At 43.2% G+C, this 72,089-nt stretch overlaps 1 pseudogene across 1 annotated transcript; it reads left to right on the top strand.

The window, feature by feature from the left end:
- Nucleotides 1-39,314: 39,314 nt before the first annotated feature.
- LOC308419143 (small ribosomal subunit protein uS17-like) lies at nt 39,315-39,785 on the top strand (annotated as a pseudogene). The gene has a single exon. The product of its transcript is annotated as a small ribosomal subunit protein uS17-like (transcript).
- The last annotated feature ends 32,304 nt before the right edge of the window (nt 39,786-72,089 follow it).

Below are 72,089 nucleotides of genomic sequence, written 5' to 3' on the forward strand. Positions count from 1 at the left end.
TAAGGCAGACCGTGAATGACAGCCCGTGGTGAACACAGAGCCCAGAAGACTTTCCCTGCACCAAGCTTCTCAGCAATAGTCCAGCACACTGGACATGGATAGAGTCCACTCTGGGATCTTTCCATCAGTGACCTATAGGGCCATCCTGTATGGTCTAGATGATCTGCGACAGCCATACTTTGGGTTCTGCATGAGTGATGTTTCTTACTTTTTTTTTTTTTTTTTTTTTAGCTAGCCACAGTAAAAGGATAAATAACAGGTAGATAGCTAGCCAAACACCCTCAAATCAGGTACTTAAAACATCCACCAGCAACTGACTGGGGAAATCGAGGCAGTAACTTGAGGAGCTTTCTCTTCACGGCCAATCTTCCCACAGCTGAACTTTCTACATCTTCTCCCTACCGCAGGCAGCTTCATACCATGGGACCCATGATGGCAACATCTGCTTGAGATGGTTCACTGTCTACCTGTCCTCATCCTCAAGGAGACGCTTCTACTCACTGGCTGGTTTTTGTTTTTTTTTTTTTTTTTTTTTTTTCCTATTTCCTCTTCGTTGACAGAGGTAGGAGGGTAGCCCGGTTTCCTATCTTGTATGGGACTTGGGGAAAACATGCTTGGGTCTGCAAAGGAGCAGGGGGCACAAACACATCTTGGAGCAGCTTCTCAGTGAGTTCAACTAACAGGCAGCATTTTATTAACATAACAAACAGCAGCCCTTAAATGCCCCACTTACCCCCTCTTTACCCCCCCCCCAGCTGCCAACTGGGGCAGAGTGAGGTGCCTCTGTGGGGCTTACTACCCATTTGAACCCATGAGACCCCTTTTCATCCCCGAGCTGAGTCAACGAAATAAAACAAGTGGCCCAGGTCTGGTTTAGCCTCTCCTCCTCCCACAGAGAGCATTCAGCAACTTCTCCCTGCCTGTAGCTCAATTCTATTTTCTGCCACCAAGCAGACCTAGTGTTTAGTGGTTTGGTTGTCAATGTCTTTTCCATTGCATTTCAGGAGGCTCATTTTCTCCTGAAGCCAGCATGAAAGTATGTGGCCCACATTCAGGTTTCCTATGAGGCAAAGTCAGGGAGACATGTTTTCATGTCTTGTCTTCATCAGTAGAGGGGAGAAATGATACAAAAGTGCATTTTCCTTTTAATTGACTTATAGTAATATCGCATATTTACCGAACGCGGTGTGCCATTTCAATATGCCAAGTGCGCTGATCAGATCCAGGTAATTGGCATATCTATCCCCGCAGACATACTTCAGTTCTTTGTGTTGGGCACATGCAAGATCTGGCAGAGGCAGTTTTAAAAAAAACAGCATCTTTCCTTCAGTTAAAAGAGAAAGGAGACAGTCCGTAATAGCATTTGAAAATATCACAACTGAAAAAAAATTGTAAGATTTGCGCTCATTCTCAGGGAAAAGGCTGGAGTTTTAGCATTCGGCTCTTTGGCAGTGTCGCTAAAATACATAGTTAAAGTGATTTAACTTTAATGGGAGATTCAGTTTTGAATTTTGGGGCAACCTGGAGATCACTGATATCCCCCTGGTCATTCTTATCAGACAGTCCACAGCCCCTCCCCCTTCCTGGAACATTTAACAATTTACATTTAACAATTATTATGATCTTGTGCGACAGGGTTGCATGGATCCCAGGCTGGCCTCCAACTTATTATGTAGCAGAGGCTAGCCTTAAACCCCAAATCCTCCCAAGGGCAGAGACTATGGATATGCAACATCACACTTCTACTTATTTAAATGATCACGGCTCTCCACCTGCCTTGGTGTGAGGATCTACACTGCTGAGCTTGGTCCCACCCCTCAGCATCTCTCTGTTGTTGCCACCTACTAAGAACTCAGTGGTCCAGGTCCCGGGAAGACTCAGGTCATCTAGTTTCGGAACTAGGGTTCTGACTCCTACTCCCAAGTTCTGTCTTCTGAGTCTTTCCCCAAAGGTTATGCATGTCTTAATCACATAGAAAAGAAAAAAAAAAATTAAAGCCATTTTCATTCGTTGTCTCCAGTCTAAAAATAGGGTGACAGAGGGATCGTGGGATAAGCAGCCAGAGCAAGGAAGAGTCGGTTGCCACAGTAACTAATGAGCCATTTCACTGCATTTGCCTTGACTGTGTGAGTTCTGGGAGTTTTTTTTTTTTCCTCCCTTCCTTCTCTTGTGCGTGGGGTGGGGGGTAGGTGGTGGGGGCATTTTTAGATTATGTAATATGGAGCCAGATTTCTTATTCCGGCATCAAACTGCCTTTATGAAATTGTTATTTGTGTTACCCCTCCCCCACCACAAACAGCCCAGGGCTAGTTGACTTGGCTGGGATCAAAGGCTTATGACCACACCCATCTTGACTTACATAAGTATCTCTTTTTTGGAACACATCTTCATTTTTATTTTTTTTTAAACACTTAATTTTTAAAGTTAGCGCACAGAGTGATGGCTTTCATGATGGCGTTTTCAGATGCACTTGCTCGTCATTATTCTCTTTTAGTTCCTCCCTGTCTCTACTGTCCCCTGTAAGGTCCCCAAATCATTCTCTTTTCTGCTTTCTAGTCTCCTACTCTCTCTCCTGCCTCCCTTCAGATCTTTGCCTCTCATGATCTCTGTAGTTTCATCACACACACAGACACACACACACACACACACACACACACACACACACACACGTTTGTACACACATACATGCACACTCAAGCACAAACATGCACACACAAACATGTACACACATGCATGCATACATGTTCACACAAGCACAAATAGGCACAAACATACATGTATCCACTCATATGCACACACATGCACACATGCATAACACCCTCCTGCCCCTGCCATGCAGGTCCTCACAGACCCACACACAGAGACGGCCGAATTACTCTAAAGTGGGGTTGGGCTGGTTCTGAGGTATGTCCTCTGGTTCTGCAGCCACTGATAGCTGCCCTTAGTCCTGTGAACAACCCATCACCCATGCGCCTGTCCATAAAGCTAATTAAACACAGTGGTTCTTTCGTAAGCACACACACACACACACACACACACACACACACACACACACACACACGTGTGTGCGTGAGAACATACCTTGAACACTGCTTCCCCTCAAAAGAAAAAGAACTCTTCTCTTCAAGATGAAGGTATTAGGAAGTGAGGTCCTTGGAAGGTGATCAAACATTGAAAGATCCCTCATAAATCTGATTAGTGTCCTTATAAAAGACACCCAAAGGGACTCTTCCTTCTCTCTGCCTGTGACCACACAGCAAGAAGGTCCATGAGAGAGAAAGCAAGCCCTAAGCAGATACCAAGCCCGCTAGCATCTCGACCTTGAACTTCTCCATCTTCAGTACTGCTGTATGTAAGGCACTTATCCACAGAACCTCATCAGAGCACTCCCCCCCCCCCCCCCCCAAGGGCCAACTAGATGCTAATAGGTGTTTCTGAGAACAAGGGCAAAGGAAAGAGAAGGAGAGAAAGAGAAAGAAAAGAAGGAGAGAAAGGGGAGGGGAAGTGAAGGAGAGAGATCGTGTCAGAAATGACAAATTAAAACAGGTCTTAACATGTCTTTGGTAAATACTTTAATTTCACTTTAAATTATCTGTATATATATCCTCGTTTGGTTTCTGTGTCTGTGATAACATGCTCACTAAAGTAAGTTTGGGGAGGAAAGGGTTTATTTGGCTCATGGGTCAGTAAGAGAAGAGGTAAGGGGTCTAGGCAGGAAAGAGTGAGCCCGGAGAGTCCAGAGTTATGCGCATGTGTGTATCTAAGCTTGGGTCTATGCACATGTGTGTATCTGAGCCTGGGTCTATGCACATGTGTGTATCTGAGCCTGGGTCTATGCACATGTGTGTATCTGAGCCTGGGTCTATGCACATATGTGTATCTGAGCCTAAGTCTATGCGCATGTGTGTATCTAAGCTTGGGTCTATGCACATGTGTGTATCTGAGCCTGGGTTTTTGCACATGTGTGTATCTGAGCCTGGGTCTTTGCACATGTGTGTATCTGAGTCTGGGTTTATGCACATTGGAGCAATGTCCTTGTAGGCCAGAAGAGGGCATCAGACCCCCTAAAGCTGGACTTCCAGGTAGCTGGATATGGTACTAGAATCTGAACTATTTAAGAACCATGAATGGTTTTGACCACAGAACCATCTCCAGCTCACCTTTCCCCACTTTATTATGTTAACATTCAATGTGCACATATCTGACTTTAGAGGCAACCCATTTGGCTGTGGGCGCCCTACCAGCCTCTTGAGGGGGACTCATCATCTATAGATCTTCCTTGTCCTTTTTGTTGCTGTGCTAAAAATAAACTTAAATTATGGCTTAGTCAGGGTTTTACTGCTGTGAACAGACACCATGACCAAGGCAACTCTTATAAAGACAAACATTTAATTGGGGCTGGCTTACAGTTCAGAGGTTCAGTCCATTCTCATCATAGCAAGAAGCATGGCAGCATGCAGGTAGCAATGGTGCTGGAGAAGGAGCTGAGAGTTCTGCATCTTGATTTGAAGGCAACCAGGAGAGACTGGCACCCACAGGCAGCTAGGAGGAAGCACTCTTCTGCACTGGGTGGAGCCTGAGCACAGGAGATCTCCAAAGCCCACCCCCTCAGTGACACTTCCTTCAACAAGGCCACACCTCCCAGGGTTTCCTCTGACTCATATTTTTGGGGAGTCTGTCTCATCAAGGAAGACATGGCATCAGGCCTAGAAGTCATGGCAGCAGGAAGAGGAAGATGGCTGGTCACAGCCAAGAAGCAGAGAGTGACAGGCAGAGGACACCAGGCTATGTGTTGGTACTCAGTTAAGGTGGCTCTCCTCACCTGAATTAAACTAATCTAGATAACCCCTCACAGGCATGCCCAGAGACTAGTCTCCCAGGAGATTCTAGAGTAGTGGTTCTCAACCTTTCTAATGCTGTGACCCCTTTGATACACTTCTGCATGTTGTGATGACCCTCAACCATGAAATTATTTTGTTGCTATTTCATTGTGTATTTTTTTAACCTGATATGTGATATCTAGGAAAGAAAGGGTTATTTGACCCCAGAGGGGTCAAGACTTGCAGGTTGAGAACCATTGGTCTAGAGCCTGTCATGTTGACAGTATTAAACACAACACAGGGATGAATAAAATCCAGGTTTAAAAGGTCATTTTCCTATGGACAGTTGCTCTTTATATGTTTGAGCTACTGTGGATGAACTAGAGAAAATGTTTACACAGACTTCCTGTTTGAACACCAGGTATTTCTCTGGAATATGTATCCAGGGCTTTTGATTACTCGGGCCACACCATCCTCGAATGTTTGAGTTCTGTGTTACTGGCAGTGGAGTTTATGAATATCTTCTCCCAGGCTCCCAATCTCTCAAAGAGCCAAAGTCTTAATTCTGAAGAATTAAAATCTATCATTCTCCCATTAAGTATTGCCTTTTTGTATTAAGTATAAAAGGGATTTAACTGGTTTTGGAATCTTAATACACCCCCCCCCCAAACTGTTCACGGTGTTGTGTTTTGCATTTAAGTCTGCTTGGTTTGGATTTCGAGACAGGGCCTCACTATGCAGCTTTCGCTGCCCTAAAACTTACTGTGTAGACCAGGCTGGACTAGAACTTAGAGACCAGTCTGTGTCTGCCTCCCAAGTGATGGGATGACAGGTGTGCACCACCATACCTGGTCAACATTTAAGTCTGTGGTCATTTTGTTTTTTCTCATCTTTTCCCTGACAGGTGAGGTTTTATCCGTGGTTTACAGATACTACGTACGCATTACTTATGGAGATGCAAATGTTCTTGGATGGTAATACCTCCCTTCCTTCATCCAGTTGATCTTGCACAGGGTCACAAAGTTGCTGGGTGCTTTTGTGGGGTTCATTTCTGTATATTTTTTAACTTGTCCCTCTGGTATGTGTGTCTACCTCTTAGTCAACAGCACACCCTTCATGTCATTACACATATGTATGTATGTGTATATGTGTACATATAAGTATGTATTATTACACTGAACAGTGGGAAGGCTTTTCCCATTTTATTTTTCCTTTTCAGAATCACGAACAATTTTGGTTCTTCCGCTTTCCTCCAGTCATGGTTTATTAGAGACACCTACGGCTACAAAATGTCCTGCCGAGATTTCGAGAGAAATCGCATTAAACTTGAATGCTAATGGGGAAGGAGACGGAGAAAGTGTGTCATCATCACGTTCAGTTGTCCAGCGAGGAGCACACTGTGCCTTTCACCTTTAGTCTTTGATTTCATTAATCAGCTTTTCTAACTTTCAGCCAACAAGTCCTGAGGTAGCTTTCACTAGACTCGCACTGAAATATTTTATGTTTTAACCATCATAGCTGGTATTTTAATTTCGGTTTTGACGTCCATGTCTTCATTGTTAGTCCTCATAATTGGATTTTTGTGTATTTATCTCATATCCTATTTACTTATCTGGACATGCTTATTAATTCGAGATGATGCTTTTGTAAAGTTGCTTGGTGTTTTTTATGATCATAAGGACATATTATATTTGTCTGTCTTGGCCTTTCTTGCACTGACTAGAGATTCAAGAATTATGTCAAAGGACGAAAGAATAGTCAGCCTTGGCTTGCTCTCGACCCTGAGCATAAATCATTGTGTTTCACCAGAAAGCATGTTCTTTGAAGCTGTTCCTGCAATTGGTCCCTTTCAAGTTGAAGATCACCACTATTTTTTTTTTTTTTTTTAAATCATGAATTGGTATTGAATCTTGAGAATTTTTTTTTCTTCATTCCTGTATACCATATAGCCTTTTCTCCCAGTAGCTTAATAATGGATTATGTTAGTTATTTTTCAAATGTTACATTTGTCTTGCAGCTCTGGGATCAATTCCCTGTGGTAACTACAATTACTACTCTCATCACCGCGGTCAAATAACAGAAAGGAACAAATCAAAGGAGGAAAGGGTTGAGGGGAAACAGTCTGTCATGGCCAGCAAAGGGTGGTGTGTGTCTGGGCTGCAGCCAACAGAGCTTTTTGCATCTGGGCCAGTATGGAAGCAGAGAAAAGTGGAGAAGCAGCCAGTCCTATGGAGATCCACTTTTTCCTGGTTTGTTCTCAAACTCACTCTGTAGACCAGGTTGGCCTAGAATTCAGAGAACCACCTGTCTCCACCTCTCAAGGGTTTGGCTCAGAGGTGTGAGCCCACTGCCCAGCCTTTCTTTTTGATTTTGTTGTTAGATAAATAACAGCCTTGTTAAATGAACCGGGAAATAGTCCCTCCTGTATGTTGTGAAAGGGACTTCGGGGGATCAGCACCAATTTTTAAAAAGTGATTAACATGATTGTTTTTCTTTGGTTGTTTAAGACAGAATCTCCTGTAGTCCCGCTGGCCTCAGACTCACAATGTAGCAGAGGACAGTTTTGAACTCCCGAACCTACTGCCTCTGCCTCCCAAGTGCTCGGGGTTCCAATGCTCACCACCAGTCCTTGCTTTCATTGGTGGAATTTTCCATGAACCTAACCAGATTGGAGATTTCATTTTGGGGTGCATGTGTTTTAAGTCACATGTTTAATTTTCTGAATGGTTGGGTATCAAAATCAAAATTCATTGTATTTTGAGAGAGCCGTGGTAAATTCTGAAGTGGTGGTACATTGCCCTTAATGCAGTGATTCTCAATCTGTGGATCACAAGCCCATTGGGGGTCAAATCACCCTTTCATGGGGGTAGCCTAAGTCTATTGGAAAACACAGACATTTATATTCACAGTAGAGGCAAAATTATGGTATGGAGTAGCAATGAAAAGTATTTTATGGTTGGGGTCACTACACATGGGAACTGTACTAAAGGGTCACAACATTAGGAAGGGTGGGCACTAAGCATGAAGAACAGGACTTCCTCGTACCCACCAGCAGTTAAACAATAACTTAGGAACTTATTAATATCTATTAAAGATGTGGCAGATAGCTGGGCAGAATCTCAGCTACCTCATCGTTATCCTGACTAGTCTTACCTATGTCCCGCCACATGGTTAGTCCTTTAACTTTCTCTCAGCCCTGGTACAACTGTTCCTCTACATGTCCTGCTGGTGAACCCCTCCCCCCAAGTTTTCTTCTCCCAGAGATCCTATCTCTGCATGGAAGTTCTACCTTCCCCTTCCTGTCTGACCATTGGCTGTCAAATTTTTGTGAAGCCAATAAGCTAGTGAGTAAGGTGAACATTTACAAAATAGAAAACCTGGCAATGGGCCATAGCTTTTTGCCAGTATCGAATCAACAGTTGAATATACAGAGACACACCTTCACACAATGTGCAAAAGATAACCCAGCAGCTGAGAGCCACTGCTTTCAAGTGTCAATCCGTGCTTAATCGTGTCTTCTGCACTCCATTGCTCTCTTCTTGGTGTATATGGATCTGTATTAGTGTCTCCTTTTTGATACTTGTTTATGTCTTCCCTTACTCTCCCCCCCACAGTCTGATAGTAGAGGCTCCTTCATTTCATTTTGTTAATTTTTCATAGAGACAAGTGTGTTGTCATTGATTTTTTTCTGTTTCACCAATTTCTCCTTTTACTTTTACTATTTCTTTTTTTACTAATCCAACTTCTGTTCTGGGAGCTCAAGGCCATAAGGGAACAAAGGAGTGGGTCAACTGCTGCGGTTAATGAGGGCTTGGCAGGCAATTGGTTACATATTTTTGCTGATTAGGCACCTTGGTTAAGATGACAGCAAGTTTTACATTCCTTTATGGCTTTAAACAGACAATTAAGAAAATATTTGGAGAGGCAGGTCCCAGTGCCTGGGAATGTGAACCTAGCTAACAGGGGCTCTGGCTGTCTGCTCTTTCAGTAACTTCAGAATGCAACACAAATTTAAAAAAATTGAACAGTCCCCGCTAGATTCTCCCAATGCACCTTCCTGCCTCCTAGGTCGGGTTGAGCTAGTCATGGAGACTTTTCTCTTGCTTCTTCCTACACTTAGCTCAGCCTTGGAGCTTCAGCACGGCCACATCCTCTTGTCCAAATCACTCTGTTTTCCGTTCGGCAAGGGGCTGGTTCTGTCTTTCAGAGGAGGTCTCAGCTTAGTTTACACACATCCTAAGTGTGTGCCTCTTAGTTTACACACATCCTAAGGATGCCTCCATCAGCTCTTCGGTCAGTGGGGAAGATGAGTGTGTCTGTTTCGAAGGGATTTTATGGACGTGGCTAGCATTTACAACATTTTACTTTAATTAAAAATGCACAGTACTTGACATTTCCCTCAATAATGTGAGGGGACCTTAACTAATCACTTGAACGCCGTTAAGAACAAAACTGGAGTTATCTTGAGGGGCGTACTATTCTGCCTCGAGATGACGAGGCTGAGGGCCTGGAGAGATGACTCAGCAGTTAAGAACTTGCTGCTCTGGCAGAGGATTCAAGTTCCGTTTCTAGCATCTACTTGGTGACTCAACTGTAGTTTCAGGGGATTCGATGCCGCCGTCTCCTGACCTCTGTGGGCACCAGGCATGTGTGAGGTTTATGTACATGCATGCGGGAGAAACATTGTTAGTCGTAAAAGAAATAAATCTGTGGGAAAAAAAGGAAAGAAAGGAAGAAAAAGTAAAAGAAAAATTGGCTCCTGCCTAGAGTTCTAAACTGCCTCTTTCTCTATGCACTTTGTACTGGCTTGTCCCTGAGGCCACATCAGAGCCAGTTCCTTAAAATAAATAAATATTATATGGCATATTAATAGAAATATACATAATTCATACACACACACATTTATGTTATACCTTCTGCTTTATGGATATTATAAAATGTGACATATCCTCCTTGCTCAGTGATAGGCTCATTTTCCCTCCCATTTAGAGCCTAGTTTCTGCCAGTCTGCTAAAGGCCCTGGTGTTAAAGTCTTATTCCTCAAGTGGTGCTATTAGGTGATGATGGTGCCCTCAGGAGACTGAGAGTCTTGTGGGAGGTCTGTAGGCCATTGGGAACATGTCCACCAAAGATTCTGGGACCCTGGCCTCTTTTGCTTTTGCTTCCCAGCCATGAAGTGAGCTGTGTCTGTCACATGCTTCCTGTCACTCCCATCCTGTCTTCCCTTCCAGGAAACTAAAAAGATGGGTGTATCTGATTATGGATTGAAGCCCCCAAAACAAACGAACAAAACCTCCCCACAAAACAAAAACCAACCCCCTCACAAAACAAAACAAAACAAAACAAAAAACAAACCCAAACCCTGCAAGCCACAATAACCCTTTTTGTTTTATGGTTTAACTGTCTCAGGTACTTTGTGATAGTGATGGAAACTTGAGAAACAAACCCTCATTGTTGGTCCTTCCTCATGACCTTCTCCAGCACCCATCATGGCCTCTGCTTCAGTTCTTGCCTCCAGCTCCCAGCTTTTGTCTTCTCCGATGATGGAGTGTTAACAAACCCCTTCCTCTCCCTGGTTGGTTTGGGTTGATGTTTTAGCACAAGAATGGAAAACAAAGTAGATTAGCCTGTAATCCCAGTGCTGGGGAGGCAGAGATGGGTAGCTCCTGGAGCTCCCCGGCTAGCTGAAGCTGTGAGACTGGTCTCTTTTGGAGAAGCTGTGGTTCCCTCTGAGTGTGAAAGCCTGCCTTAGGGTTTCTATGGTTGTCAAGAGATACCATGACCACAGCTACTCTTACAAACAAAAACAATTAACTGGGGCTGTCTTATAGTTCAGAGGTTTAGTCCATTGTCATCAGGGTGGGAAGCAAGGAGGAACATAGGCAGACATGGTGTTGAGGAGGGAGCTGACTGAGAATTCTACATTTGGATCCTCAGGCAGTAGGAAGACAGCATAGTCTGGCTTGAACATTTGAAATCTCAAAGTGCACTCCTAGTGACCCATTTCCTCCAGCAAAGCCACATCTCCTAATAGTTCCTATGAGCCTGTGGGACCACATTCATTCAAGTACCACAGAGCTTGTTTACCTCAGTTATCTATGGTTGTCATAACAACCTATTGCTATGCCTTAGAAGTACCACCTCTCCAGAAACCAGTGGCTTAAGCCTTGTCATCCCTTCATCTATGCATCTGATGGCTAAAGACTGGTTGTCTGGACTGTGTGGCCTGGTTATAGACTGAGCACTCTCAGGAAATTAAAAAAAAAAAACACATCGTATTTATTTATTTATTTATTGAACAACTTTATTTTAAAAAACAAAGATAAATGTACAGATTTTAAGCATTTTTGCATAAAAGTATATGAATACATTTTTGTCAGTACCTGTTTTTTTTTTAAAGGTTTGATAGTGTGCATTAAAATCTTACTAGTTACAGTGAGCATAAAGTACATGTAAAACGAGCACATCGTATTTATTATCTCTGTGTGTGTACATGCACAGGTGGGTGAGTGTGCCACCGTGTGTGTGTGTGTGTGTGTGTGTGTGTGTGTGTAGGTCAGAGGACAACATTGTAGAATTGATTCTCTTTCCATTTTTATGTGGGTCCCAGGGATCAAACCTCAGCTCCAGAAATGCCTCCCTGAGTTGATCAACTTAAAGATGCTAATGTCATGTCGGGAACAGCAGAAATTCAAGTTTGCCCTTTCTACAGAGATGCACCAAATATCTTTACTCGGGATTAACCACCGAAAGGAGCGAGGACTCGGGGATGCCATTCATGGGTTCTTTGAACAGTCTTGGAAACTTAAGAATATAATGATGACGGTCATTTGCTTTTAAGAGTCTTGGGCAAGAGATTAAGGGGGAAGATGAACTCCAAGGCTCACATTCCCTGACTAACAATCACCTTTGGCAGAGCATTTTGGGGATTAAATTTGAGGACCACTGTGTGTACAGTGCTCAGCATATTGGCTTTCATTTATATACACAGGATGTAGCAATTCCCTTTGCTTCTTTTACTGGTCAGAGGAAAAAAGGTGCTTGTCTTTAATTATATGTAATATTAAGTTTAATACCATATTTGTTGCATGTCTGGCAGATAGCTTGGACACAGTAGTAAGTTCATGCTAGAAGGCACCCAATATTAATATCATCATTCTAAAACACTTATTCTTTTAGTTGTATATGTATATGTGTGCATATGCATGTGAGTGTGTGTGCACGTGTGTGTATGTGCAAGTGAGTATTTTCACACACAAGTGCAGGTGCCTACAAAAGCCAGAAGCATCAAATTTCCCCAGAACTGGACTAAGAAGCAGTCACCTACAATGGCTGCTGAGGACTGAACTTTGTCCTCTGGAAATGCCGAATGTATCCTAAGCCATGAGACATCCTGCTAGCCTTGTATTAGAATCATTCTAACCCACAAAGAGGTACTATTTCTATGACTTAAAGCATTTTCCCAGTTTAATCTATTTAAACCTCCTTTTCCTCGTTTATACTATTTCGACATTGTTCTCTGCAGCTGAGTTGGCTGGTGATTTTTATTCATTGCAGTTAGGGACAGAGATGGTGGTAGTGTTTCCTCTGCATATGCTGGTCCGAGACGGCTCCTTGGGGAAATGGAGCCGTCATCAATTGCTAAATACATAAGAGGCTGCATAAAGAACAAGTGTGGTGTACAACCCCCCCCCCCAATGATTCACTTCAAATCCATTTAGGGAAGATAATCAGGGAGAACGTTTTGCGATTTTATTTTAATTTTAGCAAGCTGGTGGTAAGACCATTAAAAACATTTGGCTATAGAGCGTTGAGACTGAACACATTTTGTCTGCCTCTACTAGCAGGTTCTCTAACGTAATCTTGTCTCTGTAATTTTGAAGCGGAAGGCAATGTCTAAATTGAAGTTGCTTTTTACTGGATTTGCTGAGTCTCAACAGCTGCCCTCCCTCTTCCTTGACTGATATGCCCTCGAGGCCCGTCCATCAGGTGGTGAAGGGAGAATGGGAGAGAGTGCTTCAATTTGCAGTGAGACGTGAGTGTCCTGTTACAAAGTGACAGTCACGTGTTTTAAGTTAAGCAGGCTGAGAGGAAAGAATGCCACTTTCGAGGTTCTTTAGTGCCACTGACAATTTCTAGACCTCTCTACCAGTGCCTCCGAATGTTAAATGGAAATTGTGTTTATATTGCTGTCTGATCTCAGGTTTTCTTTAACATTTAAATATCTTATTCAGTACAGGTTGTAAAGAATTGAGCTTGATCTGGGTGTGGTGGTTTATGCCTTTAATCTCAGCACTCAGAAGGGAGAGGTTGAGGGACCTCTGAGTTTGAGCTCAGCCTTGTCTTTATAGCAAGTTCCAGGCCAGCCAGAGCTATGTAGTGAGAGGGTTTCTCAAAAACAAACAAATAAATAAAAAAAAATAAATTTCCTGTATCAATAAATAATGCTGCATTGAATCTGAGTAAGGTGATACAAGCTTGTAATCCCAGCACTGGGGAAGTAGAGTCAGGGGACTAGGGAGTTCAAGACCAGCCTCTGCTACTGAGTTTCAAGTGTTGTCTAAGGTGACTGTCTCAAAGACCCAGCCAACCGACAAAGCAGTCAAACGACAAAGTCCCCAAGCTACATTAGAGCACCATTTATATGGATGGCTGATGTTTTAGGCATCCTCTTCCACTGGAGGTCCTGTTGCTCAGTTACGCCATGTTTGTTCTGATCCTGCGAAGCAAAGCAATGTTAAATTCTGCACCAGAGATCCGCCACAATTACAGCTCTTCTGAAAGACTCTTCAAAGTGCTTTCAAGTTTGTTAGCCTACACTATTGTATTTAGCTCACCATTCTGTGGTTTGGCGTTGGGGACAGTAGTCAGATGGTGGGTTATTCCCGGTCTCAGCTGGTCTCCTTTGCCTGTGGCTAGGAGATAGCTTGGCTAGTGAGGTTGGGACGGAAGTGAATGAATCAGGCATTGGACATCAAAGAAGCATTGTGATTAGAAAGCTCACTCTGGGTGTGAGGATGGGACAGAGGAAGGCTTACATGGCTGCTCTGTCAATTTGAGCAAAAAATCTTTACGGTTTGGCTAAAGGATCAGCGCTGGTAAGTTTAGAAAGGGCCATGACTCAACTACACGAATAAAGTTGTTTATGTGATCCATGAATTTCCTTGTTAGACTTCTGCAATATCCTTTAGTCCTCCGATGTCCCCTAATTGTCCCGATGGAACTTTGAAAATATCAAGCCTCTTCTTTTTTACGGCAGCTGTTTAATCTACAATATTCAGCAGCTATGAACAATGCTCCTGTCAATATTTTTCGCCCATACATTTTGGTCCGTACATTTGCATTTTCCCTCTGCTTATCCATGCACCTCCGGTGAAGTTGCGACACCAAACAGCTTGTGTGTGCTTAATTTTGTAGATTCTGCCAAGTTCTTTTTTCTCCAACAGTTGCAGAGGTTTGGGTTCGATAAAGTCCCTAGGTCTGGGTTGAACAGCACCCAGCTAGGGGCACTATTTGTAAGGCCATTTGGTCCACCCCTTCGAGGTGGGGGTTGGGCATTTTAATGGTGTATCTTGCACTGGCTGTCTGTGCTTCCTGCTGTTAGAAGGTGAACAACTGCTTTACCATGTGCTCCCTTCGCCATGATACCACTTCATGTCAGACCCAGAAAGAGCAGGATGCTCTGCAGACCCTGGAGCTGAACAGTTGAGACGGTGAGTCAGAGCGAAGCTGGCCTTTCCCGAAATTGGTTTTATCAGGTATTTTTGTTACAGAGATGCAAAGATTAGCCAGACCAGCCAGCATAGCCATTGTACCGAGTCACAGTCCCCCCGAATCACAGCTTCATGACCATGGTACCATGTGGACTTAAATGACTTAATCCCACCCATCATGGTGAGATTATTTGTTAACTTCAAGGTCTTTTTTTCCACCATCCCTTATCAAGGAATCCCCTACCCCTTTATTCCCCCCTTCCCCCTTTCCCTCCTCTGTCTGTTTTTTCTTTTTTCCTTGAGACAGGGGTTTCTCTGTGTAGCCCTGGCTGTCCTGGAACTTGCCCTGTAAAGCAGGCTGGCCTCGAACTCACAGAGGTTTGCCTGCCTCTGGCTCCTGAGCGCTGGGGTTAAAGGCATGCACCACCACCACCTGGTTGGGAAGTTGGTCTTTGCAGTGGGTGGAGATAACCACACAGAGCTACAGCCATGAATTTGAAACAGAGCTTAATAGGGGGTATATGGGTTTGGGGGGGGAGGAAAGAAGGGAGAAGTAATCACATTGTAATCTCAGAAAGAATTAATTGCACATAAATGCTCTTTGACTCCAGCATGAGATGCCCTCCTGCTGATTTCCTTTGGCTGATTTTCACCTGTCTTTCCTCTGACAGAATCCTTCATTGTGTAGCCGAGACTGGTCTTGAACTCTCAACCCTCCTCCAGTCCCTCAAGAGGTGTATGGCTATGCACTAGCATGCTTAGCACCACTGGCTCATTTTACAATAGCACAGTATAGCTAGTTTCGGTTTCTTCAATACAATTATGATTTTTCCCGTTTGGCAAGAACGTGATCTGAGATTTACCTTCTGAAAAGCTGTATGTGCAGAGCAGTATTGCTCCCCACAGATAAAGGGCTGCACGTCTCGCCTCGAACTTACACATGCCTTCCTTACTCTTGTTAGGATTTTACCCATTTCATCTCTCTCTCTGTTTTCTCTCAGGCTCTGGCAACGACTGTTTTCACCTGCAGAAGGTTCCACATGCACTTGACACCCCATATTCTGATTCTGATGTTTTTAGATGTATGTTTGTCCTGGGTCTGTAAGTCCACTGTTTCTGCTCTGGTTCACTAGCTGTTATTGAGACTGGAGATCTGGAACCCCAGGCTAATATTATATTGTTAAATATTTGTACGCTATAGCAAGGTGGCTATACACACATATTCGCACACAGACATGCATACACATATATCTAATATGCATATATATATATATATATCCATATCATTCTTTTTTTAACGACTTTATTTTGCAAAACAAGGATAAATGTACAGATTTTAAACATTTTTTGCTTAAAATTATACATTTTTGTCAGTACTGTTTTTTCAGACATTAAAATAAATTTTACATAAAACCATGTGAATATATTTTTTAGTCAGTACTTGATTTTTTTCAAGGGCTTGACAGTATGCATTGAAAACCTACTAGTTACAATAAGTGTAAAGTACATGTAAAACAAAACACAACATGTAAATAGTCAAAGTCTTCTTGTTTTGTGAATATATGTATATTTTTTGTTTTCTTTATTTCTTGGACTTCATACAGTCTGTGAGTTGTTTCTGGGGGAGTGCAAGCCTCTGGGGTTAGCATCCCACTATCAGTGACTGCATATTATGTCTGTTCTTTTGTGACTGGGTTATCTCACTCAGGATGATCTTCTCTAGATGCAGCCATTTTCTTAAGAATTTGGTTAAGTCATTGTTTCTGGTGGCTGAGTAGTATTCCATTGTGTATATGTACCACAATTTTTGTATCCATTCGTCTTCTGAAGGACATCTGGGATCCTTCCAGCTTCTGGCTATTATAAATAGAGCCGCTATAAACATTGTGGTGCATATATCTTTGTTGTGTGTTAAAGTGTCTCTGGGGTATATGCCCAGAAGTGGAATAGCTGGGTCTTCAGGTAGTACTATATCCAATTTTCTGAGGTATCACCAGACAGATTTCCAGAGTGGTTGTATTAGCTTGCAACCCCACCAACAGTGGAGAAGTGTTCCTCTTTCTCCGCAGCCTCGCCAGCATCTGCTGTCATCTGAGTTTTGGATCTTGGCCAATCTGACTGGTGTGAGGTGGAATCTTAGGGTTGTTTTGATTTGCATTTCCCTGATGGCTAAGGATGTCGAGCACTTCCTCAGATGTTTCTCGGCCATTCGGTGTTCCTCAACTGAAAATGATTTGTTTAGCTCTGTACCCATTTTTTAATAGGGTTATTTGATTCTCTGGTGTCTAGCTTTTTGAGTTCCTTGTACACCTTGGATATTAGGCCTCTATCTGATGTGGTGTTGGTAAAGATCTTTTCCCATTCTGTTGGTTGCCGTTTTGTTTTCTTGACAATGTCCTTAGCCTTACAGAAACTTTGCAATCTCATTAAGTCCCATTTGTTAATCTTTGACCTTAGAGCTTGAGCCATTGGTGTTTTGTTCAGGAACTTTTCTCCTGTGCCTATGTGTTGTAAGGTTTTCCCTACTTTCTCATCTAATAGTTCCAGTGTATCTGGTTTAATGTGGAGATCTTTAATCCACTTACACTTGAGCTTTGTACAAGGAGATAAGAACGGGTCTATTTTCATTCTTTTGCATGTTGAGTGCCAGTTGGACCAGCACCATTTGTTGAATAGGCTGTCCTTTTTCCATTGAATGTTTACTGCTCCTTTGTCAAAAATCAGGTGACCATATACATGAGGGCTCATTTCTGGATCTTCTATTCTATTCCATTGATCCACCTGCATATTTCTGTACCAGTACCATGCAGTTTTCAGCACAATTGCCTTGCAATATAGCTTGAGGTCAGGGATAGTGATTCCCGCAGATGTTTTTTTGTTGTTGAGGATGGATTTCGCTATTCTAGGTCTTTTGTTATTTCATATGAAATTGCACATTGATCTTTCCAATTCCATGAAGAACTGGGTTGGAATTTTGATGGGGATTGCATTGAATCTGTACCACAGACGGGTTCAGTGCAGAATTTTATCAGACATTTATTGGGGATATAATACCAATATTCGCCAAACTATTCCAAAAGATAGAATCAGATGGAATATTACCCAACTCATTTTTTGAGGCTACAATAACCCTCGTACCTAAACCACACAAAGACCCTACAAGGAAAGAGAACTTCAGACCAATCTCACTTATGAACATTGATGCAAAAATACTCAACAAAATCCTTGCTAACCGAATCCAAGAACACATCAAAACCATCATTCATCATGACCAAGTAGGCTTCATCCCTGGGATGCAGGGATGGTTTAACATAAGGAAATCCATCAATGTAATCCACCATATAAACAAACTTAAAGACCAAAATCACATGGTCATCTCACTAGACGCTGAGAAAGCATTCGACAAAATCCAACACCCCTTCATGTTAAAAGTCCTGGAAAGAACAGGAATCCAAGGCCCATATTTAAACATAATAAAAGCAATATACAGCAAACCAACAGCCAACATCAAACTTAATGGCGAGAAACTTGAAGCAATCCCACTTAAATCAGGGACTCGACAAGGCTGCCCACTCTCCCCCTACCTATTCAACATAGTACTGGAAGTCCTGGCTGGAGCAATTAGACAGCAAAAGGAGATCAAGGGGATACAAATCGGAAAAGAAGAGATAAAAACATCACTCTTTGCCGATGACATGATAGTGTACTTGAGTGACCCCAAAAATTCCACCAGAGAACTCCTACAGCTGATAAACAAATTCAGCAAAGTGGCCGGATACAAAATTAACTCAAACAAATCAGTAGCCTTCCTATACTCAAAGGACAAACATGTGGAGAAAGAAATTAGGGAAAAGGTACCCTTCACAATCGTTACAAAAACTATGAAATACCTTGGTGTGACTCTAACTAAGCAAGTGAAGGACCTGTATGACAAGAACTTCAAACCTCTAAAGAAAGAAATTGAGGAGGATCTCAGAAAATGGAAAGATCTCCCATGCTCATGGATTGGAAAGATCAACATCTTAAAAATGGCCATCCTACCAAAAGCAATCTACAGATTCAATGCTATCCATATCATTCTTGTCATGGAATCCTGGCTAGCCTCCTACTTGCTATGGCGTCCCACTAACGGTGGACTCTTGGAATTTTGATGCCTTGGTTTTCAGAGTGACAGGATTAGAGGTACTTGCCAGCACGGCTGGCTTATTTCAATGTTTTTTAAAATTTAACTTAAATTTGTATGTGCTCGGGTGTTTTGACTACATGTATGCCTATGTACTACATGTGTACCTGGTGCTCTTGATACCCAGGGACTGAAGTTACAGCCAGTTGTGGCTACCATGTAGGGGTTGGAATTGAACCCAGGTCCTCTGGAAGAACATCCAGTGCTCTTAACCACTGAGCCATCACTCTATACTGGGTATATATGCAGTTGTAATTGTTTTGTCTTGATAGACTGATGTTTTCATCACTATAAAGAGTCCTGAGAGTCTTCTGGCAGTCTTGAGCTTGGACTTGAAGTCTGTCTTGTCTGATAGAAATATGGCCACCCTGCTGTCTTGGTTACCATGGCATGGAATATTTTTTTCTCTCTCTTTCCTTTCAACCCAAGCTGTCCCGAAATCTAAACCGAGCCTCTTGTACACACTATATAATTGAATCTGCTTTTGGTTGATTTAGCCACCCTATGTCTTTTGTTTGCAGAGCATAATCCACTTAGGTTTAAAGTAATTATTGACAAGGAGGATTCCCTGTTGTCTGCACGCTCTTTTCAGTGTGTCCTGTGGTTGTTCTGCCTGGTCTCTCCTGTCACGGCGTTCTCAAGTGTTTCTCGTGTTGATATGCTTGGCATTGTCTTCCAGGATGTCTACAGTCATCTCCATGGTTACCACAGGGCAGCCATAAAACAGCACACAGAGATAAGAGTCCCTTTTAGGAGGGCAACACCTTCACTAGCATAGGAAATTGTCCCTGTCCTGTTTCCCCAACAGCATTGCCACAGATCTCCGTTTATCTTGGTTTATATTACCGAATGTGCTCTAGGTTTTAGACCTTTGGTCTTTGACCTTTCATTGGAGAATCAAGTGATTTAATGATGATTTAATTTTAATAGTGATTACTGTTACGGCAGTAGCCTTTTAAGCATTTCTGATGACATGTGGGATTAGAGGACAGTGTGGGAGTTGGTTTTCTCCTACTGTGTGAGTCCCAGGGATTGAACACAGGTGGACGGGCTTGAGGGCCACAGTAGTAATGTTCTCTATTTTTTCTTCTGCCAGCATGTGATCTACATCTATTTGTTCTGTTATTTAACTTTCTTTTGTTTCAATTGGAAGTGCTCTCCAGCATTTCTTACAAGTAGGGTCAGTGGAGGTGAAGCCCCTTGTTCCTGCGTCAGCCCTCTTCCAAATCCTTTTGAAAGACATTACACAGTTTTCCTTTATATCTTTAATACTACTTGAAGCAATTAGTCTCCTCCCACACCCCTCGGAGGATACACCATCTCTGGATATTCTGCAATGCAAGGTCAATGGGTGTAGAGGCCAGAACCAGTTTCTATTCTATCCATTAGCTCCCCAAGTTATTTAATATGTGGTCTTCAGATAGAGGACCCAGTCAGTGTCAAACTGATGGAAACAGATCTTGCCCTTGGTCTTAGTAAGAAGGCTAAGAAGTGATCTTTAAAAATAACCACTATGGGCTGGAGAGATGGCTCAGTGGTTAAGAGCACTGACTGCTCTTCCAGAGGTCCTGAGTTCAATTCCTAGCAACTATCGGTAATTGGATGTGATACCCTCTTCTGGTGTCAGATGACAGCTACAGTGCACTCACATACATTAAATAAATAAATAACTAAATAAAAGGATCAAGTGGCCTCTTTCTTAAAAAAACATTATTATATTTATTGTTTTTGTGTATATGTGTGTGGGAGGCACATATCTGCCACAACACGTACATGGAGGTTAGAGGGCAACTTTTGGGAATCAGTTTTCTCTTTCCACCATTTGGGTCCTTGGGATCTGACTCAGTGCCACGAACACATCCCAAACACGGTTTAACACAAAATATGTAGTACACTGTGACCTACTAGAGTCAATAGTTAACAGAGTTACTGTTAACTAACTAACTAGGTAGTTAACATGGTTAACCACCATGGCACTGTGCTTAGACATTTATTTTTCTTCTTTCTTGATCCATTCATTTATTCTTGAATTTTTTGAGTTATCAATGCAATGACTTCTCTAAGCTATTTGGGCTTTCTAGTTATGTAATTATATTATCAACAACTTTCATCTTTTCTCAAACTTGTGTGTATGTATGAGCTTGCACATATCAAGGTACATGTGTGCATGTGTCAACACTGCGAGAATTGGTTTTCTACTGCCCCTGGGGATTCAACTCAGTCTGTCAGTCTTGGGGGGGTACTCATGTGCCAGTGTGGGAAAGGCTTGTTTCCCCAAATACTAATGACGTTCATTAGCAATTTTAAATGAATTATCAGAAAGTGTTTCTAAAATATGATTTGATTATATTTTTATATCTTGATATATTATAGTTTTGATGTTTTTATTATTAATTCTATTTCTGCATCAGTTCAATTTTTTCTCTTAATTAGTTTAGTTTCTTTTTTTCATTAATGGCTTTATCGAGATCATGTTAGTTAGTATACCATGAAATTCATATGCTATAAAATTGTAAAATGTATGACTCGATGTTTAATATTCAGAGTTGAGCAGCCAGCACCGATATCTAATTTCATGACTTAAAAATGTTTATTATGTATTTTCTAACTGTGCATATGTGTGTGTGTCTTTGGATGTGTGTGTTTATGTAGGATCCTGTGCAGGCCAGAAGGATTCCCCGAAGTGGGAGATACACCCTGTGGTGAGCAGCGGGATGTGGGTTCTGGGAACTGAACTTGGATCCTCTTCAAGGAACAGTGTTCATTCTTAACCACCGAACCACCTCTCCAGCCATGTCCGGATTCTTTGTTTTTGGCCTAAAAGAAACTACCTGTTTAGCAACTAGGGACACTGCATATTCCTTGACTTAACCCTACAATGTTTTGTCCCTGAGTTTGGTCATTCTGGACACTTTATCTAAGTTGATTGATTCAGAGCAGGGTGTTTATGCCACAGCTTTCCCTCGTTGGCATCTCATGTCAAATGATCCATCCTTACGAGATTGCAAATTCCGCTTCCCTACTGGCCATTGATAAGCTGGGTGTTTCCTCACTTTTAAAGATTGTGCTGCTATGAATATGCATATGCAACTGTTTGTGATCTTATTACTTTAATTCTTTTTGTTTATACCTATGGGCAGAACTGCTGGGCCATTTGTTACCTCTAAGTTTATAGGATGAACTGTTCTGCCGAATACATACCTATGGCCAGCTCAATCCCCATAAACTAGTTATACCTTACCCACCTGCTGGGTGTGAGGTTTCATCCATCCATCCATCCATCCATCCATCCATCCATCCATCCATCCATCCATCTATCCATTTATTCATTCATTCATTCAGTAGTTTTAAATCATTCTTTTCCAATAATTGATGGTGTTGGGCATGTTTTTATGTCCTTCCCAGCAAGCCTAATGTCTTTGGAGAAAATTCATTCTATATTTAAAATTTAGAAATCATTTGACTTTTTATAAGGTGTAAGAGTTCTTAAACATTCCAGGTATAAGCCCTTTCCCAGATGCATCATTTATAAATGCCCGCTTTGTTTCGTTGGTTTCCTTTTTACCTTGACCGTGCTTTTGAACCACAAATGCTCCTGTGATAACATCTCGCCTGTTTGTGCTGTCTCTTGCCAGTTTTGATTTGGCGTCCTATCCAGGAACTCATGGCCCAATGCCTGGTCATGAAAATTGATGCTCATATTTTTGAAACATCACAACTGTAGCTATTGTAGGTGGAGCTTTTGTCCATTTTGATCAAATTTTTGCATATGGTTCGAGAAAGGGGTCAGAATCACACACACACACACACACACACACACACACACACACACACACATATAATTTTTATTTAGCATATGGACCCCTAGGTCACGTGTTGAAAAGAAAATTCATTTTGTGTTTTTCAGACATTTCCTGTGAATATGGTCATTATAAACACAGAGTTGGTTTCTGGACTTTGGATACTGTTTTTATTAATTTAGATGTCGAATTGCATGACAGTTTCTTTGCTTTTTGCCTTTATAAATCTCATGTGTAATATGATTTCTTTGTGTTTATCCTGGTTGGTATTCATAGGCTCCTTAAGCTGTGACTTCATGTTTTTAATGCTTTGGAAACTTGCCTCCAATGTTTCTTCACATACAGCTTTTGCCTCATTGAGTATGGCTAAGTGATATGTTATCAAGATTAAGTCATAGTTCTTGAGTAGGACTAAAAACCACACACACACACACACACACACATACGCACCATGAATGCATGCACATGAACCCTTACATGCACGCATATATTCATACATGGCACACAATACATGTACACGTAAATGTACATGCACATACATAATATCAATAATATAGAAAATGGGTTTTTAATTTCAGTGTATTGTAAGGCAGCATTTATATAGTACCCAGTTGCATGATGTAGCTTATTTGAACAGCTCCTTACTGATGAAATATTACACAAACACACCTTTCTTTGGGGTACACTTTCTTCCTTGTTCTGCCCCTTTCTGCTTCTTGGTAACTCATGACTGTCTTTTCTAAGTGCAAACACGAAGCTATAAGAAACTCCCTCAGAAGGATTTACTCTCTTCCTTGTTGCTTTTGTAAACTCCTCCTTTTGTTTGCCTGTCTATATATTTTTTTCCCAATGTGAACATCTTTTGATCAAGGTTCATGCCTGAGTTATTTTTGAGTTCGCCAGTTGCCTATCGAGAGCCATGTTTTTTTAAACCAGTAAACACTCAATAAAGACTGAATAAATAAATAAGCCTCCCCCCCCCCCCCCAGAGATCCCTGTCTTCTTGTCACCCATGCTCTGGGCATTAATTGTATCAATTACCTTAAGTGTTCCATCGCTGATTGCTGAAACCAGGCACAGGACTCAGACTGTTTATAATCACGCAGCAGTTTTATTGCATGCAAGGATGCAAGGAGACGTGTTGGGAGAAGGATGCACACATTTAAATGATCCAGAGATTGCATGCTCAGGTTTTTCTGTCTTTCCCCTGCAACGTCAAATAAGATGTCTTTGTCACAGGCTCTGGGTCTACAGTCATTATGTCTGCAAAATACTTTAACACCAGGAGATTTGGACATTGCTATGTGTCTTACAGGGTTACCGCTATGATGAAACACCATGACCAAAGAAATCTGAGGAGGAAAGGGTTTATATTCCAGACCATAGTCCATTATCAAAGAAAATTGGGACAGGAACTCAGTCAGGGTAGGAACCTCGAGGCAGGAGCGGATGCAGAGGCCATTGCTGTTTACTGGCTCATTTCCCATGACTGCCTCAGACGGTTTTCTTGCAAAACCCAGGAGTACCAGCCCAGGGACATCACCATCCACCTTGGGCCCTCCCTATCAGTCAATTAATAATTAAGAAAATGCTCTATAGGCTTGTCTACAGCCTGCTTTTCTAAAGGCATTTTTTCTTAATGGAGGTCTCTTCCTCTCAGATGATTCTAGCTTGCTTCAAGTTGACATAAAACTGCCCAGTACACTGCCCCTGGGCCATGTCATTCACAAGGTGCTGGTTATACAAGCACATTACAATCATGTAATCAAATGTAATTGTCAAGTTGCCCGGCTCTTCCAAAACTAAGTCCAGGCTCTCCAGGTCTTTGATTGCACTCCATGAATTTAGCCAACTGCAGATGAACAACATTATTATTATTCTTTAAAAAGCACATCTTTACTGAGCGTGTGTAGATTTTTCTTGTCATTATACGCTCACTGCAGCACAAAACTACTTACATAGTATTTCCATAGACTTTGGTATTCTGAGTAATCTGGAGAGAATTTAAAGCATCAGGAAAATAATGACACATACACCAGCCGATTTGCATTGGGAGTTCAGAAACAAACTCTGTATCTGTGGTGAATTGGTATCAGGCTATATACAAATGAGCAACCTGAGAACCCACCTCTCAAAGACAACAAGGAAAGCATAAATCCATTATTATTATTTTTAAATGCATCATGGCCCTAAACAACTCATAGACCTGTGGCTATCACCTTGTCTGATTTTAGTTAATACAAAACTGACGTTGGGTCACTCTTAAGTTTCAGGAAGATTTGGAGGCGAGCATCTTGACACAGTTTAAAGTGTTTCCAAACACCAAGACAAGTGTGCAGCTGGGATAGCTCTTCTCCTTGAAAGCTCCACAGACTCTTTTGGTCCTGCACCCAGGAAGCATCAGTGTTCAGATAAACCAAACCCACAGGGCCTTGTGAGGAGATCCAGCTGGACTTTGAAATATATTATCTGATCAATAGCCTCTTCCTTTTACTGTCATGCTTGTTCAAGAAGATACAATGTAACTAGATGTTAAGTAACTCAAAACAGTTTTCTGACCAAAAGGGGGGTGTACTTAAGATCTCCTTAGAGTTATAGTTCTGCCTCCCTTAGCTAAAATTTTTCAGGGAATGCAGGTGTGTGTGTGTGTGTGTGTGTGTGTGTGGTGTCTTCATTTATTTGAGGCTTGCTTCTTTTTTTTCATTGAGATTTATTTATTTGTTTGTATTTGTGTGTGTGTGAGTTTATGTGCACCGCTGCTTGCAGGAGCCTGTGAAGGCCTGTGAGGGGAAGGTCTAGGAGCCCCAGGAACTGGAGTTACCGAAGGTCAAATTGTCTGAAATGGGGTTGAGAACTGAATTCCAGGCCCTCTGCAAGAACAATAAATACTCTTTACTGTTGAGCCATCTCTGAACACAAAAGATTACTTTAAAAAAATGTAAGATTTGGGATGGAGAGATGGCTCAGTGGTTAAGAGCACAGACTGCTCTTCCAGAGGTCCTGAGACTGATTCCTGGCAACCACATGGTGGCTCACAACCATCTGTAATGGGATCTGTTGCCCTCTTCATGTATGTCTGAAGACAGCTACAGTGTACGTACATGCATAAAATAAATCAATAATTCTTTAAAAAATGTAATATTTGTATTGATTTTAATAAAATTTATTAGAAGGCATGCTGATTTCATTTCCCTTGAAGAAAAACCCGAGTTCCCTCAAAGTCCTCTCATTTTATGCATTTTATGCCCAGTTACACCGGCCCCCTTACTCCACTGTGCATAGTTTCTGAGATATGGAAGATATTAAATAGATGTTTACTAAAGAATTAAGGAATGTGTGAGGAGTTGTCATGGCCACATGAAGCCCAGATCTTTTCCGCTACTGAATCTTCTACTTTGCCTTCCAAACTGTTAAGCATTGTCGGAGGACACGATCCTACTGGGCTGATATGACCCGTTCCAAATGTGTGCCATTAAATCCAGCTGGGCTCTCATTTCCACTGAGCAGTCTTTTTAACAAGGTCTTGTTGCTTTTCTAGAACATTTACAGTCCCAGTTTATTCTATGTATTGTAACCCATCAGAGCCCTGGACCACATACCTTCTTTCGCTCTGATCAGCAAATCTTGTACAAAGCCATCTCACTGCCTGGCTCTTCTGCTCTAGGTGCTTTTGCACGGCCTGGCCTAGACATGAGTCTTATTTTACCTTCTGATCGCAAACCTCCTCATCTTTCATTATCCATTACTGTCACCTTCCAACTTGTCTCTACCCATTAAGTATAGGATAGTGATTGTTGGTAAGTCAAGGTCACCCGTTCTGGTGATCGCTGATAACCAATCACTCCGAAGTTAGTAGTGTAGACCAGTGGTCATTTTATTATCTGTTGGTCAGGAATTCAGGGAGGGCAATTATGAGTTACCATTTGTACCATGAGTCACTCTCTCATTGCTGCGACAAAATCCCGAACCAAAAAGACCTCGAAAGAAACCCCTTAAAAGAAAGGTTTACTCTGGCTTTGTGTGAAGGTTCAGTCTGCCATGTTGAGACAGATGTAGTAACAAGGGTGAAGTGGCTAATCATATTGTATACAATAAAGATGATCACATTTCTGCTCCATGACATTCACGAATTTCTTTGGAAAGACAAGGAAGCTCAATTAAATATATGATGCACATATTAAAAGAAACAAAGGCAGGATAAAGAGATGTCATTAAAGGCTAGTCTCACAACCAAAACTATAAGAAACAAAGGCTGGGCTGGGTCCTGGAAGTCTTTGTGTAGCTCCTGCTACGAGTTGGTGGCTTTCTCCCAGTGCTGAGGACTCAAAGCCTTTGGAAATATTCAATGTGGACATTTGAGGCTTTTTGTATAAATATTGCCAGTGAATGAGGAGAAATTGTCCTTTTTTTCCCTTTTAAATTAAAAACATATTTTTAGCGTTATTTATTTCGTGTACCTGACTGCTCTTGCATCTTATGTGTCTGTGAAGGTCAGAAGAGGGCATCAGAGTCCCTGGAACTGGAGTTATAAATGGTTGTGAGCTACCACCTGGAAGCTGGGAAACAAACTCACAAGTTCACTTGCATGCCTACTGAGCCATCTTCTCAGCCCCATCTTTCCCTTTAGAGGCTAGCTTCTGTCCTAGCTTTTCTATCGCTTGAGAGAATGAGGAATTTCACCCGTATCCAATGAGAAAAGACCCTTATGGTTCAGTCAAGAGAGTAGAGAGTTGAACAGTAAGAAAGGCAGATGCAGATGCTGCTGCTGCCACTGGAGGAAAGTCAGAGCTCTCTGTCATTTATGTTCATTGCCTCCTCAGATCCTGTTAATCCCTGACTTGAAAGTCAAGAGAGCTTCCCATGGCTGATGCTCCTTCCATGGCTTTGTCTTTTTTGCTTGCCGGGGTTATTGGCTGTGTAAAACTTGATTTTGGTCCATGATCATGAACTTCCCTACTACGTTCTGTCATCAGTGACATTTTCTCTTTCAATTCCACTGTTTCTCCTTTTACCCCTTCCCTTTCCGAGGCCATAAGCCCCCTGCCTTCTTTGTCCTGTACTTTCCTTGCTTTGTTCTTAAGCTCACCAACATAGTATTCCTGATTCTCAAAACTCATAGGGCCTTTTGCTTATTTGTTTTCAGAGTCAAGATCTCATGAGCTCAGGTTGGCTGAAGACTCACTACGTATGTAGCTGAGGAGGACTTTGAACTCTTGTTCCTGCTGCCTCTGCCTTCCAAGTTCTACAATTACAGGAACATTCCACCATGCTTGGCTAACCCCCTGGGGGAGTTTCAAAGTTCTCGTGCCCTACAATATCTCTGCATCGTCTTGTCCAAGTGACATCCATATGTTTGTATAATGAACCTAACTAACATGGACTTTTTGAAGAACCTTTATTTATTTTTTCTGTCCCCACCTTTTTTGAGGTCTCTAGGATGTCCTTGAATCTTCCCGCCTCAGGCTCCTGAGTGAGTACCATGTGCCCCTGCTTCCTTAGGGTATTTCCTTCATTGGAGGGATGTATCCACCTATCTCTAAACATTTCTCCCAATCCTAAGACCTACTTTTGTAAAGCCTTCCTCCCTTATCCCGACTCTCTTGTCCATTTCTTCTGCATATGGAAACCATCATGAGGCTGGCCTGGTGAGATGGCTCAGTGGATAAGAGCACTTGTTGCTGTTGCAGAAGAACCAGGATTGATTCTCCGCATCCACAGAGTAGTTCATAACTCTCCCTAATTCTAGTTTTAGGATTCAGCTCTTTTGGCCCCCAAAGGCACCAGGCAAGCACACAGTGCATATCCATCCATCCATCCATCCATCCATCCACCCACCCACCCACCTACCCATCCATCCATCTATCCACCCCCAACCCCCCACCCCCCCACCCACCCATACATCCATCCATCCTTCCACTCATCCATCCATCCACCCATCCATCTGTCTACCCATCCATCCATCCACCCATTCATCTACCCATCCATTCATCAATCCATCCAACTACCCATCCATCCATCAATCCATCCATAAATACATACATACATACAGGCAAAATACCCATACACATAAAACGAAATTATTTTTACAACAGTAACAAAACAAGCTAGGCATGTTACAATTCTTTGGAGTCTGTATTCCTTTTTACTCTGAGTTTGGACAGAGTGACAGATTTGGATCTCAGTCTTACCATGCACATTTTAATTTAAACAATGCAATAACATTTATAAAGCATATAGTAACAAATAAAATAGATGTTGCTAGGCTCAGTTGGTACAATGACAAATGTGTGACCCCTATGCTTGGGAGTTAAGCACAAGCTTGGGCCATGCAGGGAGTTTGAAGCCAGAAATGAGCTACATGAACACACCCGATTTTATTTTATTTGTGTGCACAGCAGCAAGATCATGGGACTGTGTGGTAGATCTGCACATTCTTGAGATTCCCTTCCCACCCAAGCAGTCTGAGTTTCATCACTGACGCTACAGCATCTGCTGAGATACTGTAGCTTGCTTGAACCTTGTGGAGATGATACTGTAGCTTGCTTGAACCTTCATTATCTATGGTTTTACTATAAAATATACCAAACCCAATATCTTTTTTTAAATTATCATTTTAATTGGATACTTTCTGTATTTACATTTCAAATGTTATCCCCCTTTTCTCCTCTGCCATTCATTCTCCCCTTGCTTCCATAAAGGTGCTCCCTCTCCCAAACACCTACTCCCACATCAGCACCTTGACATTCCCCTACACTGGGAAAAACGAGCCTTCACTTGACCAAAGGCCTCTCCTCCCATTGTTGCTAGACAATGCCATCCTCTGCTACAAATGCACCTGGAGCCATGGGTACTTTTTGAATGGTGTTTTAGTCCCTTGGAGCTATGGGGGGTTTGGTTGGTTGATATTGTTCTTCCCATGGGGTTGCCAACTTTTTCAGCTCCTTCAGACCTTTCTCTAGTTCCTCCATTGGGGTCCCTGTGCTCAGTCCGGTGGTTAGCTGCAAGCATCCTCCTCTGTATCAGTAAGGCTCTGGCAGGTCCTCTGAGGATTCATCCATATCAGGCTCCTGCCAGTAAGCACTTCTTGGCATCAGCAATATCTCGACCTCACAAGCAAACACCTCATGATCCCTGATGTCTAGAAGTCTAAGACACGGTTGTGGCCTAGCCTCCCTGTGATGCTGCATTGTAAATGTTAGCACGGCATTGCCTGCATCTTGACAGCCCACTTCTAAGTTCATTCCCATAGATGCTCACAGGACCTCAGTTCCTCGCCACTCAGTCTGTCTTTGTAGGATTATTCACAACGTGACTTTCCTTGGGTATCATGATGAAGAGTAAATGCACCCAACCCTGAAGGCACAGCCTTTATCCTCTCAAATCATGAGGACTCACTGCTGCACAACAGAATGGTGGAGGAAGAGAGGAAGAGAATACGGGATGCCAGGTCACCGGGGACCATTTTGGAGGCTGGCCACCAGCAGAGGCATCCAACCCAGGTGTGTTTAGTCTGCCAGTCATCCCTGTTTCTTCAAGGCTGTTCGGAATCATCTCAGTTTTGATAGGCTTTGGGCAGTTTTCTGCACCGGCTCTGAGTGTGTTCTATGAGTGAGTCATCTGGAACCCGGGCGGTCTTTGATCCTGGGGCTCGGTTCTCATACATCGGAGCGTCGTTTAGGATCACATGACTCTCAAGAGTGAGCTGTGGGTCTCCTCACTGCAGTCTAGGATGAGTCTTTTTCTTAACGACTTCCTCTCTTCAAACTCTCCAGCACTCTGCTCTTTCTGAGCCTTCGATGGGAACCAGAGGATTTGTTCCACATCACACACAGTGTACCTGAGTCAGCCCATAGCTCCTCCTCTCCAACAGAAGGGTCTCCTAAGAGTTTTGAGTTGTTTTTTTTTTTTTTTAACCAACACCATGGTCACGATCTCCCTACTCTGCGGCTACCCTGGAGCTCTGGCATGTGGTTTGCTGTGGATCATAATTAAGAAAGAAAGGGAAGGAGGGGGAGGACTCAAAACATTTCCTTGTTTCTTACTTGGATATCTCTGTCTTTCTTATATAGGATCCCATTGTCATTTCTCAGAGAGGGAAGACTTCTCTTGGGTTCTTGTCTGTTCTGTGTTCACAGCTCTTGGGTTGTGATTGATTAATTTTTCAGAACAGGCTCAGGGACAAGAAAATGAACAAGGTTTTAAAAAAATGTATCACATAGCCTTTGATCTTTCACCTCTGGGATTATCAGTCTTTAGTAACTGTCTTAGTCAGGGTTTCTATTTCTGCACACAACATCATGACCAAGAAGCAAGTTGGGGAGGAAAGGGTTTATTCAGCTTACACTTCCACATTGCTGTTCATCACCAAAGAAAGTCAGGAGTAGAATTCAAGCAGGTCAGGAAGCAGGAGTTAATGCAGAGGCCATGGAGGGATGTTACTTACTGGCTTGCTCAGCTTGCTCTCTTATAGAACCCAGGTCTACCAGCCCAGGGATAGCATCACCCACAATGGGCTGGGCCTTCCCACCTTGATCACTAGTTGAGAAAATGCCTTACAGCTGGAGGCATTTCCTCAAGGGTGGCTCCTTTCTCTGTGATAACTCCAGCTTGTGTCAAGTTGACACAAAACCAGCCAGTACAGTAACTGAAAGCATTTTGCCTATGATTTTTGTTATATTCCGTATCGGTTGCCAGGTAAGATACACATTAGCCTGTATCATTTTTCTGTCTTAAATATCACACAGGATCCATGCTAAAGCCATTTCTTGTTGAAGAGGAGAACTAAACATCCCAAAGTCCTAAACTAACTGCTAAATTACTAAACTAAACTACTAAAACATACTCTTGCTTGAGAATTCCATACTAATATTCATTACTTTGTATGCCAATTAAAAAAAATAAAATTGACTAAAAAGCATTTATCAGAGAACACAAGTTTACTAGGCATGTTGTAACGTGGGAAGTCGTGTCCTGCTTCAGCCACCAAGAAGAGATGATGTGCTAATAATTAACATCAACTGGGGGTTCTGCCCTGCCTTGGGTCATTTCGTTCCCAGATAAAAAGATTCAAAGCCTTTGCATCTATAATAAGAACGTTATCAGCACTGGAGTTGGGCAGATACCAGTCCTCTATGCTGTTTGTCTACTTCCCTGTTAATAACTCTGAGCTATAATTTGCCATGTTCTGCCTGGGCCGCTCTTGTTCCAATTAGCCAGCCCTCATGGCCATGTTTTTATGACTCATCTACCCCATAGCATCTTCTCCTCTCTCTTCCTTCTTCTCTATCCTCATGGTCTCTCCACCAGACCCAAAGTCCAGGAACCAAAGCCCTGCTTACCTATTTTCTGCCCAACTACAGGCTGTAGGCTTCTTTATTTACCAATCAGGGAAAACTTGAGGGGCAAGGTTACACAGCATCACTTGGGGTCTCTTTATCCCTGGGAGCAACCGGGCCTGGTGGGGCCAGTATTTAGCATTACAATACACAGCAACAGACCAAAGCTCAGCAGAGAGACCAATACAACTGTGGTTGAAGCTGGCCAGACTGCAACTCAGGCTGGCAACAGGACTTTACATCGTCGTCCCCATGTAGTGCTAGTTTTGCAGACATACGAAAATGTAGGAGGTACAGAGTCACGGAAGCTTGAAGCAAGATTCCAAACAGCTGTTGAGATAGACCCTGTGTATGTGTTAAGATAGATCTCCTCCCAAAAGGCCCTGATAGGTTATTGTACGAAGCTGTTTTGGTGAAGCACAGGTTTCAGTGGAGATTCTAGGGTTATGGGACATCACTAAGAAGGATTTGGTTTTCAGAGGAGGTTGCATGCGCAGTAGGCAGTAAGACTGGGGGGCTGGGCTATCTGAGACTGTTAGGGATCGCATGATAATATGAGAGGCCCAGATGCCAGATAGAGAGATGAAGGATTTGGTGTTTCCTCTGCCGGGTTTTGTCCTTACTGTACTTATGTATTCCTTTCGGAATGAGAATATTTACTCTGAGACATTGTGTGTGACAAATATTTAACTTCTGTTCTGGTTTTATGTGGATCTCACTTAAGAGATTGCCATGAGTTTCCAAAAAGACGTTTTGAACAGTGTTAGAACTTAGAGGACTCTTGAGCTAAATGCAGTTTTCTTGGAGACAGCCACAAGCCTTTGAGGGGACCAGAAACAAGTGTCAAGGTGACAAGGATAGACGTAGAATAATTAATCATTACTGTAACTTGACTGGGTTTAGGATCGCCTGGGAGATATACGTGAGGGCATATCTGTGAAACTGTTTTCAGAGGGATTTAACCCAAGCAGAAAGACCATGATGCATGTGAACAGCATGGTCTAATGTGACAGACTGAATCAAAAAATGATAACAAGGAAAATGCAAGCTACGAACATGCGTTCATCCTTTTCTGCTTCCTGGCTGCAGACTCCCTGTGACCAAAAGCCTCCCGCTCTCATGGCCATGCCCCAGATCCTTCCTTTTGGTTGATTTTGTTAGCTCTTTTGTGAGAGCAGTGAGAAAGTCACTAATGCAGTCACCACTGTGACCCTGGATACTCCAGACCTCGCTTTTTGGTTGAGACAGGCAGATGTGCTTAGGGAAGGAAAAGTGAGGTCTTGGCTGCTCATGTCTCCGTGTTCGGTCAAGGAGAAGATTTATTCTAGATATGAGGAAGGAAACAGCCAGCATCTGGAAGAGTCCAGACTGAACCAGGCCAGCAGACAGAAGTGGGGCACAAGAGGAGACAGACGGAGGGTGGAGGGTGGGTATTTAGGCAGCAAGAGAGGCAAAGAGAGAAGAGGAGGTCAAGAGAGGAACCAGGAACCAAGAGCATCATGAGAACCAAGAGGATGTGTAGCCAAAGGAAAGGAGAAGCTGCAGGAAGGGCAGCTAAAGTCAGGGCCTAGAGAGGTTTAGGGTGGGGGCAGGGTATGCCAGCCAGGATGACCCTGTAAGAGGTGAGCAGGACTGAGGGCCTGAGTCTGCTTTGTGTGATAAATAGGCACCACAGTTAATCATTTCTGATTTGTTTTAAAGACCTAATACTTAGAACTGACTCTGTAGACCAGGCTGGCCTGGAACTCACAAAGATCTACTCGCCTCTGTCTGCCTCCAGAGTGCTGGGATTAAAGGTGCCCAACACCTGGTTTACCTTCTCTTTTTTAATTAGGTTTTTTTTTTTTTTAATTTTTACACTCCAGATTTTATTTTCCTCCTGGTCCACATCCCATACCCTCCCACGCCCACCCCACGAGGATGTCCCTGTCCCACCCTCCACATCTAAACTCCCTGGACCCTTCAGTTTCTTGAGGGCTAGGTGTATCTTCTCTGACTGAACCCCGACCAGATATCCCTCTGCTGTATATGTGTTGGGGACCTCATATCAGCTGGTATATGCTGCCTGGTTGGTGGTCTAGTGTCTGAAAGATCTTGGGGGGTCCAGGTTAATTGAGAGTGCTGGTGCTCTTAAAGGGTGGCCCTCCTCCTCAGCTTCCGCCAGCTTTTCCCTAAAGCAACCATGGGGGTCAGCAGCTTCTGTCCATTGGTTGAGTGCTAATATCTGCATTTGACTCTTTGAGCTGCTTGTTGGGTCTTTCAGAGGGCAGTCATGATGGGTTCCTTTTTGTGAGCATTTCATAGCCTTAGTAATGGGCCTTGGGGCTTCTCCTTGAGCTGGATTCTCCTTTGGTCCTGTGGCTGGACCTTCTTTTCTGTAGGCTCTCCTCCATTTCCATCCTTTCAGACAGTAACAATTATGGGTCAGAGTTTTGACTGTAGGATAGTGTACTGGCTCGTTCTGTGTCAACTTGACACAAGCTGGAGTTATCACAGAGAAAGGAGCCTTAGTTGAGAAAATGTCTCCATGAAATCCAGCTGTAAGGCATTTTGTCAACTAGTGATGGGGGAGGGGTGCCTATTGTGGGTGGAGCCATTTCTGGTCTGGTAGACCTGGGTTCTGTAAGAAAGCAGGCTGAGCAGGCCAGGGGAAATAAGCCAGTAAGTAACATCCCTCCATGGCCTCTGCATCAGCTCCTGCTCCCTGACCTGCTTGGGTTCCAGTCCTGACTTCCTCTGGTGATGAACAGCAATGTAGAAGTAAAAGTCCTTGGAAACCAGCACCTCTCGTTTTCTCATCTCTGTTACTTTATTTTCCTGTGTCAATACCAAACCCACTTGCCAGAAAGCCCTTGCAATCGTAGATTTTACTTAATGAAAACGTTTTTCTAAGGTTTAAGTAATTTCATTTCAGACATAGGTAAATTATAATTAATCATTTGAAAGAGAGGCAAATCTCCTTAACTATCTCCATTGAAAAATCTCCTGTCATTATACACCTTTGCATTAAATACACAGTGAAAATACCAAGTCCCTTATCCGAAAGCAGATTTAACATATGGTTGCAGGTGGGTTCTCACTTTTAAATTGAATTTAATTATAATGATTTGCCTGGGCCATCATTATCCCAACTGAATGGGAAGAGGATAGTACTTTCCATTAAATCGAAGAATCAATTGAGCAGCCGAAAGCAGCAGCCTTGGGGGGTGCACACCCAGGCAGAAATCTTAGACTTAAAAAATGGCCAAAACAATAAGGCAAACATGTCCCTTCCCTCCTTGGATTTTTGTTTTGTTTTACAAGCATCCTTAAACATATTTAAGCAAATAGCTAAACAATTAAGAATAATCGTAGGCATTCTCCTTGAGCAGGAAGGACCAAACCCGTGGCCTCAATACATGCTAGGTAAGCACTCTACCACGAAACTACCTTTTCAGCAGCAGTATCAGGGAACTATGGACCAGGAATCACATAACTGCCTGTCTCAGTATCTGACACAGTCTCCACGGCTCAGGCCAAAGCACAGTGACAGGAATGTTTTCCTTTTAATCTTCTGCTACATTTTAACTTATCTCATGCATGCGTGTGTGTGTGTGTGTGTGTGTGTGTGTGCATGTACGATCATGTGTGTGTGTACATATGTCCATGTGTACTAGTAGAAGTCAGAGGACATTTTATGAGAGTTGTGTTTCTCCTTCTACCATATGGGTTTCAGGGTTCAAATCCAGGTAGTCAGGCTTGGGGGGGGGCAGGGACTTTTGCTTGGTGAGCCATCTTGTTAGTCCCCTAAAAATCGACAGGAAAATTGATGCAAATTAAAAGTATGAAAGTTTTAAAGCAAATTTCTGATCTTTTTCTCTTTATTATCTCTCTGTTTGTCTCTCAGATTCATGAACTCTCCCAAGGCAACAGCCCCACTCCCCCTGTTCATGAACAGAGAATGTCATTGGATCTACCAACGAACAGTCAAGTAGGAGTAAGTCTGCTGTCCTCAGAGTATGGTCACTGAACCACAGTAGGCCCCTGTCTTCAATGGGATGTAGGCTAAATACCTCCCAGGTTATTGTTGTCTGGTTACCGAGCAATGAGGAAGTTTGGCCAGCTCCCCTCCCCCCACTAATCTCCTTACATAATGTCCAGAGATCTGACCATCTGGCCCCTCTGCTCCATTCTGTCCCATTTCCGTACCCCACACTCTCATCTGCCACAGGTCTTCCATTGTGGGGTCTCATCTCTCTACTCAACTTCCCCATTCTTCCTCTCCTGGTTTCTATTCCTTTACCCCCGCCCTGTCATCATGACTGTCCTGAAACCCTGGCGAATGGAACAGACACGGAACAATGTTGATGACTGCGATGAAAAGGAGCTGGTTCCCCCAAGCTGGCAGGGAATGGGACAAGTGAGAGAAGACACTGGAAAGCAAGAGTTTAAATAGCACATCTCCCACCTTCCTTGGCATTTGTCCAAAGCATCACCTTCTTTTATCTCTTGGGTTTACCAAAAACTGTAGCTGAGGACCAGGTATCACAGCACATGCCTGTGATTGCAGTCTCGAAGATGAGCGTTCAAAGCCAGTTTGGATAACAGAGCAACACTCTATCTCAAAAAAACAAAAAAGAAAAGGAAACGAAAAGAATGATAAATAGATGAGAGATAGGAATCTCCTAAAACCACAGGTTCTCAATCTGTAGATGGTGACTCCTTTGGGGGTCAAATGACCCTTTCACAGGGGCCACCTAAGGCCACTGGAAAAGGTAGATATTTATATTGTGATTCATAACAGCAGCAAAATTACAAAAATGACTTTACGATTGAGGGTCACACAACCGGAGGAACTAACTGCACTAAGGGTCCCAGCATTCAAAATGATAGAAATGTTAGAAACGTTAGAAACGTTAGAAGCCACTGCTACAACTGACTCTGAAGTGGAACCTGTTTGATGTTAGACTTGCTTTCCACTTTAATCGTGTAGGTTTTTAAGGGTAGGTAAAGGGAAAATGTGTATGAATCCAAATATCAAGTTGCTTGGGACATTTGCAGCATTTTGTCCTGTTGGCTGGGCCATCCGTGGAGCAGCACAAGTCATTGCTGTGTCCGCTTGCCTAGGATCACTGCAGCCTGGTCTGTTGGCAGCTGCCGTTATGTATAGGAGGGGGCTGGGGACCGTCTAGCCCCTCCCCAGAGACAGTTTATTCAATTTTGCCCTAAGTGCATGTCTCCTTCGGGGAAGGATAAAGCTGAGGGAAAGTCAATTAGGAGGGCCTCCCGTCTATGTATTTATGGGGGTGGGGCATGATGCATGACAGGTTGGGTGTAGACTTTCCAGGGTAGGGACCCATCCATGTTCCTGTCATCCGTCCCTCATCTGTGCTCCGTAAGTAGGCTCAATACATTTATAGCTGCCGCTGGTTGAGCTTTGGTTTGTTTGGACCTTAGAAGAATGGGTTAGGCATTATTTGTTCTCTTCAAGGGAAGAAATGTTAGCCACAACCGGGCAATTAGTAAAATAGTCTGCAGACATTCTTACTATCTCTTTCTCATCCTCTTCTATAGACATTTTGTAGATTATGTCAATCAGATTCCCATATTGGAAATAGGCAATATGTTTAAAAACAGGAAAAGATTACTAAAGAGATTTTTCCCCCAAGGTTGTGGGAAGTGTGGCCGAGAGCCATAACAGAAGGTCCGGAAGCCAGGGCTGTCAAGGGATGATGATAGAAAGGGTGTCTTCAGCAGCCATTGAGACCATCCACAGAGTGATACTGACTCGCCCCCTCTCCATCTCCCACTGCGTCTTCCTCTCGGCTAGCCGGAGGCTGGTCAGGAGAGCTCGTGGATACAGCTATGTAAATTCCTCTCAAAGGGCAGAGGTGAGGTCGGAGAAGTGTGAGGGAGGATCCAGACCACAGATGAGCTGTGGTCATGCAGGCACCTCTTCCCGAGGTGGCCAACAGGACATACAGAGAAGTGGAACCAGACCTCTACGGAAACTTACCAGGGGAGCATCTTAGGAGTGAGAAGCCGGTCTATAGAAATAATAGATTTTTGGTATTCCTCTTTGATTTGAATGTCAACAGGAGGCGTTAATGTATCACTGGATACCCAAATCCAGAACACGTGCTACTATTATTAGCTCTAAAAATACTGCATGCTTTATGTGTCAGTGCCGAGTAATTTTAGGAAAGGATCACAAGCAATTCCGATTTAATAAAGAGGCTAAGAGAACAGCTATTGTTTTCAGGCCTCTGTCCCTTTTCTTGCAGAATTAGTTTTCATTCGCAACCTTCCCAGTCTCAGCCCTGAGACTGTGGGCGGCCAGTGATTCAGCTTGGCCCCAGTGTATACTCCGTCCTCTGGGACTCAGGCAAACACACAGAGATGAACACGGGAGTGTGTCAGGCCTGCCAATGTGGGGTCTGCCTGGTCGGAGCATTAGGACAGGAAATGTGGATGGTCACGTTTGCCTCGAGTGGACACTGGCCACGGGAACAGCATTTAGGAGAACAGACGTTGGGTAGCAGAGAGGCCAGACTCTGGTGACAGCCACTGAGTCCTTGAGTGTTTCACAAACCAGGCAAGGCCTTCTACCCAACAAGCTAGTTCCCTTATATTCAGGACCTTTTAAGTCCAGTTTTCTATGACTGGGAGCCTAAAGTTTTTAAAATTCATACAAAATACTGTCACCAAATTATCTATCTAAAGCCCTTTTCTCCAAAATAAAATAAAAAAGACCCCTATCACTTTGATTAAGTTATATTTTTCCCCCTAAAAAGTATCTCCACAGTGTATTAGAAACACCTTACCACAGCAGCCAGTGGTCTGTCAGCAAGATGGTGATTTTAGCAAAACTCAGACATCCCTTCCTTTAGAAATTGTAGCTTGCCTTTTACTTTGCTTTAGTCTGTATTTTCTGTACCCACCAAATATAAAACTATTTAGTAATATTTTCAGTGCTTCACAGTGGGGCTCCAGAGAATGGAAAGATGGCTTAGTGGTCAAGAACATTGCTTTCAGAGGACCCAGGTTCAATCCCAGCACAAACATGGTGGCCCACAAACCTCTGTCACTGCAGTTCTTGGGAATCTGATGCCCTCTCCTCTGGAGGCACAGGGCACACACATGGTGCACAAATGTATATTCGGGTGGAATATCTGTCCATATTTTAAGACAACCCAAAATATGACTGTGTTCTATATATAGATATTGTCAACATGAACGTTTAGAGCATCACATGACTTGGATTAGTTTGTTCTTTGCTTCACTGATCCTGCAGACCACACCTTTGGTGTAGTTTATATGGTTGAAGATGCTTTGTGTCCACACATTTTAGTGTGTGTGTAGCTTTTGCTAAAGGCAGAAGGCAGAAGGAAACAGAGGCAGTGACACAGGCCATAGCAATCAAATTCGGGGAATAAGGAAGCCGGGAGTGTGCCCACCTCTCCTTCTCTCAGGCTGCTGGGAAGATGGCGGACATTCAGACGGAGCGTGCTTACCAAAAGCAGCGGCCTACAGTCTTTCAAAACAAGAAGTGTGTTTTGCTGGGAGAAACTGGCAAGGAAAGACTTCCTTGGCACTATAAAAACATCAGTCTAGGCTTCAAGATGCCCAAGGAGGCCATTGAGGGCACCTACATAGACAAGAAATGTCCCTTCACTGGTAATGTCTCCATGAGAGGGCACATCCTGTCTGGTATCGAGAGGAAGATGAAGATGCAGAGGACCATTGTCATCCGCAGGGACTATCTCCATTACATCAGGAAATACAACTGCATCACAAGAACATGTCTGTGCACCTGTCCCCCTGTCTCAGAGATGCCTACATCAGTGACATTGTCATCTGTAGAAGAGTGCAGGCCCTTGAGCAAGTCTGTTCGATTCAATGTGCTCAAGGTCACCAAGGCTGCTGGCACCATGAAAAAGTTTCAGAAGTTCTAAGGGGACTCTGACCAATGCCCTAGAACAAATAAAGCTATTTTCCAACTTAAAAAGAAAAGAAAAAGAAATTAGCCCTGGTTCTTTGTGTGGCAGGAGAGTGGGGTCTAGAGTTAGACCCGGGTACCTGCAACTTAGGTCAGGTCAGGAAATGATGAAAGCGGCTGTGTGATCCCCAGGGGAGAGAGCAGAGTGGGAGGTGTTTGCTGTAGGCATGGCCCACTGCTCTTCCCGGCTCACCCTGGGCAGCTTTGCTCCCATTATTTCTTTGGATAGAGTTAAGACCCAATTCTTGGACCAACGTTCAATCCCTGGCACTGGTAAAAGACCTTCTTCTTCTTCTCCTTCCTCTTCTTCTTCTTCTTCTTCTTCTTCTTCTTCTTCTTCTTCTTCTTCTTCTTCTTCTTCTTCTTCTTCTTCTTCTTCTTCTTCTTCTTCTTCTTCTTCCTCTTCCTCTTCCTCTTCCTCTTCCTCTCCCTCCCCCTCCTTCTCTTTCTCTTCCTCTTCCTCTTCCAATAGACAAAAAGCATAAGGATAAGTTAGCTCTGTTCTGTCCCTATAGGGGCACAAGGATTTGGCTGTAAATTCAGAGATGCATATCAGTTCTGGTTCCTGCTCTCTAGGCTGTAAGGTTTCTGGAAAGTGGGTATAGTAAGACTACCTGTATCACAAAGTTGTATAATTAAAGAGATCATTTCAGCTACAGTTAGCAAATTACTTGCAGTACCTCAAGTCTTCAGTAAACGTTAGCTTGGGAGAGAAAATACAACATACACAATAGAATTGATGGGTTGACAGTGGGGGTGGGTCCTAGTCTTTTCTATTCAGCCTGCCTGAAATTGCATTAACTCAGGCTGGCCTTGAACTCATGGAAATCCTCCTGCCTCAGCCTCTCAAGTCTTGGGATTATAAAAGCAAGCTGCCATTCCTAGCCTAGGAGATTTTACAAAAGTAAGTTGCCTTCCCCTAATCAACTTCCCTCAAATCCCTTTACACACAAACTATAGTAGCTGCTGAGTTCCTTGTGAGCAAAAAATGACTGTAGATCACACTGCGTTTCAAATAACCCGAGCACCGTGCAGCGGGTTTGGGGTCTGACATGAACCCTGCGTTTCTATTGTTCAGGGTAGTTGCTCTTCAAGCACAATCGTAATCAGGAAGCTAGCACTAAAAATAGCTCGGAGACTCTTTTCTCTCTCTGAGCTATCAGCTGGCACTGTTGTTTTCCAGGGATGTTTATTTACCCAGTCCACAACAGCAAATCTTTTCTCTCAGAGCCCAACAGCCTCAGGTCAGACTTCACAGTGACGCCCATGCAGAGCGAGATCTCCATTACTGGTGACGCCACTCTTTTTCCTTGAAAATTTTGGTGGAATGGGAGGTTCATGTAAGAGTTCAGGGAACCAAATCCATGTGGAAAACTGAGAGGACGAGGCAGAACTTTCACATCAATCCCAGAGCTTTTCTGCCTCAGAGGGGGAGAAATCAGGGTTTTGCTGTCCTTCCTTGCCTCATGCTTCCAGTACAAATGTGGACTGAGCCCTGGACAAAGAGGCTCACAGATGCTTCCTGCAAGCCCTGCCTCCTTTCCAGTGGCTCCCACTCACAGTCTGGCAGGGAATACTGAGGGGGGTATTATTAGGGGTCTCCGTTTGGTATTTTTCTTATTATTAATGGAGGCTAAGATTCTGATCAGAGACCAAACTGCTACAATCCCAGATCGTCTACTTCTAGGATGTCTCTGAATTGTCTGTCAAAAATTTGGAAGAACAAGAGACACGGTTCTTTTTCTTTTTTAAGTGGGTAAGGGTAATACAAAATGGAAGGAGGTATTTCTTTTTCTTTTCTTTTTTTTTTAGTGCTTTCTTCACAGGAAGGAGGTCCTAGAATCATGTAAAAGCCACATCTATAACCCCAGAGGATAGACCTGGGGCAGATCACTGGAGCTCACTGGCCTGTCATGTAGCTAAACCAGCAAGTTCTAGGTTCATTGAGAGGCCCTGCCTCAACAGATAAGCTGGACAGTGATTGAGGACTTTAGGCCTTCACACGTGCAAGTGTCCACATGCTAACATATATACACACATGCACACACACACATACACATACGTACGCACACACACATTTGTGCATGTACACCTGAATATTAATACATATATACAACTACACACATGTACTTGCATGTACATATACACATACATAGAGATACACACACACACACACACACACACACACACACACACAGAGAGAGAGAGAGAGAGAGAGAGAGAGAGAGAGAGACATAGAGAGACAGAGAGAGAGAGAGAGAGGAGGGGAGAAAGCTAGGCTTTGCAGTACATGCCTGTGATCCCTTAGCCCTTGGAAGGCTGAGTCAGAAAGATTTCCTTGGCATGAGTCTAAGGCCAGCTGGGTTACATGGCAAGACTCTGTCTCAAAACAGATAGACAGACAGACAACTAAAAGAACAAACCAGTAAGTCCTTCCAGAGAGGGTTGGAATGCAATAATTTGGAGGTCCTATTGAGGTTATTTGATTAGAGCCAATCGTATTTGGTTTTGGAAGCACTCAATTCATCTCCCTCTCCAACACTTAACACCCTCTTCTATTAAGAAGGCAAGTAAGGGAGCAATTAGCCACCCAGCCCTGGAAGCACGCACTAGGCAGTCTGGGGACATGGCTCTGTGATCTGTGAGCCCCATGTGTCAGCTGTAAAAAAGGATGATTTCCAGACAAAGATGCCAGCTGGAAGGAGGAAGTGTGAGCAGGACTGGAAGAAGAGTGTCAAGTGTGCACATTTAGAAAGCAAACCAAGTGTGCTGTCATTACAGCTCTCCCAGGCTTTGTCGAGAACCTGTAAACTGTGCACACTTACCAACCAAACCAAGTGTGCTGATGTTGAAGGCTTTGTCAAGAACCCGTACCAAGGCTAGCCCCGTGGCTAGAGGAAATAGGCAAGGCCGAGGGGTGCTGGGCCTTGGTTGGTGATGTCACTAGCGGCGGGATCTCTAGCTGTTCTTTTCCACATACACAGAGGACACTTGTAACAACAGCCTGGGCCAGCTCCTTGAGCTGGCCGAGGCTGTAGTAACATGAAAATTCATGAAACCAGTTGGACTACTAGAGGGTGTGTAGGGTGTGTTTCTTTCCCAGAGAACATGCACCCACCCTTTCAACATTCCTCCGCTCCTTCCCTTTCAGAACTGACCTGCAGCCATCTTGGACTCTGCAGAGAGTCTTCTATTGACAAACCATTTACCATTATTGTGCAGAGGTGCTGTGAAGGCCAAAGGAGTGTTTTGGCAAGCCAGTGACAAAAATCATACTAAGAATCCATGGACAGGGCTAAGAGACGGCTCAGTTTGTAAAGGAGCTTGCCACCAAACCAGATGATGTGAGTTCATGAAACACATGGAGAAGGAGGAAAGGGACTCCCACAAGTTGTCTTGATTTCCCATGCATGTGCTCACAAAGTAAGCTGAAAATGTAGTGACAATAAAAAGGAATCCATGGACAAAGATGAGGCTGGATGTAGACATTCCATGGATGTAGACATTTTAACCAGAAAGAGTCGCAGTGATCTACTTGTGACATGACCTTGACCATGTCAGAGACGAGAAGGAGATGGAAGGAAACATCAATGATCATGATTGGGTGTATGCAATACAAAACATCTAAAATATAGTAGGGCTTGTCTATGACACTTGTGCTCCATAGATTTATTTCTATTGATTTGAATATGCGTGTGGATGTAGATATGTACACACGGGTGCAGGTGCCTATGAAGGGCAAAGGCATTACATCCTGCTGTCACTGGAGGTGGTTATTCCTTAACATGGGCGCTGGAAACCAAACTTGAAGTCTTCTGTTTTGAGCAGTATGTATCTTAACCACTGAGCAAACCCTTCTAGCTACAGAAGCTGTGTGTTAATTCTCTTTGTCTCAGCGCATTTCCTGGTGTGGTTTGAGTAGGAATGGAGCATTAGGCTCACATATTTGGATCCTTGGTCATCAGGGAGTGGTGCCACTGACAGGGACTGGGAGATGTGTTGGATGGAGTGTGTCGGGGGCGCAGGGGGGTGCTTTGGGTTTTAAATGCTCGAGCCAGGCCCAGCGTCTCTCTGCTGTAGACCCACATGCAGAGCTCTGAGCTATTCTCCACTACCATGTTTGCCTGTGTGCCTTTGTGCTTCCTTCCATGATGGTAATGGACTAAACCTCAGAAACTGTAAGCCAGCCCCAATGAGATGCTTTCTTTGATAAGAGTTGTTGTGGTCATGGTACCTTTTCACAGCAATAGAACACAGACTAAAACACCTGGTATACTATATGTATCAGTAAAAGTTTCTGAATGAATGTGTGAGCACATTTGAGAGTGAAAGAAAGCATTGTGCAGGTCATGGGCACAGGCTGTTGAAAGAATGGAAGCTGCCACTGATCATATCCCATCTTTTATTGGAATATTTAAACATTTAAATTTATATGCAATGAACACAGAGTATGAGACTCTCTCTCTCTCTCTCTCTCTCTCTCTCTCTCTCTCTCTCTCTCTCTCCCTCCAGTGTTTCAATGTGTGTCACCGGTTGACCTAAGATACATTATGAAGACCAAGCAGGCTTTGAACTTGCTGCAAAGCCAGGGATGACCCTGAACTTCTGGTCCATGCTCCTGCTTTAATCTCCCAAGAGCCAGAATCACAGACGTGTGCAACCACACTGCTTATGTGGTACCGGACACCAAACACTCCCTTTTCTTCTTCCTTTTCTCCTTCCTTCATCTTTGTTCTGTCTCTTTGAGACAAAGTCTTTTTGATGCTCTCAGTCTTGTCTCTCAAACTCAAAATCCTCCTTTCCTAGTTTCCTGAGCAGTGGGATTAATAAAGGAGTATACCACTACAAATGATCTCTCTCTTTCTCTCTCTCTCATATGTATATGTATGTGTATGTATATGATGTATATATATGTATATGTATATTTAATGTGTGTGTATTTGCCTAAGTATGTCCATCTATGCCATGAACATGAAGCACAGGTAGTATTAGAAGAGGGCAAATTCCCTAAAACTGGAGGATGCCAATAGCAGTTTCTGGGTCTTGTGCAAGAGCAGTAAATGCTCTTAGAAACTGAGGCATGTTTTCAGCTTCTGGATGCATTTTCTTTAAGTTTACTACAAGTAAATCCCTAGGTGTGTTTTAGTCAGTGTAAAGAAATTCCTTTTAAACTTTTAAGATGTGTAAAGCAGGGCACAGAGACATTCTCTACTTTTATATTTGTATAATTTTGACCCCTTTATTCGAGTCATAAGAAAGACATTTCTTTTTAATTGCTTCTTTTGAAAAATTCAACGTTTTGGTTTCTGAAAAAGGAGGGAGAATTTCCTGTCTAATTGGAACCAGGAATTTTGCTCTAACAGAGGTAAATACTCAGTGCCTCATGTCGGGGCAGCTCACAACCACCTCTTACTTTAGTGCCAGCGGAATCCAGTGTCTTTGCCTTCAGAGGCACCTGCACCTGCATGGACACTGCTACATCCACATGCATACTCAAAATCAGTACAAGCAAATCTTCGAAATAATAATTGATATATAATAAATAATGGGGACAGATGATTTCCCACCGTAGGAAGACCGCTTCTCTAAGATTTAAACCCACTCTCAGCTCTTTTTCACACCCCTTCAAGGGTATGGAAAAGATATAGGCACATCACTGCCCATCAGTGAGACATGGCTTCTTCCCCCTGACTCATTCATTCTTTGCAAAATTTGCTGTGACACTGTAAGTTTCTGTAGTTCGAATCTGCTGGACGTTTTCCTCTTCAGTTACAAAAACGGATCTGTCCTTGGATTCCTCAGACCGTGGGGAAGTTGAGACAGCAGAGTAAGTGTTGATCTCTCATTGCAAACAAGATGCCCCCAGGAGCTTCCCATCAGCGTTCACTGGTCTGTGTACAGGTCCAATAGAAAAGGACTTTGAGACCTGCTGTTATCTTTTTTTTCCCCTGCTAGAGCCTGAATTGTGATAATTATGTAAGATTCCATCTCTCTTAAGTCTTATATAAAATTAGAATATCAGAGTCATTGGTAGAGGAATATAGTTCTTTCTTTCTGTCGTGGGAGATGGGATTACATAATGGCCACCGCTGTCCTGATAGGCAGCTGGGAACAGACCCTGCACACGGTACCCAGTTTCTTGAGGTATACATTACACACAGCTTCCTCTGGGCTTTTGCTTCTTCCCACTGCTGCAATCAAGCTGATCTTAACAGCATGGCTGATGACCCTGTGATAAGATCATAGAGTGGCAGGGGGAAGACCAGATTTATCAGTCAAATATCTATTGGCTGGACTCATGCACTGGGCAGTAGATGAAAAACAAGACAAAACCAAACAAATAAAACAGACGAAACCCCAAAGCCAAGACACCAGCTTTCTCGACTTTATGGTGAAACAAGATTATCTCCCAGGATAGTTATATCCCTTTAGCCCCCACAGAGCAGAAAAGCAGTCTTTAGGATGAACCTTAGACTTCTATATAGCTAAAGAATGGGGCAAGGCCTGAGGTAATTTATTAAATGAAATATTAGCTTACTATCCTAGCAACTGAGCTCAAAACAACACAAGGTAAATTACAAAGGAGGGCAAGTTCATTGGGAGGGTATCAGAATGTGGCCCGGATCTCATCAAGGATTGAACTTGCTTTTCAGGGCCTGCAGGACAGCACAGCTCTGGGAGCACCAACACTGATAGTTTTTCTTCTGGGGCACTACTGTGAAAAAGGGTTTTGGAAACGGTTTTGGCCTCTGGGTATCTCAGCTTAGTACGTTCTATTGATCTCGGGGGGCCTCAGTTATCCAGCTACTACCAGATTTGTCTATTCTTGGTTCACTAGCCATGGGCAGCAGGAGAGTCAGACAACGTGAAGAAGGACATTCAGAGGTACCACACCTGAGAGCTCACATCAATCAGTGTGTGAGAAAGTAACAGACCGAAGTCACCCTATGGAGGATGTGCCCCCAACGTGAAGGAAGTATCACCATTCCCTGAGGCACTCATGATGGGGTCAGATCCTGGGGAATCTCTGGCTCTACAGAGTCAGGGACCACGATGTCACCCACTGCTAGTGTGTCCTATATAACACATCACCACAAATCCGACTGACTGAAAGCAGTGACGCAGGCTTGCTCATCACAGCGTGTCAGTGTTTGGGGATGTGTTTAGGAGGGTGGTTCTACTGAAATTGTCGGGAGTCACTCACGTGGCTCAGGAACTGGAGGCTGAAGTGAGACAGTGGTCTAAGGAGGGCTTTAGTCACTCACCTAGCACTTGGTGCTGACTGTTGGGCTGTTGTCCTTCTTTGACCTCAGCCATTGGTGTCTAGGTTCACTCACAGGGTACCATGTGCTTCAAGAGACATTCTGAGTCCAGTGCATTCTACGGTCAAATCTCTAACTTCTATCGATATTAGTATCTCTCTCTCTCTCTTTCTCTCTCTCTCTCTCTCTCTCTTTCTCTCTTTCTCTTTCTCTCTCTCTCTCTCTCACACACACACCTCATTCCTATCTCTAAATCTACACTTCTCTTTCTACCTCCATCTCTCCCTGTTTCTTTCCCTATCTCTATTATCTCTACTTCCATTGATATCGTTATGGAGATATCTATGCCTTTCTCTTAGCTCTATTTCCTATTCTTGAGTCTATCTATCTATCTATCTATCTATCTATCTATCTATCTATCTATCTATCTATCTCTATCTACTATTATCTATCTATCTATCTATCTATCTATCTATCTATCTATCTTTCTTTTATCATCTATTTATCACCTATCTTTTATCATCTTTGTCTATCTTCCACCCTTTTCTTCATCTATCTCTATCTATAAGAGCAGTGGCAACACTGTGAGCACATGGGGATGAGAAGGATTGTTGTGGCTATCTTTGTAAATGATTTATGTGCCTGAGACCTACTTGTATTTAAAAGAAAAATTAAGCATATCTGACCTATTAAGTTGAGGGCAGGCATCACAGAATCCCTGTGAGAAGTTAAGAGCCAAAAGATAGCCTTTGCATTTCCATAGTCAAGAGGAGAGTTGTATACTATGTACCCGAGGAAGCAGAGGGATTCAATGACAGAACCAGTTTCATGACCTTTTCTATAACTTTTAGTGAACACAACCTCTAAGCCTTAGGTTCCTTGTAAGTCATGTGAGAAAGTGTCAGTAACATGACTATCATGGTAGGGAGCTACTTGACCTATAAAAATGCAAATAAAAAGTCACTGAAAGTATCTCAGATCAAGGAGCCTTGTTCACCCCCACACCCCCTTTAGCAATGCAGTATAAAACAAGGAATAATCTCAGTCTTATGTAGCTACAAAAGACATGTGTCTGCAAAAATTTCCTTTCATCTAAATGCTATGTGATGACTTGCCTGTGAATATAGTACAATCCATGGTTTTTCTAAGGATACAAAAATGTGTGAAATTAAAACAGCCAAGAGGGGAGTAATTAGAGGTAGCCATTTGGGAGGAAAAGGAAAAAGAAAAGATGTGAGAATGAAAATGAACTTGGAAGCATAGCATAGAGCATGTCTCTTAGGCTGTGCAGGGATAATTAGGAGAGTCTTTTGTGTGGACAGTTTTCAGAGGAAATTATTTGAAATGGTGGTATGTGTATGTGTGTGTTTGTGTATGTGTGTATTTGTGTATGTGTGTATTTGTGTATGTGTGTATTTGTGTATGAGTGTATTTGTGTATGTCTGTGTATATCTGTGTGTATGTCTGTGTATATCTCTGTGTGTATGTGTGTGTATATGTATATGTGTGTTTGTGTATGTGTGTATTTGTGTATGTCTGTGTATATCTCTGTGTGTATGTGTGTGTATATGTATATGTGTGTTTGTGTATGTGTGTATTTGTTTATGTGTGTATGTATGTGTGTATTTGTATATGTCTGTATGTATGTGCTTGTGTATATTTGTGTGTTTGTGTATGTATGTATTTGTTTATGTGTGTATGTATGTGTGTGTTTGTATATGTCTGTTATGTATGTGTGTGTGCCATGTCTGAGTCAGAAGAACTGAAAGGAAACAGTCCCTAAACGCAACAAGTAAATGTATGAGAGAATGAATCAATAGAAGTAGAAAACCAGAGCAAAGGTGACACTGAAAGGAAGTGTGAGGACTCAGGACAGCCCTGTGAGGTCATCTCAGTTAAGAGATGAAGGTGTGAGTGCATGCCTGGAGTCTCCGTTGGGCCATTTGGCAGATATCCATGGGGCACGTCATTACATCGTCCCTGACTGCAGACAACTTTGTCACGTTCTTATGGGTCACTGTCCCACTCTCAAGTACATCCTGGGTGTCAATTTGTATTTTTTATGTGTGTATATGTATCGCATGCATTTGTTACGTGCATATATATAGGATAAGTGCCTGGGTATGTGTGCACGTGTATGTGTGCACACATGCACATGGAGAGGTCACAGTAGAGCTTGTGTATCTTTCTCTACCATTCTGCACCTTACTTTTGTGAGAAAGGGCCTCTCATTGAATCAGAACCATCGGTTCAGTAAGACTAGTTGAATGACCGGTTACAGAGATTCTCTGGGCTTTACCCTCTCAGCGTGAGGCTGCAGGCCTGTGCCACCACACCTAGCTTTTTCTTTTTTTAAATTGCTATTGATTCTTTGTGAGTTTCATAGCATGTACTTCAGTCCTATTGTCTTCCCATCTCCTGATATCTCTCCTCTGCCATTGCAGCCTCCCCTCTACAAACAAATAAAAAGCAAAACAATGAAAGCCCCATCTTGTTGTGGAAGCTGTGGTGTGTCACAGTGTGTCCCACAGTGTATCCCTCTGTGCACACATCTTCACTTGCAAATGTTCATTCCTGTGGGTCATTTGAGGTCTCTGACTTCTGTGACACCATGAATGTTGGACCCTTACCGGGACTTTTTTGGGCTCTCCTGCTGTTTTCCTGTGTCAGGGAGGGTTTGCAGCTTCAGATCAGCAAGACCTACTTTTTTCATGAGTTCTGGGCTTCCAAACTCTGGAGACTGGGGACGCTGTTACTCCCTAGGGTGATCATCAGCACTGAAAGAGTTCTCATGGAAACTGTAGTTCTCTGTCTCCCTTGCTCAAGTGAAGGGGTTGGCAAACTGGGGCTGCTTGCATTGGGAAGCCATGTTTACCTTGGGGGAAATGAAGAGTGAAATAGACTGAAATCCCCCTGGTAGGTCTTTGTCCCATTCCATGGAGGGAGATCTTGCCTGTTTCTCTGTGACTCACCCTGTTCGCTTTGCATGAAGCTGAGGCTTTTGTCTGAGACCCATATTATGTGAAATGACATTTCTCTTTTAATGTTTTCCTGCAATGCCCTTCTCTCCAGTATTCATCTGTGAAATAGCTGATCACGACTAGTAACATTGATTTTAACAACTGTAAAGGACTGTTAGCCCCCTTTTAAACCCATAAGTTTATGAGTAGCTACAAGTCCACTCTGTGAACTTGGGCTCTGCAAGGCCTTGAGTAGATAGTGTGGCTAACAAAACGCACACTGGGCTGTGGAGATAGGTTGACCAGATGGCAAAGTACTCACCTTGAAAGTGGGAGAACTGAGCATCATTTCCAGAATCCATGTTAGACAAGGAAAGCCAGACAAGGTGGTACATCCTTATAATCCCAGAGCTGGGGAGACAGAGAAATGATGATTTCTGACGGATGGCTGGCCAGGCAGCAAATCCTGTTTGGTGAGTGCTAGGTCAATGATAGACCCTGTCTCAAAACAAACAACCAAACAGTGGACAACACATAAGAGGTGACGCCAGAGGTTGACATGTATTTGCATAAGGTCCATCAAATATTTATGTATCTGTCTGTACCTGGATGAGCACACAGACACAGAGATATATATCCACACATGAGCACACACACACACACACACACACACACACACACACACACACACACACACACTGCAGACTGTGCAATGAATGATTCATTAGAAAAGCCATCAGCCACATGTTGAGGGGAATACAGGACATCAGTAGGCAAAGGCTTAGGACAAGAGGAAACCTCATGGCAAGGTTTAGCTTTCAGCTCTGTGGAAACTGTTTCCCCATCTCCACAGTGTCCAGAACAGGCACCATGTGAAAAAGCAATCGGCAGTAACATCTGAGAGAAGGGGAGGGTCTGTTAGGGTCTTGCCTCTGTTTTCTTATTTTAAGTTAATATATCAAATATATTTGTTTGTTTATTATTTTACTTTATGCATTAAGATATGATCTCATTATGCTGCCCTGGCTGGCCTTGAGCAGAGATCTCCTTCCTGGGTGCTGGGATGCAGGTGTGCACCAGAGAGCCTGGCTCCTGACTATATTTTCAAGTTCGTTGCGTCAGTCATGACTCATGTCATGGTCAGCACCTTATCCATGGCTTCAAACAGTTCATCCTGTTTGGTGCTATCCTGTCTGGATTCTTCCATTCAAGATGGTGTGTCTTCATTGTCAACTTGACTCATTTGGAAGCACCTAGGAGATTTAGGGAGATGCTCCTCCTGGGTAGTCTACACAAATCAAGGGAAGGAAGAGGATGCCATGTGAATGTGGGTGGCACCACCTTCTGGGCTGATGACGGAATAAAAGGAAAGACAGGAGGCAATCAGCCATGTGCCTGTCTTTCTTCCTCTTCCTGCTCTGAAAGGAAATGAACAGATATCTGCCACCTTCCCTGACTGCCATGGTGCTCTTCCCAAGGGCATGAAGCCAAGCTGCCATAAGATTAACGCACTGAAACTAGGAACCATGACAACCCTTTCTTTCACTTGTTTGCATCAAGTATCTGTCACGGTAGCAAAGGAAGTAACACATTTGCTTCTGCATTCCCCTCTCCTTTACTTCTGTTCTAGAGTCGTTAACGGTTTCCAGAAAGTGTTCTTTTTTTACATTTATTTATTTATTTATTTATTTATTTATTTATTTATTTATTTATTCATTCATTCGTGTCTGTGTGCAGACATGCCACAGTGTGCATGTAGGCAGAGACCTGCTTGTAAGAGTTGGCTCTATTTCCAAAATGGGGGTTCTGGGGGTGCAGCTCAGGTTTTCAGGTTTGGTGGCACACAACCTTACCTTCTGAGATACTTCCCTCCTTTCCAGGTGTCATTCTTTAAGAATTTGTGTGTGTGTGAGTCTGTGCGCACGCACACCTGTGTTGTATACTTTTCCTAACCAACTTTACCAAGTGTGCTGACTCAAGGACCACATTAGTGTTCCCAATGTACCAGAAAAAAAAAAAGAAAAAACCTTTAGTCTAAATCTCCCAGTTTCAGATTTATTTAGCCTGCCTAATATCCAGATCAGAAACTTAGCACATCCTACAGTGAGCTCATCATCTGTGATGACTGCCAAGTCTCCGCTCCGACACTTGCTCTGTGAGCCATCCTCCCAGCTCTGGTACAGTTGCCTGGACCAGCAGCCAAAGGGCCTTCTGTGCACATTTCATCTCCCACTTCTGAGTAGTCATACGTCTCAAATATCTTTCCGTCACTCTTACTACCACATCTTAACCGTGGGCATCCTCTTCTCTCCATTGTATTATTAAATCATTCTATCTCCTGGTTTCTTAGCTCCCCATCATTTCACCCCTCTCCTCCCCCCTTTTTTAAACCAAAGCCACAGGGTCCATTTCTAAAATGCCCTCAGCCAGAGTCTAGATTAGGGAAACCAGAAAAGTATTTTAGGCAGTTATGGACCTAGTGTTATCAAATCTTGTTTATGAAACCTCGGCAAGTGCCCATCTGTTTGTGAGGGTGTGCGTACTTGCCACAGCCCGTGGAAGACTGAAGGTCAGAAAGAGTGGAGGTTTGCTGGTGGCTCTAAATCTTGCCAGTGGCTTTCTGCGAACACAGGAAGCAGCAGCTGTGGCCCCGGTTAAGACGTTGGAAACATCGCTAAGTACCCAGAGCTACGAGTGGTATCAATGTGGCTGCTTCACACACAGCCAAACTCGAACAGCCTAACACGCACCCAAACTCACATGCCTGCTAGCCTCTGTGTGAGGAGTAACTGTGGCTGTTGCCTTCTTTCTGCCATTGGAATCTGGATTTCGAACTGGTGAATGTCAGATTGTCATGCAGGAAGCTAGGGATCTGGGAAACCCAGTTCTAAGTTTCCAGCTAATGCAGCCTAGTGGAGAACATGGAGGGTAGGCACAGCTCTGAGGACCACTGTAATCTCATGTTCAGGAAAAAAAAAATCTAGCTGGGGATGGATAGACTGCTCGGTGACTGAGAGCACTGCTACTCCTTCAGAGGACCCAAGTTCATTCCCAGCACCCATATCAGGTGCCTTACAATCACCTATAAATGCAGCTCCGGAGGATCTAGTGCCTGCTTCTGTCCTTTGCAGGCATCTGAGTGAATAACCCACCATCACACAAATAAAAATAAAGTCTTTAAAAAAAATCCATATTTCTGGGGATAGACAAGCCATGTCCTTCACAAGATGAGCACTTCCTGCTTTCTCAGTCATTCCCCTCTTTTTATAAGTAATTACTCCGCTTATTTGGTGGGTTGGTTGATTTTTGAGGCTAGTTCTCATTCTGTGGTTCAGGATGAGCTTGTGATCTCCTTGTCTGACTCACAAGCGCTAGGCTTTCAGCTGTTTGCCCTGGCCTTGTGCAATCACTCGTAGTTACTTATTGCTGTGATCAAACATGGATAGTAAGCGCCGTAAGTGGGAGTGGCATAGTTTGATTTATGTATAAGACAACACGGTCAGTGCATTACAGTGGGGGGTCATGAGTAAGGATTGGGAAAGGCTGGTTTCGCAGTCAGGAAGAAGAGAGTTAACAAGAATTAGGCTGTATAACTTTAAGGCTTGCCCCGACTGACCCATTTCCTCCAGCAGCGCACCACCTTCTAAAGATTCTACAACTTTCAATAAGGGCATCACCATGAGGAACTTAGGGTTCAGAAGTACTCATGAGAGATGTTCCATGTTCAACTACATGAGCAGTGGCACCACATTCCATGTCTTTGCATAGACTTTTATCCATGTGTGAAAGTCCACTCAGTTCCACCAATGCCTGCTTGAAAAGCTTACAGTGTGTTTGTGTGTGTGTGTGTGTGTGTATACATGTAGAGACCAGAGGACAATCTCAGGCATTTTTTTTCAGGTGCCATCCACTCCGTTTATTTGAGACAGGGCCTCTCATTGGCTTGAAACCCACCAGATGTGCTTGGTTGGCTGGCAGCTGAGTCCCAGGGATGCAGATCTGTCTCTGTCTCTGTCTCTTGAGAATTGGGATTAGAATTTCTTGCTAGTATGGCAGAACTTTTACAGGGGCTTTGGAAATCAAACTTGGGCTCTCAAGGCAAGCCCTTACCAAATAAGCAGTCTCCCCAACACTTCAGATCTTTGTGTGGGTCCTCCACCAATCCAGTAATCCTTACTCTTTTGTGAAATCATCGAACATTTCCTTCGCCTCTTTAGCGGGTACGCTATCCATCCACATGTCTGCCTCCTCTCCTACACTGTGATTTCCTTAAATGTCTTCTTTGCTTTTATCCCCCTCATGCCCCACCTAGTGTTTGGCTCAACTCCTATGAAACACATCGGTCCATGAGAGCTTCTGTAGGGCACCATGCCTTGAGATCATGACATTGTTGAAATTGCTTATAAGCGATACAAGGAACCAGATGCTTAGTAATAGAGACACATTTTCTAAATTCCACCCAGTGGAAAACAGTGTCACAGAGGCTCCAGCTGTCTTCCTATTCACAGCCCTGACTCCTTGTCAGATCTAAAAGATGACTCTGCAGCTGTCTGTTTTCCTATATCCCAGAAATCTTTTCAAATGGATTATGCATTTGAAAGTCCTGTTGGACCCTGGCTGGATTACTATTCAGCTTCAAAAAGCATATACTCCTCTAGAAAGCTTGCTTTGTTAGATTGTAAAGTGCCAAGAAGAAGGAAATGGAAATGGGGTTGCGGATGGGAGAAGGAAAAGCTGGCCATCTTTATGCACAGAGAATGAGGAGGAGGGAATTGGTTTCCTAGGAGATAAGGCTTCTCTTTATTTAAAGTTTTCCCACAGACAGGCTTCTGCACTGGTATCTTCCTCTTAGTCACAAAGAGCACACCACAGAAGAGGCAGCTCAGAACTGCTTTAAGCCGGGGCCTTTCTGAGGGGAGCTTCATCGGTTGGTCTCAGGTCCTTGCTTTCACCGCTGTAGTCTGAGAAAGTAACCACAAGGCTGGACGCCATCGGGCTTCAATTATTTCATCTCTTATGCGTTAGGACAGGAAGCTGGTAGGATGCAAGCTCAGCTCTTCCTCACTTTGCCAAGGCCCAGCCCCCATCCCCTGTGCCACTCCCTACCAGCTTTTCTGAACCTCTCCAAGGAAGGCAAGCACACAGTAACTTCTCTATTGCAGGACTTTGTCACTGGTAGCATCTTCCCAAGGAATCTCCTTCGATGACAGGAATGAGAAGTCGGACACATTGAAAAGAGATCGTGACTCTGTTTCCCTGTACGTAGGTGGCCAGACAGAGCTAGATTCTGTTGTGTGTAACTTCTTTGTCTTACTCAGTTGGAAGCCACTGGACACAGGTTTTGGTAAAACTGCACCTCAGCCCCTGCGCTAGCACCTTTCCCAACTCTAATGACTACATGGGGACAGGTGTGGAAATCAGTGTTTTTGGGGTCTCCTTAGCTCAGGGTCCACTCCCTGAGAACTATCATCCTCTGTACCCTGTTAGGTGTCCCTTAGCAGCCTCCTCCCTCCACACCTTTGTTCTGTGACTATCTGAGATTCAACCAAAGCCTGGTTCAAGTTCCAGCTGGGTGACTATTCTTTCACTTCTATTGAACCTAGAGCAAGGAATGCTGGTTTCTATCTAAGCCAGATCTGTGAATGAGAAGGATGTCAAAGCTGTGTAGTAGCCCTGCTGTGAGCTGGGGTTATAGACCGGACCAGAGGCACAGAAACCCCAGGGAGTGCTGTGTCTGGGCTCCAGGCCCTTGTGGCTAGCCAGGCTTCTGCTCTGTCAGCACAGGTGAAAGCTGTATCCTGTTATTTATAAGCAAATGATGTGAAGGTAAGAAGGAAGGAGAGTCCAAGCACTTACCGACTCCCCTTGTGTGCCAGAATTTAAGTGAAGGGCCGGCTTAGGAGATTTCCAGAAAAGGAAGATGTGATTAAGGAGCTGGGATTCAGAGAAGCAGCATGTGCTAGATGGTTAATACTCTGTAAGGGATTCGTGTGTGTGTGTGTGTGTGTGTGTGTGTGTGTGTGTGCACTCGATGTTCATGTGCTAGTGTCTGTGTGTGCATACATATGCATGGATGTATACTTGTGTGTGTTTTTGCATGTATGCCTTTGTGCATGTGTATGCATGTTTGTGTATGCATGCATGCATGTATGTGTGTGTATAGATAGTTCAACTTATACAAGGCCCTGGGGGAATGTGGTGACTGGTCTTCAATTTCTGGGTCGCTGTAAACTGTGAAGATGGAAAGGCTCCTTGCAGAGCAAAGGATTTGGTTGGTAAAAGCCCTGTGAGCTCCTCCCTAACTGTGACTCTGACATAATCAAGCAGAACTCCAGTTTAGAAGCATAATCCAGCAGTATCTAGTTTAATAGCCTAACTTGAGAAGGATGAGATCTAGGCCCTGGATGGAGAAACTCCTCACGCCGAAATCCTGTCAACCAGGCTGGAGGCCAGCCCAGGTTAAATCATAGCATATGCCACATGAATTACAATTTCCCCGGGACCTGGTGGTGCAGATGCATAATCCCATCCTAGCTGTGCAGAAGCTGAGGCAGGAGGATTGGAGTTTAATACCCATTTGGGATACAGAGCAAAAATTCATGTCCAGCTTGTGCAGCTCAGCGAGACTCGGTCTCTAAATAAAAAAGGATTGTGAGAAAGGAGTGGATGCTTAGCTCGTTGCTTGAGTACTTGCCAAGCATATGTGAGGCCTGAGGTTCAAGCTCAGTACTGTAAAGTAAACACATTAATAAATAAGTAAAACAAAAATTACTGTTTCCTCTAAATATAGCAGGACTTGCGCAGCCTCCCCCTCCTCCCGGGCCTAGGAAAATGATAAGGTTTCTTTTCCCTGGAGCTTTAAGCCTTCCCTTTCCCTCATCTCCACTGCTGATTTTCAGGGACCCTTTGCCCATAATTTTCCTCTTCCTATGGGTCATATTAACGGACTCAGTTCTCTATGTCAGCACAGGTCTCGGAAAGAAAACCCCAAGAAACACATCACCAAGGATTCTTCTGCTCTGCTCAGCTCAGCACTAAGTGTCTGAGGCCACAGCTTCTGCCAGGCGCCCCTCAGAAGGAGGATCCCAATTCTGCCCAAGTGCATACCCTCTTGTTACCTAGCAACCTCTTGTTTTTATTTTCATCCCACCCCCCTCCTCCCTGAGATGTTCATTACTACCTATACCTTGAACAAATCAGTTTCCTGCTTTCTCCCCTTCCTGACCTGGTTTGATGGGCTGTCTGACCACAGTTGGTCTCAGAGTCTTTGCCACTGGATTCTCTCGGGAAGAGAGCCATGACGTTTGCCACATTGTACACGCCAAGGGCAGCATTACCAGTGGGATCCAGGGTCTTTGTGTTACAGACAGTGTATGGGACAAGACACTGAAGGGCAGTGGAAGCAGATATTTATTGACAATTGAAGTGATGGTATACAGCACATCTCACAGAATGGACTGGACCCCGACGAGCACATAGTTGATGATCCCTGAGTTCTTTGGGAGGACTTGTAAGTTTAGGTGGGGAGAGCTCATTTCTAGGGCCTGGGATAGGATAGATCTTACCATGATTGAAAGATTGCTGTAAACATTGGATATTATGCCTACGCATGGGCCATACATCCTATATTTTTTAAACATGTAAACCCCATCATGTGCATATCTGAGATGGTTAAAAAAAAGGGGGGATTCCCCCTGTTCAGACAGATTCACTGAGTAAATGATTTAATCTGATTGGGAAAAACTCAACCTTGTTGATCTCTTCTACTTACTAGGACGTGCCTGATCCCAAACTGTTACAGGAGTGGGGGAGCTGTGTGACAGTCTACCTGCAAGGGGCAGACACAGTCTTCAAAGAGGAGCCCTTATCCCGCCTACCTCAGTGAGACAGAAGGTGGTATGTCTCAGCAGCGTGGCCAGGAGTGTCAAACATCTCAGCCTTGGATCCTGGGTGGGAAAGAACAATCAGACAGGACAACATGCAGCAACAGCTTGAGAGCCGGACTCTAACCTTCTGGTGGGACGGAGTGTGGGCAGTTTATGAATATTTACAAAGAATCCAGGAAGCTGGGGATACAGATGCAATCAATAACAGCAGAGAACCAACCGTGTAAAAGTTATGTTAATTTTAGTAATGTATGAGAATGACTTACCCTTTATAACTAATTATTGCATAAGCCACGGTTATTATGCACATCATTAATTGGTGTCACATTAGACTTATTCTAAGTCTCATCTGCTCACAGTGGAGCATCCCCCAGGTGAACAGTCTTTGTGTCTAACTTGAGTAGTACGCCTGCTCACAAGGTCCAACAATTGGCAAATGGACTCATAGAGGCTTGGGTTAAGACAGAGCCCTTAATCTGTCCTTGTCAAGAGAATGTGGACACGGTAACATTATTAATTTAACAATGAATTTGTATGTGGAAAAGAGCAGCTATATTTAAAATATTGTCCATCTGTCTGTCTGTCTGTCTATCTATCTATCTATCTATCTATCTATCTATCTATCTATCATCTGTCTATCCATCATGGTAAGAATATATGTGGGTGTATGTGCCTCAATGTGGAAGTCAGAGGTCAGAGGTCAGAGAGACCCCAGTCAGTAGGATGTGATTCTCTCCCTTTATCACGTGTCCCAGAACTCAAGCCATTAAGTTGAGCAGCAAGCACCCTTTTCTGCTGAGCTTTCCTGCTGGCCCCAGATACATTTAACATGTAGTTTTTCTCAATTTTGTCAAGCATGACCACTCCTTCAGACTTGTCCATTAGCACTCACCTGTGACTATTTAAAATCTAAGTGACTCATTAGACTAATTTCTCAGGGACACCAGGAATATTTCAAGGGCTCAGTAGCTAGATGTGGTTAGCAGCTCCATCCCATAGACTACAGACAGTGTTTGCTATGGTTCAACTTTACTCTGGGGCTAATGCCATAAGCATCAGTAGAAAGGATGTTTCTCATCATGAGCTTTCATCTTTCCTATGGCTGCGGATATGCTGAAGGTCCTCTCTCGATGGGCAGCACTGGTGAGCTATGCTATAATACTAACCCGTGCTCTGTCTACAGTGTGTGGCTTAGCTCTGAGGTGGAGCTTAGGTATAGGATGTATTTTGAGGCAGGATGCGTGGTCTTATGTATTTTAGGCTGGCCTCAACTTATTATGTAGCTGAGGATGACTTCTGACCTTCCTTCCTCCACCTCTGGAATGCAGACCACACTGGACTGACATCTTGCTGATGGTTGGATCCAGAGCATGCACATGCCAGGCAAGGGCTCATCAGCTGAACCACACCCCTTTAACTTAACATGTATTCATCTGGTGAGACTGTCATAAAGGTTGGGAGAATAGTATGAATGTGCGTATGTATGTATGTATGCATGTATGCATGTATGTATGTGGTGCAGGGAACGGAGCCTATAGCCTGATGTGCACTAAGTTATGTTCTTCTACCACAGTGCATACGCAGCCCATAGGGCATCTTTCTACAGAATGTTTCCATCATTGCACAATGCTGCCCAAGTGGTGAGAGTTGGAACAACCTGTCATGGCTCTATTAGTTGATCAGTTGGCTCTATGATTTCCTACATAGAGATGCAGACTGTGGATCCTGAGGGATTCACCGGGGGTGAGGATGGGGTGGGGAGATAATGCTGAGCACAGCAGTTCTGAAAGGAATTGACACATGTAAGCAGATTGCCAGGGCCTACAGGGCCTGCAGGGAGGGTGAGGGGTAAGGAGCTACTGGAGGCAGATGGGTTTCATCCTGCTCAGAGACTCGGGTTGCCATCTGCACTATCACCATTGCCTTGTTTGTTGGATACTGAAAAGTCATATCCAAATCTTTTTGTTTGGCCTGGGTGTTGTTCAGAATGAATGGCAAAAGGAGATGCTTGTCTACAAGGCCCATTTCTTCTGCTTTTGGCAGGCTCTCACTATGTAGTCCTGGCTGGCCTGGGACTTTCTATATAGGCCAGGCTGATTAAAGGTTTGCATCACCATGCCTGGCTCAGAGCTTTTATATCAACAACTTTCAAGCATTCAGACTTTTGCAGGTTACTTAACAAATTATTTTACTTTTAATTGTGTAGATTTATGTGTATCTATGTTAGGGTGTGTACAAAAGAGTACAGTTGCCCTCAGAGGCTATGAGAGAGTGTGAGATTCCTTGCAGCTAGATATAGGTGGTTGTACTACCCCAAATGCACGCTGGGAACTAAATTTAGGTCTTTTGGACAGGAGAGCAGCCAGTACTCTTTAAGCCCTGAACCAGGCACAGAACTTGACCATTCATATATGACTTTAGTCCATTCTTCCATTTGATCTTCATAACTGTATAAAGTGTGTAAGAAAACTATTATCTTTGTCTTTCTGGTAAGAAAGTCTGGGCACAGAGAATTGAAGATGCTTTCTCAGAGTCACATAGCTAGCACGTAGTTGAATGGCTCAAGTTCTGGGCTTACAAATCTAGATGCTGTCATATGACACCACATGGTCTCTTGGGATTTTCCAGCAGTAGATGGATGGTGTGGGACTCACGGGTTCTCTTGATACTTGGGGTTCCCCAGGGACCCACTCATTTGATAGTTTTTGTTTTTCTTTTTGAGTTGTTGCACGACGTGTGGTTTGTTTGTTTGTTTGTTTATTTATTTTTCTTTTGCCTGACATTTCTGTTCTGATTTTCACAGGCAGCCTGCCTGGCCTTCTGAGGTGGTGGCTGTTACTAGAGCTCCATGGAGGATGGCAGAGGCTGCTATAGGGGATAGAGCACAGTGGGAGACAGCATGTGTTTAAGCACTGAGCTGTTTCAGAGCTGATAGGCTTTCAAGTATTTTTATATATTGATGTTCCTCAAAATTTTTTTTTTCACTTAAAAAAAAAAGGTTCTTTTGCTAACTATTACAAAAAGATCCACTGTTCCAAAGGATTTTTAGGGCAGCCTGCTTCCTGTGACCAGAAATTGGGGCAAGCTGAACTCTGCCCAGGCACCATCCAAGAACAGTATTCAGCCCTTTCTTCCCAGTTAGAAACAAAGCCTTGAAGTTCAGAGTCTCCTACACCCTCGAAGCCACCCTGAAGCCTGGGCGGGGGCAGGGCAGCAGCCCCTGTGCTGGCATCAGAGGGCCTTGTGGCTGTTTGATTGTGTCCTCTTGTCTTGTTCTACCATGTTACTCTCCTTTGCTCTGGGAAGGACTTCTTCATGTTGTCTTTGTCACAGTATCTTCTAAGGCCTTCTTCACATTTGTCTTGGTCCTAAGAGTTTGCTGCTTTTCCCTGGAAGCTCTCTGGAGATTGCTTCACCCACTGCCCACCATTTCTGGCGTCTTCCTTACATCTGCTCACCTAGTTGAAAAACATTTTATGAAGGCCAGAGAGGTCCTTGACCTGAGCCTTATGGCTTTTTTATTTTGCCTCTGAATATAAAGAACATCAGAATTGATCAAAGCTCCCCAGATTTGCATATATAAGTACACATTACTGCATACTTAAGCACCATGTACTTCATTTTAAAGTGTGTTACTCTTCAGTGATGGTGTTGATAAGCAAGATGCTGATGTCCGAACAGACAAAGGGACAATGAAGTGTGTCTTGTGGGGTGTAGAAGAAAAGGTTAACTCAAACAAACTGCACACATAAGGGTTGAGATCAGCCACCCTAAAATGTATATACACCTTAAAGGTCAAGGCATGTGACTGGGGGTACTGTTAGAACCAATGTGCCACAATTGCTTTTCTGGCTTTAATATTTTTGAATATGGGTCTTTGGTTCATTCAAGCCCAGAGCTCTTCATAGTACAGACCTGAAACTCTCTACCCACCCACCAGTAGGTCCACTTTCCTCCTTCCCTGGGTCCCCAAACCACACCCACCCCCTGCTCTTCATCTTTGTCCCTTTTCAACTCTACATACCTTATATAAACGACACAGACTTGGCCTTATGTTTCATTTCACTTATTCTAATGTCCCCAGGAGTCACCAATGCTATAGTGTGTGCTGTATGCTGTAGTGTGTGCTGTGTACTGTAGTGTGTGCTGTGTGCTGTATGCTATAGTGTGTGCTGTGTGGTGTAGTGTGTGCTGTATGCTGTAGTGTGTGCTGTGTGCTGTAGTGTATGCTGTGTGCTGTATGCTATAGTGTATGCTGTATGCTATAGTGTGTGCTGTATGCTGTAGTGTGTGCTGTGTGCTGTATGCTATAGTGTGTGCTGTATGCTGTAGTGTGTGCTATGTGCTGTATGCTGTAGTGTGTGCTGTGTGCTGTAGTGTGTACTGTAGTGTGTGATGTGTGCTGTAGTGTATGCTTAGCTGTTCCACTGTCTGTAAGTCCCCCCTTTTGTTTATTTGTCTGTCTATCATCAGGAACAGTTGGACTGCTCCCCCTTTTCAGCAGTTGGGAGTAAAGCTAAGCACAGATAACAAATATCTTTTTACAGAAAGCTACTGTCAGTTCCTTTAGATACATAGCCAGAAGTGGTGGTGTTGCAGGGTCATAGAGAAAGTCTTTATTTTTAAGTATGGTGTATACTTTCCCACAAGAGCTGCATTATTTTATGGTCCCATAGCAACACACAGGCACAATGGATTCCTCCTCATCTTCACCAATTCCCATCTTGTTCTTTTATACTAGTAACTGACTTCGGAGTTTGGCATAATGCCTTATTTTGTTATTGTTTATTTTATTTTATTTTATTTTATTTTATTTTATTTTATTTTATTTTATTTGTGTGTGTATGTGTGTCTTTACATGTTTGTGGGTACCCATAGAGGTCAGATAGGGTATCAGATTCCCTGGTTGTGAGTTGCTCCTTGTGCATGCTGGGAAATAAACTTCAGTCTTCTGCAAGAGCTGCAAGTGCTCTTAACATCTGAGCCATCTCTCCAGCTCTCATTCTGATGTATATTTAACTAATGATTAGTGATTTTTAATATCTTTACAAGTGCTTATTAACAAGTTGTATTTTTTATGGAGAAATATTTATTCAAGTCTTTAACCAAATTTTCAAACTTATTATTATTATTATTTTGTGTGTGCAGGTTGGGGAAATACAGGTCCATAGTCAATGTCTTCGACTGCTGCTTGCTTTAGTTGGGGTTTCCATTGCTATGAAGAAACACTGTGATGGTTTGTATATGCTTGGTCCAGGGAGTGGTACTATTAGGAGGTGTGGCCCTGTTGGAGTAGGTGTGTCACTGTGGGCGTGGTTTAATACTCTAATCCTAGCTACCTGGAATTGAATATTCACTAGCAGCCTTCAGAAGAAGATGTAGAACTCTCAGCTCCTACTGCATTATACCTGCCTGGATGCTACCTTGATGATAATGGACCAAACCTCTGAACCTGTAAGCCAGCCCCAATTAAATGCTGTCCTTATAAGAGTTGCGTTGGTCATGGTGTCTGTTCACAGCAGTGAAACCCTAACTTAGACAGACAACATGACCAAGGCAGCTTGTATAAAGGAAAACATTTAATTGGGGCTGGCTTATCATTTCAGAGGTTTAGTCCATTATCATCATGGTGGGAAGGATATAGTATCCAGACAGATATGGTGCAGGAGGAGCTGAGAGTTCTACATCTTGGTCCCAAGGTAGCCAGGAGGGGACTGGAATTCCACACTGCATGGATCTTGAATTTAAAAATGTCAAAACCCATCCCACAGTGACACACTTCCTCCAACAAGGCCACACTTCCTAATAGCATTCAAACACACGGACCAAGCATTCAAACACATGAGTGTGTGGGGGCCAAAGCTATCCAAACCACCACAATGTCCATCTCATGTTTTCAGACTAGGTCCCTCACTGAGGATTTTACCAGTTGGTTAGTGTGGCTGGCCAATGAGTCCTCTGAACTCTTCTGTTTCCCAGCCAGCACTGCTGTCCCAGGCAAATGCCAGCATGCCTGGCTTGCCACACAGGTACAGTGTATCCGAGTTCTTGTTCTCATGTTTGTGCAGCAGGTGCTTCTCCCACTGCCCCGTAGTTTTGTTGGCTTTTATTGATACTTTTAAGTTAGGATCTCAGATAGGACTGACCTTGAGCTCACTGTGTAGCCTTGGATGACCTTGAACTTCTGATCCTCCCCAAGCAGGAATTTTTTAGATGTTTTGAACATTATGTCTTCACTGGATAAATGATTTAAAGTTTTCTTCATTTTCTATATTACCTTTCCCCTCTTCTTACAGACAGACACACATGCTCCCATATGCAGGCAAATGCACACACACACACACACACACACACACACACACACACACACACTCACACTCCTCTTTCCCTCCGCTCTCCTCCCCCAACCCCACTTCTCCCCTTCTGTCTCCCTCTGCCTCCCTCTTTCTGTCTTTTTGGTGCTCAGAATTGAGTCAGACTGGTGGGGAAGCTATATTCCTAGTCCTCAACTGGATCATTTGCTAAAAGAAAACCTTAAATTTGATGCATCCAAAATGTTCTATTTTTAGTTTTGTTGTAGTTCCATCTTTTTTTAAATATGCATAACCAAACTATTCTCGGAAACATAGAGACAAGCTGATTAGTGCCATCTGACAACAAAGGTTAGAATATTGAGGTGATAATTTGTATGCTACCTGATTTGTGTTCATGGGTCTTGTTGATGGTTATTGTCACATGGCTTTGAACCCAGGAGACAGAACCCACACAATGGTATCTTTATAATTTCCAGCATTATCCAGAGAATCTAGGATGTAACCAGGGCACCAGCGGTGCATGCACAGATAAGATGTCTTCTCTATGGGATCATCACATGATCAATGTTCCCCAGGACAACAAAGCCAGGAGGACATATACTGATTATAACAAGATGTTTATCCAGAGAACTGCTTCATATGGTTATGAAGGTTAAGGAATCCCATAGTCCAACAAGGTCTCTCACCTACAAACAGGAGCATCTTGGAGGCTGATGCTGTTCTGAGGTCTGAAAACCAAAGACAGGGAGAGCCTGTGATGTCACTCCCAGTTGGAAGCAGAAGATTTCGGAACTTGTGGAGTCTGTGGGGCAAGAACTATGGACTTCAGCATCAGGGGAAGGGGAATTTGGACATTTCAAGAAGAGAGAGGAGGCATGGCTCTCTTCCTGCATATTCTGTTCGGACCCTCAGATTGCCTGATGCTTGCCTGTGTTGGTGAGATCTTTCAGTCTACTGACACAGCTGCTAAGGTCTCCCAGAAGCACCTTCACAGACACGCCTGGAAGTTATGCTCCAGTAACTGGTAAGGCCTCTCTTGCCCCAGTCAATGGGTCTCATAAAATTAACCATCACAGCTGGCAAAACTGTCTGGCTTTCCTAGAGTAGAAATGAGTGGATCAACTTTTTGGCTATAAAAGACAGAAGAGCCTTTTACCGATGACGTCACTGGGTGCTATTTGTTACTGAAATACTTAGTGAAGCAAGAAAGGAAGAGAATTCTATCTAAGGATCTCATGGAGAGTTGGGGGTTGGGAAGCAACAGTGCTCAGGAACCCAGCTATGGTCTTCCTGTCTACTAGGCTACAAGGTGCACTTTGAAAGCTTCCACAGTGACGTCTCTCCCCCCTACCCCCCACTTCCCAAGCTTGTTCTGCACTTGGAGACTGAGACTGACTGAAATTTTTATCTCTCCCAATCAGTATTTCTGCTAAAAACATGACTTGTCACATTTCAGAGATTTTTATCTGTCTCACCTGGCTTATCTGCCACCTGGTGCAGACTCACATGATCTCGAGATGGCATCTCCACCGGGGCAAATGAAACGAAGGCAAAAACTAGCCCGTGGTGAACTTTTCCAAATGGGAAAACAAAATGGAGACTTGTCTGAAGGGTGGTGTCTTTGGCAGGCACCTCAGGACATGGCCAGGGTGCTAGATTTTGTCCCATGATTGCTTCACTCCTTTTGTTCTGACTCAAGTAGCTTTGGGGTTATTTAATTAAACCCATCAGATGATCAGATATGAAGAAGCCTTCCTGGCTTGTAAACACAGATACTTTAATTACTGGAAAGATAGGTCTCATGCTCAAATTAACATTAAATAGACATTTTGATTTATATCAAGTCTCTTGTGAATTTTTTTAGTGTAGGTCAGTTCTGCTCAATTCATTTTACTCCACCCCCCAAAAAACCCCTCAATTTGCTATTATATTCTGTTAATAGTCTTCCTTCCTTTCCTTGCATCATTTATCTCTTACCAGGATGCTCAGTGATCTATTTCATATTTATTCAGAATTCTTTGAGTCTTTAGTTAAAGTTTCTATGGCACCATACAGTAAGAACCATGTATATTCTAATGGGTCTTATAGGGTGGATAGATGCTATGGTTTAGAATATCACTGGCTCCTAGCTGGTCATATGTTGGGCAATGATGGCTAAAGAGTTGGTGAAAAGTGAGTCAGTGTTATTTCTGTGTTCACTTCCATCGTTGCTTTAGGTGATGATCATGTAGCACAAATGAGGAAGACTCTGGGTTTCATCCTTTCACCAATACCAAATGATCCAATAAATAAGTCTGCACCGAGTTAATGGTCTAAAACAATGCAAATTTACCGTTCTGTAGTTTGGAAGGTCAGAACTTGGCTGTAGGCTCCCTGGGAGTTAAATCTGGGTGTTAAAAGGCTGCCTTCCTTCTGGAGGATTCAGGGAAGAAGCCTTTTCCTTGGGTTTTCTAGCTAGTAGAGGCAACCCAATTCTTTGGCTCATGACTCCTCCCACTTTCCCACAAGGCTCTGGCCCCTGATTCTGCCCTCTGGTCTTAAGTGACTGTAAGACTCTCACTCACCTTTTTCTTCTGCTCACTCACCAGACCTTCTGGATCACACTGAGCCCACCCAGACCATCCACAGCAACACAGCATCTTCACATCCTTAACTATCTCTGCAAGTTCCCCATTTGTGACATCCAATAACACAACCATGGTATTTTAGGGTTTCTTCTGCTGCAACTCAAAGCACCATAACCAAAAAGCAAGTTGGGGAAGAAAGGATTTGTATCACTTACAAGTTCATATCACTGTTCATCATCAAAGAAAGTTGGGACAGGAACTCAAACAGGGAAGGAACCAGGAGGCAGGAGCTGATGCAGAGGCCATGGAGGGATGCTGCTTACTGGCTTACTCTCCGTGGCTTGCTCAGCCTGCTGTAGAACCCAAGACCACCTGCCTAAGGATGACACTGTACACAATGTTCTGGGCTCCCCCATAAAAACCACTAATTAAGAAGATATCCTACAACCTGATCTTATAGGGCCTTTTCATAATTAAGGTTCCTTCCTCAAAGGTAGCACCTTTGAGAATCCCATTTTGCTATGACTTGTCTTGGAGACAAGATCTCAAGAAAAGTGGCTTCCACTGCATTACATAGATAAAGATGGCCATGAACTCATGATTCTCCTGCCTCTCTACCTTTCAAGTGATAAGATTACAAACGTGTGCTAACCACTCTCTACAGTCACCTTTTAAACCCAACCCATGACGTAATCAAGATACTTACATTTGTTATTTAAATAAACAATATTTAAGATTGTTTTTAAAAGAGGAGATTGGTTGTAGAAAAGCGAACCTATACCCATAACCTTGTCAATGTCTTAATTACTGATGAAACTAAGTCAAATGAAAGAAAACAAAAAGAATGTAAGATTCATTTTGGTTGCACGCAAGCACTCAAGGGTGACAGGCGACTCAAATGCTAGACCTTGAACATTCCGATGTCATGGGCAGTACCTATATGTGGTGGCAATTGCTGATTGTTGAGTCTTACTGACTTGGAGTCACCTAGGAGATTGGTGAGATGCACCTGTGGGTGTGTTGGTGGCAGTATTTGCGTAGGTTGTCAACTGAGGGGAAGATGCCCACTTTGTACGGAAGGCTCTATGCCATAAGCTGGTGTCTCAATGAAACGATCGGAGACTAGGCAAGACCTGGGGAGCACCAGAATTTGCTTGTTTCCCTACTTCCTGTCTGACAGTACATGAACTGCCTTATCCTGCCACGCCCTCCCTCACCAGGACAGATGGACACTTCCGAAACTGTGAGGTATGCCAACTCTTTTCCTGTGTTGTTTGTGTCAGGTATGTCTCCACAGTGACTGCACAAAGACTCAAGCAGCATGCTTCCATGGGGAGCGATACGTTGCTGTGTTTGCATGTCAAGTTCATGAAGCCTATTGGGAAGTCTGTCAGGTAAGAATATGCACTAGGCGAAAGACTTTTTCAGTGACCTTGGAACTGGACTTGTAGAATGACTTTGCTTCATAAGACTGGTAACTATTTTATGGGAGTCGCTCAATTAAGAGAAGCTGCCGATCTTAAAGTTAGCTTTTGTGGGCCACAGGCCATGGGCTGCTGGAAAGCTTTTTAGTTTGGGTTAATCCAGCATTTCTCATATTTATTTCATTATGGAACCTTTTTCTATTGTTGAAAGTTATATTAAAACATCTCACAGAACCAACACATTTCTGGGAAACAATGCACTAGCATTCAGATTTATCTTTCCTGTTGCCTTTGAGCCTGTGTTCATTAGTCTGGTTTTTTTGATTTCCATGTGGTTGGACAGACGCAAAGGAAACGTTTTGATCAGGCTAATGTGGATTTTTCTTGTACAGGGTGTTATATTTGGATTAATACCATGTCCGTTTGATGTTTACTTTGGTCTCATATGTGTCTTAGTGTGAGCTGATTTCTGAGTCACCCACCAGAATTTCCTTTCTGATGCCTGTCTGCATGCTGACGTCTGCATGGGGTGGGTAGGGAAAGCAATATGAGCTCACAGAGTAGTGGATGGGGAGTTTTAGTGAGTTCTGGATTCTCAGTTTGTCCTGCTGTACTGTAGGCATTGCCTCTGCTACTTTGAAAGATAGTAGGATCTTAAATTCAGACTCCCAGACCCATAGGATTGTCATGTTTCTTTTAAAATTATTATTATTATTATTATTGTTGTTGTTGTATATGTGCCACAGTGTCCATGTGAAGGTCAGAGGGCAACTTTCTCTCCTTTTCCCTTTACATGGTCTCTAGGTATCAAGTTGAATTCTCTAGGTTTGGGCAGCAAGTACCTTCATTTTTTTTTGTTTTAAAAACTTATTTTAATTTTTAGAAAAAACATACTTGACCTTCATGCACTTTAGCGATGATTATTATTTTTTATTATTTTAATGTATCTTTTATTGGATACTTTATTTATTTACATTTCTTTAAAAAAATCTATTCTGATGATCGGTTACTTTAAATTAGGTTGTTTAAATAATTTAACTGTATGATCTAGATATAATTGAAAGTTAGGTTGCCATAACATGGCTTGGTTTGTATTTCTAATTTATTCTTTTATCATTATTATTTACCATTTTACACCTTTGTCCTTCTTGTTGCCCAATGGATACTTTCTTTTACTACAAATGTATTTATAACATGGCAACTTTTCGTATGTTCATCTTTTTTATTGGATATTTTTTATATTTACATATCAAATGCTATCTCCTTTCCTCGTTTCCCCTCTGGAACCCCCTATCCCACTCTCCCTCCCCCTGCTTCTGTAAATGTGCTTCCTCATGCACCTACCCACTCCCTCCTTCCTCCCTGCCCTGCCATTCCCCTACGTGCAGCATCGAGCCTTCACAGGACCAAGGGCTTCTCCTTTCATTGATGCCAGTAAAGGCTATCCTCTGCTGCATATAGGCTGGAGCCATGGGTCTCTCCATGTGTACTCTTTGGTTGGTGGTTTAGTCCCTGGGAGCTCTGCGGTGTCTGGTTGGTTTATATTGTTGATCTTCCTATGGGGTTGCAAACCACTTCAGCTCCTATAGTCCCTCCCCTAACTCCTCCATTGAGGACTCCATTTTCACTCTGATGGCTGGCTGCAAGCATTTGCATCTGCCTCTGTATTTGTCAGGCTCTGGCAGAGCTTCTCAGGAGGCTTTACCAGCTCCTGTCAGCAAGCACATCTTGGCATCAGCAATGGTGTCTGGGTTTGGTGGCTGTGAATGGGATGGACCCCTAGGTGGGGCAGTCTCTGGATGATCTTTCCTTCAATCTATGCTCTACTCTTTGTCTCTGTATTTCCTTTAGACAGGAGCAATTCTGGTTTAAAATATTTGGAGATGAGTGGGTAGCCCTGTCTCCCAACCTCCAGCCTCGCCTAACCTCTGGATATGGTCTCAAAAAGTTCTCCCTCCCCTTTGTTAGAGTTTCAGCTAATCTCATCCCCTTCGGGTCCTGGGAGCCTCTTGCTTTCCTGGCATTTGGGACTTTCTGGTAGCTATCACCATTTCTCACCCCCCATACACACCTCTGTTCAACTTCCTGACCCTCTGTACTCCTCCCCCATCTCCTCTCATACCTAATCTTGTCCCTCTTTTTTGTTTTCCCCCATCCTTTTTTCACCCACATCCCTCTCACCTTCTAATTCCCATGATTATTTTGTTCCCCTTTGTAAATAGGACTGAAGCATACCTTGGTCCTCCTTCTTCTTGAGCTCCATATGGTCTGTAAATTGAATTGTGGGTATTCTAAGCCTTTTGCTTTATACCCATTTATTAGTGAGTACATATCACGTGTGTTCCTTTGTGACTGAGTTACCTCACTCAGGATTGTTTTTTTTTCTAGTTCCATCCATTTACCTGTCAATTTCCTGAAGTCATTGTTTTTAATAGCTGAGTAGTACACCATTGTGTAAATGTACCATGATTTCTTTATCCATTCCTCTGTTGAGGGGCATCTGGGTTCTTCCAGCTTCTGGCTATTGTAAATAAGGCCACTCTGAACATAATGGAGCATGTGTTCTTGTTATATGTTATAGCATCTTTTGGGTATATGCCCAGGAGTTGTATAGCTGGGTCCTCAGGTAGTACTATGTTCAATTTTTGGGGGAACCACTAAACTGATTTTCAGAGTGGTTGTACCAGTTTGCGATTCCGCAAGCAATAGAGGAGTGTTCCTCTTTTTCCACATCTCATCTGCTGTCACCATGAGTTTTTAATCTTAGCCATTCTGACTGGTGTGAGGTAGGATCTTCTCTGGGTTGTTTTGATTTGCATTTCCCTAATGACTAAGGATAAACTTTTTTTTAGGTGCTTCTCAGCTATTCGAGACTCCTCAGTTGAAAGTTGTTTGTTTTACTAGGTATCCCGTTTTTAATAGGGTTATTTGGTTCTCTGGAGTCTAATTTTTAAAAATTCTTTATATATTTGCTATTAGCTTTGTATTGGATATATGATTGGTAAAGATTTTTCCTAGTCTGCTAGTTGCTGTTTTGTCTTATTGATAGTAGCCTTTGCCTTACAGAAGCTTGGCAATTTTATGAGGTCCCATTTATCAATTGTTGACCTTAGAGTGTAAGCCATTGGTGTTCTTTTCAGAAAAAATTCCCCTGTGTCCATGTAGTTGAGACTCTTTCCCACTTTCTCCTCTATTAGATTCAGTGTATCTGGTTTTATGTAGAGGTCCTTGATCCACTTGGACTTGAGCTTTGTACAAAGAGATAGGAATGGATCAATTTGCATTCTTCTATATAATGACCTCCAGTTGAACCAGGACCATTTGTTGAAAATGCTTTTTTACCACTGGATGGTTTTAGCTTCATTGTCGAAGATCAAGTGACCATAGGTGTGTGGATACATTCCTGGTTCTTCAACTCTGTTCCATTGATCTACCTGCCTGTCTCTACTAATACCATACAGTTTTTTTTTTTTTTTTTTTTTATTTATCACTATTGCAAATAGTGGTATTTTTGACCTTTTCCTTTCCAATTTGTATATAATCTCTCTGGCCTCCTTTTATTGTCTAATTTCTCTGATTAGAACTTTAAGTATTATATTAAGTAGATAGATAGAGAGTAGGCATCCTTGTCTTGTCCCTGATTTTAGTGGGTTTGCTTCAAGTTTTCTCCATTTAGTTTGATGTTGGTTTGCTGTATATTGTTTTTACTATGTTTAGGTATGGGCCTTGAATTCCTGATCTTTCCAAGACTTTTATCATGAAGGGGTATTGAATTTTGTCAAATGCTCTTTCAGCATCTAATGAGTTGATCATGTAGTTTTTTGAGTTTGTTTGTATAGTGGATTAT

Source organism: Micromys minutus, assembly GCF_963924665.1.
Source record: "Micromys minutus genome assembly, chromosome: 3".
Taxonomy (NCBI): domain Eukaryota; kingdom Metazoa; phylum Chordata; class Mammalia; order Rodentia; family Muridae; genus Micromys; species Micromys minutus.